The sequence below is a fragment of the Podarcis melisellensis genome (genome assembly GCF_964234715.1).
Source record: "Podarcis melisellensis genome assembly, chromosome: 4".
Classification (NCBI taxonomy): domain Eukaryota; kingdom Metazoa; phylum Chordata; class Lepidosauria; order Squamata; family Lacertidae; genus Podarcis; species Podarcis melisellensis.
Window position 1 is genome coordinate 55283343 of NC_138531.1, and position 60948 is coordinate 55344290.

The window sequence follows — 60948 nt, forward strand, 5'->3', positions numbered from 1 at the left end:
GAAATTCAGTGTGGGGGGGAAATACACTTAAATCAGATGAAAATTAGAGTGAAGAAGGATAACAGAATGGAGGATAAGGAAACAACAGAATAGGCAGAAGGCTACTGAAACAGAGGAAAGTCTCTAAAGAACTATGGCAGGGGAGAAAATAGGTGTTGTATGCAGTTTTAGGTTTGGGCAAAATCAGCTTGAGTTGTGATTATAGAGAAGATGAGGGTTGCTAAGAGGTAGCAGGCAAGAGTACACATAAAACATTCAGGTCAATATCAGCTCTGCTTGACCTTACTTTAGTTCAGGGGTGGGGAAACTGTGGCCCTTCAGATGTTGCTGGACTACAACTCCCATCATGCCTGGCCATTGGTTATGCTGCCCAGGGCTGATGGGAGTCCATCAACAACTAGAAGGCTATAGGTTCCCCACCCCTGATATAATAGCTTCCAGCTGTTGTATACCTACATGTTCCACCAAGATTGTAAAAGTAGACTGGAGAGAACCAGCGTGGACAAGCTAGGCTCAAAGGAAGGGGAAGCACGACCAGAAGGGAACATGGTTTTAGAAAGCGGCAAAAGACATAGAGAACAAACTGAGCTGGTCTGCAGAGAGCAGCAAGCGAGACTTAGCAATTGGAAACTGGAAGTTAGGAAGAGATTAGGAATGCCTTTTGCCATGAGCTCCTGTATCCCCGCAGCAATCCCTGTTCTATTTCCTGTTTATGCAAGGAAGTTGAATTTGGCATATGAAATACTAGTAATGTGTGAAGCCACCACCACCACCCTCTCAAATGCAGAAGTGGAGGAAAGGTCATCAGCTCTGGCAGTGGCAGGGGGCAGAAAGGGTTTAGTGCCCTCTTCCAGCTTCTTAAGTCTAAAAATCCCTGTTTGCTTTTAATAATTACTGGTTTACTTCAGGGATGAGAAACATGTGGCCCTCTGGATGTTGTTGGACTGCCGTCAGCATGCCGTCAGGGATTAGGAGAATTGTAGTCCAACAACATCTGGAGGACCACGGCTTACCCATCCCTACTTAGCACGGGAACAATTAGAGGAGGAAATCTGAAAGCTTACCCCAATTCTCTCTATAAGGGTTATTTTCATTCAGCTTTCTTAGGAGGATATCTCTCGTGCCTCACCACATTGTTTTCTGCAGCATTCCACTACTGCACTCCCTGAGGAAGGTCACAGTGATTCATTTTCTTTATGTAAGGGGGAAGTATTAAGAGTTCTGCAATCGTTCATAATAGATGAAGCTTTCATTATATTGTACTGCTTCTGTGGTAGCGTCAAAAGGGAGCTCAGGAGAGATAAGAGACAGTTGCACTGACAGTTTTCCATACCATTAGAAGCTTACTGTTTGCACCATTTGTTTTATGGATTGGCAACTTTGCACCCGAGGAAAAATTGGATGGATATATAAACTGCAAGGTCCGTCAGTTGTACCTTGAAATGTTACAGCAATTTATTTATTTTTTTGATATAAATAAGGATCCTCGCCTTTAGCTTTCAGTTTGATTGCCTTCTTTTTGCATGACAACTAGAATTCCAAAGTTCAGCTTCCAGGTTCTTAAATCTATATTTTCAGGTCTGAAAGAAAATCTTTGGGGTAGAAATAATGGGTGATAGGTATACTATTCTAGAATACAGGATGAGCAACAGTGAAGTGCTTGTTCAGTAGATAAGGGTGGGAGGTGTGGGAAGAGGGGAGTGATGGGGAGAGGCATTTAACGATTTATTAAGATATGAGTAGCAGCACCTCATTTTCCCCCCAAGAAAGTTGTGTGTGTGTGTGTGTGTGTGTGTGTGTAATTTTCAATAAACCAATATGCCAAAAGCACCGTCTATATATTGATCTATTTATATTTTCTGTTATTTTCAGTATACCAATATAGCAAATTCCATGCCAGACTTAGATTTTACATTTACATGGAATGCACATAGCTATGTTGTTCAATTTTCTATGGTAACGCCTTCACACATGAGCAGAATACTTTTACTTAAGCACAGTATTTCCGCATGCCTAGGATGAACCCAGTCTTTCTACCCAATTCCAGTTACGGTGCAACAGTAGGAGGTTTCTGTTCTCTACAAATACATACAAACTGCAGCTGGTACATAGATTAATGGGGTACACACAACCCTGTCTGTCTTCATACTGAGCTTCACTGAGAGTAACTTGCAGCCTGCCTGCTTCTCCTAATAACAACACAGAGGAGGAGCTGCCTTAGCAAATTGCTCTTTTAGAGACTCAGTACTAAAATTGATACCCTGTCTTTTGTGATCAGCCGAGCTCAAATGTTCTAGCTGGGAACAACGGACTTGCTGTCTTTTGAATTTGTATTGTCATGCTCTTCTTTCTATTACATTTCTGAAATCTGACAATAGAGGGGTTTTCAACTTTGTAGAATTCCCAAATAGTTTGAAAGAGAGAGCTTCCTTATGGCTGTGTGCCTGTGGCATTTGTATTTGTAAGCATGTATCTGAAGTCCCGTCTCCCCCAAGCTGCAAAGAATGAGCCCTCTCTAGGCCACATCAAGAGCCCAAAGCCAGCTTGTTTTCCCAGACAGACCATGCAATAGCATGAAGCAAATTTATTGAAAGATTGACATTATAAACTACTCACCTATCTATGACAGCAAATTTCAAACAATCACTTAATTTAAGAGCATCACTGATTATCATCCTTCATAGTATAACTGTTACTTTATTTAACATTGGGTAATTTATGTAACATAAAAGGGACGCAGGTGGCGCTGTGGGTAAAACCTCAGCGCCTAGGACTTGCCAATTGCATGGTCGGCGGTTCGAATCCCCACGGCGGGGTGCGCTCCCGTCGTTCAGTCCCAGCGCCTGCCAACCTAGCAGTTCGAAAGCACCCCCGGGTGCAAGTAGATAAATAGGGACCGCTTACCAGCGGGAAGGTAAACAGCGTTCCGTGTGCTGCGCTGGCTCGCCAGATGCAGCTTGTCACGCTGGCCACGTGACCCGGAAGTGTCTGCGGACAGCACTGGCTCCCGGTCTATAAAGTGAGATGAGCGCACAACCCTAGAGTCTGGCAAGACTGGCCCGTACCGGCAGGGGTACCTTTACCTTTACCTTTAATTTATGTAACATACTGATTGATATTTACTGGAGAGTTGTGGGGGTCAGGTGGGACGCCACAGAGAGTGCAGCAATTTTTGGCATTACAGTAGAGGTAGCTCAGTTGAGGCTCCCACCTATACAGAGGATTTGCTCATTGGTACTGCATTTTGACAGACAAAGGCTGATGTATAGGGTGATCCCATATATTACACTCTAAATCACAGTGTAGGTACTTCTAACTACTAATCCTTTAAATGTTTAACCAGTAGCACCAGGCTGCAATACAATTTACTCCTAATGAAGGATGCTAAATCTAACAGCCAGTTCACATATGCACACACATCAAGTGGTGGCTTGCATGTTTAAATTACATGCGCATATGTGAACTGGCTGTTATAAAACTAAAATTGTACCTTGGAACCCGAATGCCCTGGAACTCGGGCGTTTTGTGTCCCGAACACCACAACCCCGGAAGTGATTGTTCCAGTTTGTGAATGTTCTTTTGGAACCCAAATGTCTGACGGGGCTTCCACGGCTTCTGATTGGCTGCAGGAGCTTCCTGCAACCAATCAGAAACTGCAATTTGGTTTTCAAATGTTTTGGAAGTCGAATGGACTTCGGGGATGGATTCCGTTAGACTTCCAAGGTACAACTGTATCTTAATAAATATATCTAGTGGTAAAAAGATAGGCAGGATAGAAAAAGCATGATGAGACGTGGATTTGGGGCCACAGAAGATATTTGTCTGTTATTTATTTAGTGTTTGCGCATGGGGAAAATACACCTCCAACACAACAGTTTTAAGTATTTACTGAGGCCTTTATTGGCTACTAATTGACAGCCATTTGCCATAACTTTTTAAGTTACGTTTTGTATTGACTGTTAATACCGCTGGATTTATTTTATTGTTGTATGTTTACTGATTTTTAATTTTAACAAAAAATAAAGCATATGAGCTCCCTCAACCAAGTTCTCAGAGTTGCTAACAAGAATAAATAATAACAATTCTGATTCTAACACCACTGCCCACCAGCTGTTATTTTTCAAATAACAAGGCATATTAAGTTTGACCCATAAAAATATGTCTGCTCATAAGTCTGGTCACCACTGCCCCAGTCAGTATTATACATTTTGGGCAAGTTTCCCATTCAATTATGCAGCTGCATATCCATTTGCAACCTTATTGCCGACTCTTATGTCTCTGCTTATTTTATCTTTCCCTCCTTCTCTCTTACAATCCCACTCTGGTAAACCTGGTTGTAATCATCCTCATTACAGCAGCATTACTTTGCCAGATAGAGAACGAGCAATAAAGAGAAGTCATTAGGATTCACAACCATAAAACTGCTGACAAAGCATCTTTGGAATCCCAAGAGCCACCAGAAGCTGCAAGCTGAAGAATAAAAGAGGCTTCAAAAATCTCAGGGGCAAAAAAAAATGTCTCAGGAAGAAACGCAGCTTCCTCTTCCAGATTCCTGTAGGAGGTGTCGAAGGGAAGTTGCTTTCCCCTTGCTTTCTATAAATAAGATGTATAGGAATTGTCAGAACTTTCTACCCTGGACCAGAGGACAAAATGACTTTCACTCCTTCCCCACTCCAGAGTAGCCACTTTGGTGACACATATTCAAGTTTGCACTTTTATATGAATTAAGTAATCTAGAATGGCTACGGTCTTTAAGACATAACAAACCCCCACTCTGGGTAGACAGGGGGTCCAGGCATTGCTATGTGAAAGGCTGCTGAAAGAAGGAGAATTGCTCAAAATGCCATAGAAGCGTCTTATTCCTATGTCTGCTTTTAGGAGATTCCACCATTCTGTTACAGCCTACTGGATCATAGCACCTGTTCTTCTGAATGACCCACAGGGTCTCCAAAGAGCCTTTTCCGTGGATGCTGTGGGGAGGAGAAGGGAGTGGTTTTGCAAGCTTCTGTCTGCTTGCACAGCTATAGGATGCAACTGTGGATTCATGTTGTATAAATCAAAACAGGTTTTGAATATACATTTAGATTACATTTTTTTTAATGACATTTAATAGTACTTTCTGCATTCTTTATCCGAATTTTACATCAGTCCATCTGAATGATACTCAAGTTATACAATGTAAATGGGTTGCATTTGATGAGCCACTTTCTGAAGATGAGGCTAGAATTAGTTCTAGTCCTATCTTATGCCACAATACAGATAGGTAGCCGTGTTGGTCTGCCATAGTCAAAACAAAACAAAATCCTTCCAGTAGCACCTTAAAGACCAACTAAGTTAGTTCTTGGTATGAGCTTTCATGTGTGCATGCACACGAAAGCTCATACCAAGAACTAACTTAGTTGGTCTTTAAGGTGCTACTGGAAGGAATTTTTTTTGTTTTGATTATGCCACAATGTTATTGAAATCATTGTCAACCGGATATATATAGGATTGTTTTTCTCTGGCAATATAAGTGATTTGCTTCCCTAGATTAAGAAAGGAAACAGAAAATATGGAAATGAGATCTGCTGCTTTGCTTAAGAGTTTTCCGTTGACACCGAAGAGCACAAATTGCTCTTCCCTCCTCCTTTGGAATTACTTTTCTGACACTGTGGTAAATGTCATTTATTAAGAATTCTATCAAACACATCAATACAAAAGGATCTCTTTTAATCTGTTTTGCTCAGAAACTATAATTACTACAGTTTTTGGCAAGTGGTTAGAGAATTTTTTTCAGAGGGTTGGACTAGATGACTTTTGGTGGCACCTTACAACCCTGTGGTTCTGTTATTCTATTTTAAAAGAATAATAGTTTTGAGTAGATAAATATTTTTGCATTAGACTGAACTCACAGTACATATCTGGCAAGGAAACAAATTAGCTGGGATACCAAGGTAGTAAAGATGTAGTTACTATAGTTCCAATACTGATATAGTTACTTTAGTGGTCAAGCATTTACTATTAAAAGTCAAAAGCACCTCTTTATTTCTTATTTTAAATAAGGGTTTCGGAGCATTGTTAAGTATGTTAGCCTGTGATGTGTAGTTATGTTTAAAAGTCACGCAACCTGAGTTTTAAATTTTTGTCATGAAGCTGACTGGTAGGAAGAAAAAAATATATCCTGTCAGGGTGAATTTATGCAGCAGTAGAAATAGTCAGCAAGGTCTCTGCCAAATGTTCATCAGGCAAAACACTAGTCTGCAATAATTAACCTGTAAACAGAAAGTGGACCATCCTTTCATGAAGTCAATTCTATTGGAGCCTTCCAGAAAGCATAGTATGTCCGTTATCTCACGTTGCTCCTGCTATGTGAAATCTAATCCAAACTGTTTTGGATTAGATCCAAACTGTTTTGGATTAGAATCTAATCCAAACTGTTTTGGATTAGTGACGGGCTCGAGTAATGATGTCATGTCACATTAGGCATTAACATGGATATTCTCGCAAGAGACTGCCATCCTGGGATTGTACATCGGATGCTCTAACTATAGAGTCTGGTCTAGAAACATTTCTGGCAGTCTGTTAGAATGACTGTGCCTCTGCCAATATGCCAGCTTCAACTACTGGTCAGCCTGCGGAACGCAGCACGCCTCATTTTCGGTGCATAAAGTCCCTGCAGAACTGCAGCACAGCTTCAATGGCACCACATGCCATTTTACAGCTGATTAAGCCTACTGACACCTCTGTGCCAAGAGGGCTGCCCTTGGGAAAGTAAAGTCTCCCTGAATTAACTACAAAATCCCTCCGCCCACTTTCTTGGAATTCTCCCCCCCCCCTTCCTACATATGCAAATGGTATGTTTCAGATTGCAGTTCTAAAGGCACTTTTTAATCAGTGTGTCAGTCACTTATTTCAACTGTATCCTTTTATCTGGCTGAACAGAACTAGACAAAAATACATGAGTCATAGTCAGTCATGGTTGAACTATTTCCCCTGACGATTAGTATAAATTAGCAACTGGATTTCTTAGAGAATTTTCTAGAAAGTGACAACAGGTGTCAAAAAACTGTGTGTGTGTGTGTGTGTGTGTGTGTGTGTGTGTGTGTGTGTGTGTGAAGGGGTGGTCAGAATAAGAAAGGTGGAATATTTTGGGATTTAATAAAAGATTTAAGAAAAAATTACTGAGTCAGGGTTACAGTTCTGAACATATTGGTATTAGTTGGTATGCAACTAAGTTTTACTCAGAGTAGATGGAAGCTATGACTTTGCCACCTGTTTTTCTAGGGTATGGTAGAAGAGGGTCTTTTACCCCAGTGTGATTTCACTTCAGCTGGCCTCGGGGGCAGGCTTAGGGGGACAGTCAGGGAGCTTTTAACGCTGATAATGCCTATATCTTTTGACAACATTGCCAAGTCCTTCAAGTTTTGCTATTGCGATTTAGAAATAATTATTCAACAGTTCAGATTCATTTGCCACCCGATAGATTATTCCAAAGATCAGGCACATCTGCTTTCCTATTGAAGTGATGGACATGAGCCAGGAGTTGATAATGCAGGTGAGCTGCGCACAGGTGAGCTGAAAGCGAGCTGCCGGCCAGCCCTGTGGAGCCTCCTTTTATTGAGACAAATAAGCAAACCAGGCAGATACATTTTGGGCTGTGACCTTTACACATCTTGCGGTCCCAAGATCGTGGGGTGGTACAAAGTTATTTTGGCACCTGTTTCCACAGCGTCATTTCCCCTTGCACAGTGTATGACGAAGGAGACAAAAGGTCTCAGAGACAAAGGTTACAGACAGAGCACCGCAGACTACTGAGACCGCAAAATGTTAGACAGAGGCAACGATGTTCAGATAGCCGTGGCTTTGTCTGGGGGGGTGCCCTGCACCCCAAGGTCACGCGTGCAGGCAGGATGAAGCTGCCTGCGGGTGGGGAGTGTGCTCCCTCCGGACCCCACTCCCCACTCCGCGATGATCCCTACACCTATCCTATGGTGTATTGCTTGTTAAACTAGAATAATACAGCATGGCATTGTGGCTTGCAATTCATAATTAGCCTTTTAATCTGGCTGTGGGCAATGCCTCAATTTCCAGTTGGCATTGAATTTACAGATGCCACTAATGATCTTGGGTCTTCATACTTGATCTGCCAATGATGCTATTGCCTTTACTGCCTGTACTAGGTCTTTTTGACTAATGACTTGTTTTCTACTTCTACTCCTGCACCTTTCTCCCATGAACCACCACCAAACTATCTAGCCACAGGGAAAGAACATGCAGTTCTCTTCATCAGTCATCTGTCAGTGGAGAATTCTAGTCCCTCTTTCAAAGACCTGATACAGCAGCTGTCAGAGACTGATCTGGTATTCTGAAGCAACACTGAAGGTGCAAATCTTGTCCTGGAGGGTTGGGAGATTAAGAGCAAGTAGGAGGACTTCCAAATGTATTTTAATATTATGTGGGCAGATGAATGTGTTCAGCTGGATTCAGATCAGATTATTTTGAATAGCAGTGATGAAGGTCATTCCCCCCCCCCCCGGATGCTTCTCAAGGTCTTCCTCAGGAGTTCCATTCAGAATGAGTGAGCCACTTGCTACACACGCCTGTCTTTAGCTACTAATGTGCCTGTTATACCCAAAGCGCATTAGGAGCCAGTAAAAGATATTTGTTGAATCTCTAATGGCCCATTTGAGGGGCTTTACCAATCTGGTAATGATTGGCAAGAAAGGTAAAGGGGTTAGGCAAAATCCAGGGAAGTTAGTTCCTTGAACCATCATTATTTAATGATCCATTCATCATAAAGTGATATTTAAGGTAATTATACACCTGTAAAAAAGAAAAACAAATAAATGAAACATTAAAAGTTCCAAACATTTTGAAAAACAAAACCTGTCTCTAAGTATGCTCAGTGATGGCAGTTTTTTGTGTGAAGCAGAAGGTAAAATTGCAAACATAACATAATTTATTTTAAATAACTTTAAATATTTAATGGCTCTAAGGTCCTTGGGTGAATGAAGAACAGAGATGTACCATTATCATCGTCATCGTCATCATCATCATCATCACTATTCCGCCCATCCTACTGAGTTGCCCAATTAAAACTTCAAACATAGTAAAATATCAAACATGGAAAAACTTTCCTATACAAAGCTGTCTTCAGATGTCTTCTAAAAGTCAGACAGTTGTCAAGGAAATAAACATCTAACAGGAGGGTGCTCCTGACAGTGGGCACAACTACCGAGAAGGTCCTCTGTCTGGTTCCCTGCAACTTCTTCTCGCAGTGAGGGAACTGCCAGAAGGCCCTCAGTGTCTGGGCTGAACAATGCAGGTGGAGATGCTCTTTTGGGTATACAGGGCTGAAGCCGTTTATATGTTCAGATCATCATAATATATGTTCATGTTTTATGCACTCTTAATATTTATGCTCATCTTTCTTCAATACACATTCTTCTAAATAATGGCCTGTTATTATGAGTTGTTGTTCTAGCACAGTTAACATTGGTGTAAGTCATAATTGGTGACCTTGATCTTTCTAACTGCTAGACAGTTGAGGAAGGGGGGACTACCCTCTGTACCCATCTCTGGTACAGAGCCACTTCCTTTGTTACCTTAAAGGCCCATACTTAGAGGGCTGTTATCATGAAACTTGTCTGACCATTCTAGCAAATGAGTCCTTGCTGGATACAGGAATTGGAAGGGTCTTGGATATACAGCCCACTCCCCTTCTCCACTCACAGCACTGTGGAAGGAAATAGTGTGGCAAGAGGTTGATTAGTTTTAACAGAATCTGCAATGGATCTTTGGTGAGGTAGGCTTCAGTGAATTCAAAGTTCCCTCTCCTGAAATCACTTCAGTATTTCCTTCCATCAGCATCAGAGTATGGTAAAGGAAGAAATCCTTGGGGGCCATAGCTCAGTGATAGAGTAGATACTTTTATGCAGAAAGTCCTATGTTCAATTCCTGGTAGGGCTAGGAGAGACTCCTATCTGAAGTCTTGGAGAGCCAGTCAGCATGGACAATATGTGATGGACCAATGGTCTGGCTCTGTATTCCAATGTTCCTATCTGACCATGTTCAAAATAATGAGCAATCTAGCTTTACGGCACAAGACAATGACACAGAAAGTCCTTCCTCAGAACCCCACATGGGACAAATCTTCAGTTCATTGTTGTTGTTATTGTTTTACTATGTTCAGTTATAAAACTCTGAGTCACTTCAGAAATATGTTTAACAAGCAGTGACAGAGTGGCTCTCCTTTTGCCTTTTTTCATTGTCCCTCAGAGGTCACTGTTTCAAAACAAGCAGCTTGTAGATAAGAGTCCTGTAAAAAAACAAAGCAACACAATCCTGCCTTGTCTTGACTATGCATTTCCTTCGTGGCTACTGTGCCTTATCGCCTCTTCTTGTCACATTCTATTGCTTTGTGCATGATATATATTCTAATTGACAGTGAGAAACATGCATTGCAATCTTACCGAAATGGCTGTTTATGGCTGCTGGTGGATGGGAGCCATAACTTGAGGTTGCATCGTTTAGTTGCTGAAGTATGAATAATTTACATTGAACATAATTCCTTTTTATGGGTCCTATTCATTAGGGGAAATTCAGTCAAAAAGCACACTCCTTTTTATGTTATTTGCTTTGAGGTAGGACTAAGCAATCCTTATGTGATTCTGGGCTTTTAGGAAGCCCTTTAATAGACACCATGGGGTTAGATCCTTAACAAATGGAAGTAAATATAGACTGTAAGAACATGCACAGAGGCACAACATATCTTAAGAGATCTTGAGTTTATAAGGCACCTTGATACTTTAAGCTCCCTTCTTTTTTTACAAAAGTCTCTTACGGCACTTGCAGATAGCCCATAAGGTTCCAGAGCTTGGGGAATGGCTGGGGACAGCAAGACAGGTCCAAGAGCAAAATATATAGCCACAGAAGTTGTCTGTTTGCTTATAACATTTCTATCCAGTCCTAGGAGTACATAGGTCTCCCCTGGATCCATTTCTATCCTCAAAACAATCCTGTGAGGTAGGCTTAGGCTGAGATATACCCATTGTGGAAGTAGTGGAAGAAATGCAAGAATTGTCTGTCACCCATTTTGTTGCCTGCCGGCTACATGGAACAGTCAGCAGGAACCTGCTTGAGAACCTTTTTGAAAATGTGGAGGTGGGGGAGGAAGAAATGAGAATCTTCTCATTGCTGCTGTGTTGGTTTTGCTGCCTGCAAAACCAGTGGCCACCATTCTCTCACTATAAAAAAAAATGGGATATCCCAGATTTTCTGGGACACTTGCAGGGTATGATAATAGCCAAGATTTAACAGGGTCTGGAAAAGAATAAAGCTTTTCAAAATTCTTTTGTTATAAAAAAATGACTGGAATGGGTCCGTGATGGTGCCCGCTTTTAAATCAAGACTTTAAAATAATGCTATGATGGGAAGCTGAGACGCTGACATCTCTCCAGGGTGTAAGATGTGTATACTTATGCCTTTGATTTCCTAATGGACACCCTGTCACTTACAATATGGACGAATCATATGTGAATATTTTATTTTAGTTGTCTTACCCCCAAGGCAACCAGACCAAAGCAGCCCAAAGCTTACTGAATACAGCATTCTAAAAGTAAGGTTTGCATTCTGTCACTTTGTGGCTTATTTACAGGAGGAGGAGGAGGAGAACTGTGTTGCATTCAGGCAGAAAGAATTAACTTTAAGTACAACCAGTCTCCAGGCTTCCTCTGCTAGTAGAACCTAGGGATTTGATTCAGCTCTGTATGGGAGCTGAATAAGGCCATCTGGGGTGATCTGGTGTGGTATGTTTGTCGTCTCCTAAATCAAAGCATGATGTCAATTAACACATACACACCAAAATCAATCAGGTATATTTCTAGGTCCATAGGCTTTGCAAGAAGTGAGACTGTCACCTGTGCAGCATTGATGAGCACTGAATTCTTATTTTACTTTTGTTAAAGCACAGCAACATAGATATTTTTTTAAAAAAAGTTACCGGTAAGTTTCCTTTTAATTTTTTTACATCCTTGTTGCTCTGTTTTAACTGCACACACAAAACTCTTCAGAGCTCTTCATTACCTGCAAATAAATCTGCAAAATTTTCTTTCACAATCTGTTTTTATACCTTGCTATATGCTAAAGCCGTGGCCCATTATAACATTAACAAAGTGTCTTTCAAATGCCCCTCAATATTTTTTTCATAAAAAAATAATCTTTATTGATCTATTCAGGTAGCACTTAGTCAATGTACACATTCAAAACAGAAAAAGCTTAATACTTTTAGTTATGTTTAGTCTTTCCCCATTCATAGTTATTTGTCTCGGCTTTTGAAAGGAATTGTACATTTCATCTGCCATTTCTTTCATGCAACACATATTAATTGCAGAATAGAAATGGAAGTATACCGTTGGCACCTTGGTCAAATGAACAAAATGCGGATATTTAATAATGCATCTGTAATAATCATTATGCCACTAGAGCCTTTCCCTTTGGGACTGCCCACAATAACTCAATACAGCACTCTTGTGGGCAGACATAATTGCAGATTGCTTGCTGAGCTCTGCCCTAGGCCACATAATCTGTTTGTTTAGAAGCCGCCCTCTGTCTTCTCAGCTGTGGTGCAGAAAAGCCTTAATAATACGACTTGAATTTCCTTTATTATGCCTCTCTAATAATTAATATTGCATTAGCACAATGTGGGACTGGCTGCTTATTTAGAACAGTATCTTATCATGCTTTCAGGGGATAAGACAGCATGCCATTTCAAATGCTCCCATCAGTGCTTACAGCCTGCCACTTTCATTGCCATATTACGATGGCTGCTTGGAATGAGGAAACTTGAGCACATAGTTCTTGCTGTTTTCCATCCTTCTCGCCAGAGAAATGTAAATGTGAAAAGGGAACAGAAATGATTTCAGCCATTATACTTTCTAAAGAAGAACCGGGGATTACAGAACATTTAATGTTTTCCCTCTATAAGTATGCTCCCTCTTTGCATGTGGGCAAAGAACAGTTTTCGATCAGTGTCTTTGCTGAACTTCTGCACTTTAGATTCTGAGAAGCTTTAGATCTCAGAATCTAAAGCACAGAATCTCAGCTTTAAATATTTTTTAAAAATCCAAATCTGTGTAGAGCTTGTTTTAGGCCATCCACCTGGGCATGACACCCAGATTGGCACAATGAGTCTTGATTCATAAATGGTTCCAGTGTCTAGATTTTCCATATGGTGGAGCAAGGAAGTGTATGTTATGCTCATGCACCTTCTCTTAGGATGCCCAGAACCTCGAGTATGAACTACTATGGCATATGGAATTAGATGCCACCCATGTGACCCCCCCCCTGTCCCTTTTTTGCAGCACACAGATTGTGTCAGCTGGGCTTATGTGTAATTGGAGATATAGTGGAAGCCTGAGGCTTGTCCCTTCACACACATCCACTTGTAAGAAACCAGACTGAATTGAAACTGTGATGTCATGCATGCACATTTCCCTGCCACACATAATACATGGAGCTGAAGTGAGGTTGCATCTGATGGCCCTGCCCCCGATATTCTAGGCATTCAGCACTGGTGAAAAAGGGGTCTATGCACATCTAACAGACTGCCCCATTCATGCTAATACACTAACCTCCACAGTTGATTACTTCATGCTTCCTGGTTGCATAATTTAAACTGTCAGACAAGGGTGCCAGCGAATCAGTCATGTATGAAGTCTGTCAGCTTGTTCATTCTCTACTTCATCTCTCTTGCCTGTGACTCCTCCTCCTGTTCTTATTTACTATGTATTTTGTCATATTTATATTGTAATTTTTTGTTGAGAACCGCCCTGAGGATGAAAGGCGGTATACAAATTTAATTAATATAAATAAATGTTTGTGGGGAACTTAGATGACGATGCATAAAAGCAAGTGTCATGACACAATTTCAGGGCATTTCCTTGCCACAGTGCAAAAAGTCCAGTCTTTGAGGGCAATTGGCTTTTTGCACAACACCTCCCAATTTAATTGTGCCATCTGAATTTGCCAATATGTGATTGAATCCCAACCACAATTAGCAACAGCCCTGGGAGTGCCCTATGTTTTTCTTAATTTCTGCCAGACTTTATAAATCACAAGGAGAATAAGTTGTCAGGGTACTGCTTTGCGCTAATCCTGCTTTATGTCCTAGCATCCCAGTTAACTGCCAGTTTTCATGATCCCCCTCCTTTCATATTTAGCTAACACTGCCCCATATGCAGATACATATGCCTCCACTATCTATGTCATTTATGTTTTCCCAGTGTTTTTCAAGTTGGGATTTTAAAAAGTAAGCATTTTTGTTATTTTTGCATATTGCTATGCACATATGACAAGCACTCCTAAAAGCCAAACTTGTAAATGTAGATTCACGAAATACTAAATATGCACAGGATATAGAGTTTGTAATATTTTATTAATGGCCATGAGATAAAACATCATTCTTCTGACTGGTGGATACAAATGGTGCTGACCACATGATGCTGCCCTTGAAAGTACTTTTTAATGTTTCTTCTGCCTTCGGGTTATAACAATTGAAAGAACATTGGTGGGGGGGGCATGGGTATTTTGTCTTTTGCCTATTTAAGCTGGGTCTGACTGAAGGTGTGAATAAAGGGAAGGTCATCTCTCAGAGGAAGCGGTAAGAAGATAGCCAAGATCTTTGTAAAAAAACAAAACGAACAGAAAACCCAGATAATGAAAACCTAGTTCATACTAGCATTAAGATAAAAGATTTGGCCGGGATTCAATGTTTTTGGGTCACCAGTGCAAGGGCTTTTGCTCTAGCATAAGGACAAATAAAGGTTGTGAAATATGAAATGCAGCACAACTGTTGTGCTAATGGGACCTTGTGCAACAGGAAGCACTGGGACCACAGAAGCAAGCTGTTGGACAACTGGTGATGAGAACCACAGTGACTTCCTGTGGCTTCTCTTGCGCATAGTCATCCACTAGTGCAACTAATACACTGCTAAGCAATTTTAAATTAGTGTGACTTTGAATTCTTCCCTTTGTTTTCAATCTCTGGCTGTCCATATTTTCCAAAGCATTAATAGATATTATTTGGTCAGGTGCAAGACAATAGGCTTCTACTGTAGTCCTTGCTCAATTGTTATTGACATCCATCTATCTCAAGAGACAGTGGAGTGTGCCCCCAGGGTCAAGTCAAATTGCTGCATTAGCAGCACCAAAGTGGGGCACAAGCCTGGGCATTATGTATGGAAGGTCTGAACTGCCCAGATGACAAGACCCCCCCCTCTCAGTCTTGCTGATGTGGTACAAAGGAAAGCAGAGTAATATGTTGGGCACCAGCTTGGCTGCAAGAGTTGCTGGAAGGAGGTGTACAAGGCGCCATCTAACCATCTTGGGGACACCAGTCCAGATTTGTTTATTCTTTATCCTTTTTTTCTCCCAGAGATATCCTGCAAGGCAGCTGGGGTTTAGGATCAGAGTTTTCCTTCTCCTGGATGAGCTGCTTTCTCAGGTTGACCAAGCCATCTGCCCCTCACTTTCCTTTACAGCATGTGCAGAAACTGCCTCCTTGACTTTTGGACCCACCATTGGTCTCATCCGCTCAATCCACTGGAGATCTCTTCTCATGCAGGGAAAGCCACTAACTCACTGAGACTTTGAGACCCAGAGGATACCCTCACCTGGTTTAGCCAGCCAGTTGAAGCCATTTCTAGGGTTTGGCCATTTTTGCATGCTGACAGCTTCCAGGAAATCTGAGAACAGCGTGTGGTCCAAAGGCAGACAAACTACCTTAGAAGGATGACAATGTATCTCCCTCCCCAAATACCTCCTATGATTTAACAAATCACATAGTCTAATAGTCTTCTCTTTAAGACCAAGATGCAGATAGTAAACACAATAAGCAAAACTGAATGGTCTACTGTTTAAATAGCAGGTGTGGGGGATTTTTGGAAATGTAAGTGAAAATTTATTTTCTGCTTCTGTTTTGTGTGTGATCCTGATTGATGCTAAGCACATCAGTTAGTTACAATGGCTTTAAGTTTGTCTGAAAAAGTAGGACAAAAAACATTTATTTTGACATAACCTTTGGCACTCAAAGAATGCCTTTTTGAAATGACATTGTAAATGCACAAATAAGTTGCATAAACAAGAAAATGTTTTTCACATAATGTTTCCAGAGATGGAATTACAAACCACCTACAAGATCATTTCAGAAAGCCCACCTGGAGGCACACCAAAAATAGACCTGTAACTGGCCATTCTGCTCCTCCACCTTTGTGGAGAAGTAAAATATTAAGTTGTGTAAAGCTAGATACTGTCTTACCCTGAAGCAAAACTATACATATAAAGCTGCTCACCTGCTGACTCACTCAGAGGGCAGGTATTAAAATTATCTAACATATAGAAATATGAAATTTGGCATTCACATGGTGCAAGATACTAGGATGACTTGTTATGTGTAATGGTAAAAAAGGGAATATCTATAAACCAGCCTTGAAACCTATGTGTGCATAAGATTGCTGTAATAAACTGATATTCCAACAGAGCTGGGTAGACCCTTCTACCACAAAATCAGTGTGACACACATTTTCCCATCTCTTCAATAGAAGCCCCATCCCTGCTGGTGCACAAAGGACTGCTGATGCTGGTCCTCTACCATCAGTGCTTGGATGATGGAGAGAGAGAAATGCTTCTTAGATGTATGTCAAGAGCAGATCAGGGGCTGCATTGAAACCAAGCCCTCTCATTCAAATCAACACCTCAGTGGAGAAAACTGTTCCTGCTACATAAGGTGGTATACTTCATTTCCCTACATCCATGCACACACAAACAACTTCATTGAGTTAGCTTCTTTTGGACATATAACAAATAGATCTTCCAGTAGAATAGTCTTCAAAATAGCCACAATAATTTCCAAGGTAAACTTCTGCTTTGGAACCAAACAGGTTTTTAAAATGACTTGGAGCCAATTAGAGATTTTTGCCAAACAAATGTTCAATATATTTATTTTAAGAAGCATGAAGCTCTAAAGTTAATACCAAAATAAGATCAATAGAAAGTATTTTTGGATTTAGGACATGTGGCATCCTTCCAAATAGTTTTGCTGTCAGAGAGAGAATAATATTTGCAAATTCTTCTCAAGTGTACACTTAAGGTAATTCATTTGTTAGAACTGGCCATAAACTGCCCGTAGGCTTTACTTGTGAACTACAAATTCTAAATCAGTCCAAAGCGTAATCGCCCAGATACTGATTTTTGTATGAACTAGAATGGCTGTTTACCTAGTCATGGGGTGAGCGGCTGTTGCAGCTCATCGTGGCAGGCTCAGATACCAAGGGAGCAATGCTGGGGCTAGGCGGACAGCAGCTGGGGAACTTACAGGCTGGCAGCTTGGATTGGCAGGCTTTCCTACCATCCAACTATTTGAATCCTGGCTCATCCGGCTGGGGTGAGTGGGCGGGGCTTGGGAGTGGACTGGAGTGAAGCAGGCTTCACTCTGGTCTGCCCCCAGCCTGTAGACTAGAGTGGAAAGGCAAGCACCCCCTCTACATGCCCTATCTGCCTTTCCCATTTTTGCCAGTGCCAATTCATCTTCGTATGCCATCCTTTTCTGTAGAAGTTCTGCACATACTAAATCCAGTATCGCAAGGCTCTTGAAGGGAAAGGAGAGGCAATGACTCTCTGCACAAGAACATGAAGAATTTCTGTAGCTAGAGTTGGTAAGGACTTTATGGAGAGAGATGATGCAGCAAGGCTCTTCCATCTACCTTTCTCTGGGAAAATGCAGGATCTTTAATAAACATTATTTAAGATATTGACCTCCGATCCATGCTTATGTTTGGTCTCACCAGGTTCAAGTTCCCCTAAATGGGCATTTAGGAAGAAAAGGGTATTGAAATCCTCTGCAAATCATCCTGGTGGAACAAGAAAATGATTGCTGGTGACAACCTTGGCTCAAAATGGTAACTTACCTGTTCTCCAGACCACTATCATTGCATTGCCTTAATGTTCTGACAATCAAATAGAACTAGGCCTTCAATTACTTCCATGCACCATTAAACATAAATTAAAAGCTTGATTTTTCCATGTTGCTTAAAAGTACATTGAATGCCTTTGGCAATAGAAGGGTAGGCAGATTGTTAACAATATTTGATGTGAACCTGCTAGAAATCATCAGTGGCAGGGCTTGAATTTGAGAGTGGGGAGGATCTGGAGCCTTAATAAAACCCACTAGCCACTTTTCCATGCCCCCTCAAATTCAGCAAAACCATGTCTCCCTTGTCACCTTTGGAAAACAGCTTAAAAGAGCTGCCATAAAAAAATCAGAACACAAATATGTGGGCTGTACATTATCCTGTGATTGAAACATTGCACTGTTGGTCACCAAGGATATATATCTTTTTCATAGCACAAAATAGAGAATTATACCCAAACAGGTGGTGAAGGGCTGCTGTTTTGCTTTTTAACTAGGGTTTTGTGGGTTTTTTTGTCTTGTAACACTTTCCCCATTTATTTATTTTTACTGCAAATGCCATAACAAGGCCTGTTCAATAGGCGGATAGAAAGCCAACATAACCTGTCAAGCTGAGAGGACAAAGACAGTCAAAACCGTCTTGCTGCCCTGTCTATCTCCAGAACACAATGATCCAAAACAACGAAAGCAGTCTCTGTGCCAAACCCCCCGTCTCCTATATCTCAGTGCCAACTCATCACAAGCCTCTTGGAGGAATGGCTGGTGTGGTGAGTTAGAGCCACAGATCATCTGCCTCACCCAGAACCAGCATTGCTACAGCTTAACAGGGAAGAGCACACTGGACACTACTGGATTTCAGTCCAGCAGACAGTGTATTCCTTGTGCCATGGCACATATATGGAATTTCCAGTGTAGCAAAGATCCCGGTGGGAGGAAACTGTTTCAGAAACAGAAACAGAAATGTCTGGCAACTGGTTCAAAGGTAAGAATGACTAGGTAGACCGTTTGCCTGCACCCCTCTCCTAATCAGTTGACAATGGGGGGAGGGGGGCAGGTATTGTAGCACCCTGCTTGTGGTTAACGCTTAGCTGGAATGAAATATTCAACGCAGCAACAGAGAAATTAAAATAATAATTTATTTGTCAGACAAATAAATGAGAGGCTCAGTGGTATATGGTTACCAAGCTCTGGCCTGCCTCCTGCCATTCTGGCCAGCACTTATATTCCCTTAATCCAGCCCCCTTTGCTCCTCCTTGGGCTGCCTCTGTTCAATCAGCCTGGTTGGATTTCCTATTGGCTGATTGCTATAACTAATCACAAAAAGATACACCCATATCCTCCTGTCCTTATAAGGGAGACAAAGAGCTATATATAAATGACAAATAAGTAATAATATATCTTACATGGAATCTTAATTACCAGCTCACCTCTTGCCCTCCTTGCCCTATTGCCTTCTAAAACAAATGGTTAATCTTAAATTTTTATCTTGAACAGATGTCAGAGACCTTGGGTTCATATTCTCATGCATCATCAATGAAATATCTCCTTTTGGAGGTCTTTAAACAAAGGCCTGACAACCATTTGTCATGAGTGCTCGCTGGCGTTTTCCTGTCTTGCAGGGGAGCTGGGCTCGTTTTGCCCCTCTGGTCTCACAGCAATATGACTCTATGAAATAAGAATTTAGCATTTCTTTCTTTCTAGATCCTTTGCATAATTACATTTAAGCCAGCATATTTCATACATAACATATATAGCTTTTTAGAAGGATAAATCTCCTCAAAGTAAAAGGAAGGAACAGTTTACAGCCTCAAAATAAAAAGTGAAGAAAAAAGTCTCTTCCCCTGTTTACACTCCCCCCCTTCTCCAGCCAGTTGTTTTCAAAACCATTTGCTCTTGGCCTTTTACCCTGTGGCTCAAGTTTAAGAAAGGCCCATGGTATCATTTTACTATTTGCCCATTCCTAATTGTGTTTTCTCAGCCTGCAAGGGCAGTGTATGTAATTCCCCCTTTTTATGACTTTGAGAATTGTTTTTCCTGCTATAAATCAGGGGGGGGGCCTTGTTCAGGAGGAAAACATTGCCAAGGTTCCTCTGCCTGGCATGAAACATTTGAAAATCTAAGCCCATTTAATTTAGGAACCTGATCAAGATATAAGCCAATATAAGTCTTGATTAAAAATGCAGTCTATATTCAGATGCCACAGTATCACATATGATTAATGTAACAATGGGAAGGACCGTAGCTCAGCGATGGGGCATATGCAGGTCCCAAGTTCAATCGATAGCATCTCCAGGCTTTTTAAAAAGAAGGATTGGGTAGAAAGACCTTTGTGTCACAGGCTGCAGAACTGCTGTTGATCAGCATAGGCAATACTTGCCTTCATGGGTGTGACCTGGTATCAAACAGCTTCTTAAGCTCTATGACTGAGGGAGAAGTTAAAAAGAAGATGGTGAACCAATGGCCCTCCAGATATTTATGAACTACAACTCCCATCACCCCTGAATATTGACAATGGCAGCTGGGTCTTATGGGAGTTGGAGTCCAACAGCACTTGAAGGGTCACAGGCTCCTGACCTCTTGGTTAAAAGTGGTAATAAATCTTTCTGAGTTTGCATTCAGCTAAAGTCTCTTGTTAAGCTTAATAACTTTGAACTGACTTTTATATTTTTAAGACCAGGAGACCTACTTTCATGTAGGAAAAAAAATATCAAAGGAAACTTTTGCCATCTGCAGTCCCAGTTTGATAGCTGCTAATGGCAGGCATTTGAGCACATAGAAACAGTTTCTTTAATTCTCACCAACGTTATGGTATGCATTTCGTAATTCCTTGGTCTAGCAGCTATGACTGAAATGACTGCTTAATTGCCTTACGGAAAATATGAAGTCTGGCCTTCTGTTTCGGAAGCAAAGACTAAAATAAAATGGTCTCTGAGCTCTTAAACATTATGAGATAGTCAATGTAACACTCTGAAGTCTTAAGCAAATATCTGCCAAGATCACAAAAGCTCCTCATTAAAATATATGGAATTATTGTTATTGACTTGTTGCTGTGGAAAGCGTTTGCTCTGCCGCATCGGCAGGTAATAATGAAACCATTAAAGCAAACTTTGTAGTCAGAACTTAGCACTAAATATTTCTTAGGTGTTTGCTCTGAGGAGTAACTAGGATCTGTGTTTCAGTTTGGAAATATAAATTGATCTTGAAAAAAGAAGTCAGATGCTATTTCCTTTGTCATGCATGCCCCAAGGGAGATGCTGCTGCCTTCTCTTTATGGGCTATTTTCTAGATTACCATATGTTTGCTCCCTTCTATGACACAACTTGCCTGGTTGCCTGACCAGATGTCAGATAGCCAGATGTGTGTATAATTGCAGAGAGCAATGACATTCATGTAGCTTATCTATAATACAATTACACGTTTACTTACAAGTATACCCAGTAGTATAATACAATAGCACATGCTTACTTGCACACTTGTGTGCTTACACATAAGGACTGATACCTGTCATTGATAGAAATAAAACATCCAATTAACTCATGCAATAATTTCCTTAAATCTAGCAATAAGTTTTATCTACTCTCTGTGTAAAACTGCCAATGCATGTCAGACACAGCATTTTCAATCCTGCTAGGACATAAACATAATCCAAAGGGATACCCTGAAATCTTTATTGGAGTTGTATAGAAGGTAAAACACTGAACCTAGATAATGGGAAAGTACGCCTATATTTAGGAAGATTTAATGCTTCTGAATGTTTTGTCACTTTAATTTCTCAACTGGGATTCACACCTATTAAAAATGGAGAACAGGTTTTCTTTGCTAGAGAGTGCATACTTTGATATCTAGCTCTCTGAAACAATAAATGCATGGGCTGGTTAGCTCACACTGTCCTTCTTCCTAAGCAGTGGTCCAGCTGGAGTGGTTTCCAGGGTCCAAATCTGGACCCCCACAGCCAAGGGGACCTCAAATGCCTGCCCACCAGATACAATGACACTGGTACATAATGGAGGGGGGGTTGTGGTGAACAGTGTGTTGCTTAGAATTTTAGAGCTAGAGTTGATCAACATATTGGTTGATAAGCAAAATGAATTGATATTGCCTTTTACAACTTACCAAGCTTGCTCTGTGGTTATAGAGTTCAGTCTTCTTTCTGAATAGCTACAGTGTACTGATGATCCCAAACCAACATCCCAAATTGTTTGTTTATTTTATTTGCTAAATTTGTATATCACCCTACATCCAAAGATCACATGGCAGTTCATGACATAAACATGCAACATGAGAACACAAAATACAAATAAACAACAACAACCCAAACCCAATATATTATCTAAAGCTAGAAAACATTCTCCTGAAGCGCCCTTAATGAATCAAAATGGAATGGGTAAGTGAAATGTGTGGTATTATTGTAAAATCTTAAACTCAATTTGGTGCAAGCTCACAGAAGAAATTCTTCCTCAAAGAAATGCTGCATGACATTGAAAAATGGAAATTACTAAAATAATCTTAAAAGCTGCAATCTCAGAGTATTAAGTTTATGCAAGGGGATGAAAGAAGATGATCCATGTAATGGCTTCCCTGCCCTGCTGGAATCTTTCCCTGAGAAAATTGAATCCACTGTTGCAAAGAGCTGGAGTCTTTTCTGTTTTGTTTAAATCTGTATCCTCTAAAGTACCAGTCATCACCTAAAATCGGCTTTCATAGACTCTAGTTAAAGGTTTTGCTTTGCAAGACAGCCTACTTTATGTTCAAGCTCTCAAGAGAGCAAACGGGCCTCATGCTCCTCCTTTTTAGGAAAACAAAATGCATGTATTTTTCTCCTAATTTATATCCCAAACAACACAGACCAGAAACTGAAATGTCAAATATAAGCCTCTTGATTTCATTAGATTAACAATCACCTTTTGTTTATTTCAAATATGCACGAAAGGCTGTTTCTTGTTGCTGTCGGAATCAGATGAGCCTTGCCGACTGAGGGGGACAGCCAGAAACACTCCTGGAGATGATTGGTGCTGGAAAGGAAGGGTTCAGGAGGTCTCCAAGGTCCCTTGAACCTGGCTCAGTAGTAAATGGGCAGCCAATGTGGACAGTGTAACAATGGAGCTGCAGGTTAGCAGCATTCTGCACCAGTTGGAGTCTCCAGACAAGCTCCAAGGGCAGCTTCAAAGATTTCATGGTAGTAGTCCAGTGGTCAGGCTGCACCTGTCCAGGAACAGCTATAGCTGGCAAGCCAGACAAAGCCAGTAAAATGCATGCCACTGGCCTCTAGTGAAAAAGAAGTATCCAGGAATACCCCCAAGCTCCATCCTTGCTCCTTCAGAGGAGTGTGGCCCTGTCCAAAACAGGCTAATCTCCCAGACCAACCCAAAGAGCCCCCGTTTGCCCAGAATTCAAGCACAGTTTATTGTCCATCATCCAATCCACCACTGCATTCAGACACCAGGTTGGCTTTATGCTTATGTTGATCAGATTCAGCTATTTGTCTTACAATGAACAAGAATTGTTCAAAAAAAAAATCCACTTTCCCAACCTATAATCATTATTACACTACATTAGTTATCTGTGATGGTGAGCTGCACTCAGCACTGGTGATGTCACAGAACTGTGGCAGTTTAAATAATAAAAACAGTGGCTTGGCACAAGCACATGTTTGTTGATCCAGAGGTTTGGTTTTCTATTGCAAAAAGTTGAGTGCTCAAGAAAGTCTAGTGTAGGAGAGCGATGCGACTCTTAGTCCATTGACATGAAGGTGGCCCATGTTTGCTGAATAATCTTTTCCCCCAATGTTTATTAACGTTTACAAGATACATTCAAGATACCATCAGAAGGAATTAGTTGATCAATCAGGAAGAATTAGTTGGCCAATATAGTTCCCAACACAAAATTGATTCATTGGAAAAATCCATACCGAGCCAATACTCTTTAGGAAAATTAGGTTTTCATGGATCACTTTGAGATGCATTTATTCCAGTTCATTGTCCAACACATACTGGTAAAAATCAATTCACAGATACTGTTATTGGAGAATAGCCTTGCCCAGATGTTATAAATCACTATGTGTGTGTGAGCATGCAGAAAATATAATAAAAATGGCTTTTAAAAGCCCTGTTAAAAACCACAGAATGTGAATTTGAAAAACAATTCAAAATGGACATCCAAGGCCTATTCATCCTGTTCGTCCATCTTGGAAAGCTTGTCAGAACAAAAATGTCTTCAATTGTTTCCAAGAATGTGCAAATAGTAAATTAGGAAAGTTGGGGCCATTACTGTCACATCTCCTAACTTCCCACTGGTCACAGGAGTCAACTCCTAGGGGCCGAGGGGGCTTTGCCCCCCAATAAAATCTTTGATGGGCATTTCCATTCAAAGGGTGTGCCTGCACCACATGTGATCAATTATGTGGGGCGGGGCTTACCTGCTCCCCATCCCCAGTATTTTATTCAAGTTGGCACTCTGCCACTGTTTGCACTTTAGGGGGAGTCAGAAGCAGAGAGCCTGCTCTACACACTTGGGTTCCCCACCACAATACACTGGTACTGTGGTTTCCAAACATCTCCACTGACGAACATTTCAGTTTTCGAACGCCGTAAACCCGGAAGTAAATGCTTCGGTTTTCGAACACGCCTCAGAAGTCAAACATGCCACGTGGCTTCCACTGAGTGCAAGATCCTGAGGCCTGGCTGTTGGCTATTGAGTTTTCAGTTTTCTAATGTTTAAGAACTTGTACAGTCTTCCAGAAGGGATTATGTTTGAAAACCGAGGTACCACTGTAATTTGGAATTGTGTGGAATGAAGATTCCAAGTCATCAGAGGAAGTTGTGGATGAAAGACAACCTCCCCTCTTCAGTGGGTGGGCAGTGGGAAGATGGGGGCAGCAGCCATGACCCCACTTTCCACTTCACACAGTTGTAATCTTGGGATTTAGGACCCTTGAATAGGGCAGAAGTGATAGATGTGAGAGAACAATAAAGGCAGGGGAAGAGAAGAGAGAGAGAATACACAGAAAGGTTGCCTGGATTTGGACATCTGGCCAAATAGACTGAATAATTAAAACCATTATTATTGTAGCAATCCTCTTTGGAGTCATATGGAAAACTCTGCCCTTCATAATCCATTGTGCAAACCTATAAGGAGTATTAACCCATGTTTTATTGGGGGGCTGGGAAATATATATCATGCAACCATTCCACTCCCACAGTTATCTTGCTTTATGGTTTTGGGCTGAGAGATAAAACATACATTTCAAGAAACCATGTTTTTCTGTTCCAAACAGTAAGCAATCTTTCGGTAGAAGCATTTTCTAGTCCATTTGATAACAGGATAGAAGCAGAGTTCTTCCAATAATCATTTTAGCGGAAAGATTTCATGCTAGCAAGTGAGATTTTCAACTTGCTTTAGTTTATGGAAGGTAACTGTAGAGCACTTCAAATAGATTACATGGATGTAGTCCTACTAAGTCTGTTTATTCAAAAGCAAGACCTACTGAATTCAACAGGACTTACTCTCTGGTAAATGTATTTTGTATCACAGCCAAGTCGCTGGCTTTTCCAGTTAAAGCAACACACAAATCCCCCCCGCCCTGCCTTATGATTAGCATTTTCCTGACATACCTGTTGTTTCTATGTGTAAAAAAGCATTACTGCTAGTCATCTGATAGACTTAATAATGCTTAAGCAATGTGTTCTTATATTCTTGAAAGTTTTTACATTTCCAAGATAATCGGTGTCAAACTAAATGTGACGTGAAATTCTGCATTTCTGATGGTTTGGGTTTTGAAAGAGATGAGTTGGATGAATTCCTGAAAAATAGCCTTAGAAGGCTGCATTTCAGTGTGAAAGAATTGTGGGAGGGGAATTGCTTAATTCTTTCCCTTCTGGCCACTTGTCTGGTAAAACTGCCTCCTCTCAGCTGATTTCTCAGCATTGGGGGAAAGGTATGGAGATGATAGATCACAGAGAATCTAGAGTGCAAGGACTCAGCTACACAGCTGCAAATAAAACGTTTTAAATGTGTTGCAAAGTGCAATATACAAATGTGGCACAAGATGGCGACAATAAGCTATGCAAAATTCAATGTATTTTTCAAAACATTTTTTTAAAAAAGCATTTTCACAGCATTGTGTGTGTGTGTGTGTAGATTCCACCCAAGAGATAAATGTAGATCTCTTTTTTGTGTGGCATCTTTCCATGGCAACAGGGGAAAGGTTATTGCTCCTTATATTTGGCAGCAATAATTTCAGGCCCAGAAACCCTAACTAAGCATCAATTATAGTAGATCTCAATGTGGGGAAATAAGTCAGGGAAACCTTGCAAGTCACCTTTGCAGCCAAACAAAATCAATAGTAAGACACCAAGATTAATGACTGTACATAATCAGACAAAAATAAAATATATGAAATTCAGAAAACAATTCAAGCATTGACCTTTAGAATCTCACAGTTTTAAGAAGTTCTAGGTAGTTGTCCCCATGTTCACATTACATTTGCACATATTTTGATTCACACACAGGAATTAACATGCAAGGGTGCAGTTGTGTGTTTTAAATGTGAGAGGAGAGATAGGCCTGAGGCAACAGAGACATATTTAACAGATCTTGACCTTGGCATAGGACGTGAACATTTGGTTTTAACAGGAGCAAAAACTGACTCCGGGTGGCCAAAACAGTAAGGAAAAGCTTATGGCTGGGATGGGAAGAAACTGGATTCCATTTGCATTTAAAGGTAAGCATACCTAATTCACACTTTGCAAAAGCATATGTGAACCAAAACACAGCCATCCTTCAAAATTCATGCTTCAACAAATTTTGCGGTGTAGTTCTGCAGTCACATAAGATACAAAAATGAATTATTTTGGGGCAATTTGCTGGAATCATTAGCAGCAGTCTTACTTGGAGATCAAACTTGACATGGTGGCCAAGACCACCTGGTTCATGGTGCTTGGTAGCTTTGCCCTTCATACAGCTTCCCATGCGGCTGTTTCCAATGAAAGGTCACACTTCGGTTCTCCAACTTAAATGACCGATCTCTGAACCTTCTCCTAATGCTTCCTCAATAACACCTTCCCCCACTCACCAAACCAGTGAGTTTTCTGACCATACCATTAGTCATACAACACAATTCTGCAGTAATTTTTATCCCACCACCGAGAATTTGTGTGGGGTTTTATTATTTTTTTTAATTAAAGGTTTCATTAATATTAATGAAGGACACAGCACCAGGATTTTTGCCCTCAGGAAGACAAACTGACTATAAACGTTAACACAAGTGACCATTTATTGCAAACAGCGGTGTGGCTTTCCAATTACTTTCTGCTTCCTTTTGTTTGCTTATCCGTGGATTTATTTAACCACCTAGTTGGAAATAAGTCTCTGCAAATAACTATTTCATTTTACTTTATCAAAATGATACATATATTTAATATTAATAGACCTCCCTTTTCATTTATTTGGTTGTTTGAAAGACAATGTGTGTCTTTCCTATCCATAAGTAAGTAGGCAAACTATTTCTGTCTTTTATACTGCAATCCTCTATAGTTACTCCCACTGAAATCAATTAGACTTAAGGGCTCTGATTCCAAGACATCCTTAGTAGGAATGTACAGATTTCAACACACATAAGGGAACTTTTTTTAAAACTTTCATTCCAAAACGAGGCTATCTCCTCTGCACACAGTGCACGAGGCTTCCCCCCCTTTTTTTTCTTAAGGCCCCTGGAGGTTTGGGGTGGGTATAACTACACTTCAGAAATGACTATAGACAGCCTTGGTGGGTACCTGGAATTTGCCACACACTTATCTAGCTCATGTTCACTGTGTCACAGTGCTACAAGCAATTAGGTCCCATTAGCACAGGGATAGGGAACCTGTGGCCTCCTAGATGTTGTTGGACTCCAACTCCCATTAATCCCAGCCAGAATAACCAATGGTCAAAGATGGTGCCTAACAACATCTATAGGGCCACTACTTCCTCATTCCAGAACAAACACAGAAATGAGAGTTTAGTGTGCATAACATACAATCCTGCAGCATATTAGGGCCAATGGTTGCCTCCCCACTCCAAAAAAAAAAAAAAAATGCATGACGAAACTGTGTACCATTAGGGAAATTCACACAAAAATGCAAGCCAACTTTCATGTGGAGTTTTCAAAAGAAATGTGTGCAAATTGATACAGAAATGGGGCAAATTGTACATAAGATTGGAAAAATGAGAAACACAAACCATACTACTACTTTAACTTCCTTCTTCTCGCTGTGCTGTGCTGTGCCCTTCCTTTCCTATTACTTCCATTTTTGTACAACACTGAACAACAACTGATATGGGCTCTACCCCTAGTTTCACTGCATTTCTGCCATTTAAAAGGCAGCAGAAAATCTGCTAATACTCTCTCCTCCTTTTAGCAGGCTCTAGCAGTGAAAATGCAATTTGGATACAGTCATTCAGTTCTGGCCTCATGCAGCTCTTAAAATGTATGAGACTTAATACTTTGGCAGGGGATGGGGGGAGTGGCAGGAGAAAGTCTCCTGCTGCTATCTAACTTGAAAATGTGGCTGAAAGTTTTCCAAATAATAAAACCGTTACCAGCAGTCATGTCTCAGGTGATCGTGCTCAGTAGGCAATGAAGGCAGCACTCAGTTTGTTGATAATGTTACAAGCAATCTCAGTCTCTGAGCACTGCGAGGTTCCAGGGGACCAGGAGCTCACCCAGGGTTCATGTTTCCTTTGGAAATGAGGCACAGCAGAGACTGTGGTGTCTTTCTGATATGTGGTTTATTTACACATCTATACAACATGAGCCTATGATGGAGGGTCTCACAGCATTGACACCCAAAGAAGTTCTTGCTTCTTCCATCATAGCAGCATTGCGTTTAAAAAGTCACCAGCCATGGCTCAGCCTCTCTCTAACTTGCTGCATTTTACAGACTGCAACTATTTTCCTCCAGCCCATATCATCCCCAACTGCAATCCTAAACTCTCCACTCTGTTTTAGTTCTGCTATCTCAGAGCTCAGGGACGGGCTCCACCCATTTGCCAGCTGGCACAGAGTCTGATGGCCCCTTCCCCTGTCTTTGTTCTCTGTTAATGGGATGGCCCACCTCTCAGACATCTCCTGAACACAGGAAGTTGAGTCCAGTTATGAAGATACATACATCTGACTTCCAGTTTAATTTTCCAAGCATTGATTAAATTCTAACACTTACTAAATCCAGGATTTATGTGTGTCACTCTGGCACCCACAAACTCATAATAATATGAAGTTTGGAATGTAAGGTAATTTATCTCCTGCATCACGATGCTGCTCCTTAAATGGCACGCTCTGTCACAAGAGACTAGGGCCCTGCGGGACCTGACATCTTTCCGCAGGGCCTGCAAGACAGAGCTGTTCCGCCAGGCCTTTGGTCAGGGTGCAGCCTGATTCCCTCCTCTGGCAACCTGCACAGAATTTTGCTTAACGGTTGCCATCAATTTGATTTTAATTAATTTTTATAATGAAATGTTTTTAGAATGTTGGATTATTTGATCATTGTTAGCTGCCCTGAGCCCGGCTTTGGCTGGGGAGGGGAGGATATAAATAAATGTTATTATTATTATTATCAATCTGTTCATAGGTCTTGGCATTTAACCCAGGACATGGTTTAGCCCAAACCATCCCCATCTCCCCATCACCTGATATTACATGACATCAGGCACAAAACAGGTAAAGCCAAGATCAAAAGCAAGAATTCCTTTTGGAATTCAAGCCTAGGAAGATTTGGGCATGAATTGCAAAGGAAGTATCTTTGGAACCCTGGCTTGAATTCTTTTAAATTTAAGCTGAAATTGCAAGGCACTTAGTAGTGCACTTAAAGTGGGCTTGCAGTTCTTCCTAGAGCTTGACAAGTTACACGTGAGTGGCCCTACTCACCTGTAAAATTGCCCCATGGAGGATTGGCAACTTCTGGGTCTAGCCCTCTGTTGTTGTTTTGTTTTAATTTATTACCTGCCTTTCAACCCCAGGAAATCAAAAGAAATAGGGTGGGTCCTGAAAATACAGTGGTACCTCACAAGATGAATGCCTCGTAAGACGAAAAACTCGCAAGACGAAAGAGTTTTTCGTTTTTTGAGTTGTTTCACAAGATGAATTTCCCTATGGGCTTGCTTCACAAGATGAAAACGTCTTGCAAGTATGTTTCCTTTTTCTTAAAAAGGAATTCTTATGGATTCCTATGGGAATCCGTGCTTCGCAAGACGAAAAATTCGCAAGACGAAAAAACTCGCAGAACGAATTTATTTTGTCTTGCGAGGTACCACTGTATACATATTTGGTATAAAAGATGGCAGTAAATAATGCCAATAAAGTACTTGGCCTTGATGCAACTCAAGTTCTGTTACAAGGTACTGATCTTGACTTCATTATAGTTAAGGCTTGGATAAATGATAGTTAATAGTTAAGGCAGTAAAATAAATGATATTCTAAGTAGGATAAACAAAATAAACACAGGAGTAAAATCCTATTAAAGCAATATTAGGTAAAATAATGAAGTTTGGTCTAGAAAGTGTATTTCTTACAGTGATACACCTGACAAAGAAAAAATCAATACAGTAATTTATCTGGAGTCTTATTTTAATTATTTAAGTTGCACAAAGCCCCACTTATCATTTAGCTACTAAATAAAATGTGTTCAGAAGGCAACGAAACCAAACAAAAAATCCCAGTATAAGTGGGACTGAATTTTGTTGATTTAATATTGCTATCCAAAGATGTGTTCTGTTGCCTTCTTATATCTTTCTGGTCACAGGACATTTTATTCCATTTTTACTTCACATGTTCCACATACTCCCTAGAGAACCTTTCCCCCTTAAGGGGGAAGCCAAATCCTCAATAGGATGTGAATGCTCTGCAATCCCTCCATCTAGGTTGGTTGGCATCTATCTTTCACAGGAGACCCTGGAGGAGTGCACCTTCTGGCAGTCCATCCATCTAGGTGCAGGTTGCTTTGATATGTAAATAAAGCCAATATAGAGTACCTTTCCAAAGCTCTTGCCAGGAATCCAAACTCAAACCCTGGTGTCTCCACCCCCATCACTCAGCCTGGACACTGAGGTCCTACTCTGAGGGCCTTCTGTTGGTTCCCTCACTGCCAGACTCGAAGTTACAGAGAACCAGGCAGAGGGCCTTCTAGGTAGTGGCACCCTCCCTGTGGAACACAATCCTTTCAGATGTCAAGGAGATAAAGAACTATACAACTTTTAGAAGACATCTGAAAGCAGCCCTGTTTTGGGAAGTTTTAAATATTTGATGCTTTATTATGTTTTATATATGCTGTAAACTATCCAGCAGGTAGGGACGCGGGTGGCGCTGTGGGTAAAAGCCTCAGCGCCTAGGACTTGCCGATCGCATGGTCGGCGGTTCGAATCCCCACGACGGGGTGCGCTCCCGTCGTTCGGTCCCAGCGCCTGCCAACCTAGCAGTTTGAAAGCACCCCTGGGTGCAAGTAGATAAATAGGGACAGCTTACCAGCGGGAAGGTAAAGGGTGTTCCGTGTGCTGCGCTGGCTCGCCAGATGCAGCTTGTCACGCTGGCCACGTGACCCGGAAGTGTCTGCGGACAGCGCTGGCTCCCGGCCTATAGAGTGAGATGAGCGCACAACCCTAGAGTCTGTCAAGACTGGCCCGTACGGGCAGGGGTACCTTTACCTTTTTTTAAGCTATCCAGAGTGGTTGGGGAAACCCAGTCAGATGGGCAGGGTATAAATAACATCATCATCATTATCTTCTTTATTACAGTACATTGATACCTCGGGTTACATACACTTCAGGTTATAGACTCCACTAACCCAGAAATAGTACCTCAGGTTAAGAACTTTGCTTCAGGATGAGAACAGAAATCGTGTGGTGGCGGCATGGTGACAACAGGAGGCCCCATTAGCTAAAGTGGTTCTTCTGGTTAAAAACAGTTTCAGTTTAAGAACGGACCTCCGGAACAAATTAAGTACTTAACCCAAAGTACCACTGTAGTCTATGAATATGACCAAATTCCCTTGGTGGAACAAAGTTATCTGCTGGAAGGGGGGGGGAAAGTAAAAGAGAACTATAATTGCAATACACATATTCAGACCAAACCTAAGGGTGATATGAGAAGTCAGTGAATAGGGGTTTTCAGAGTTTTGAATAGCAGCTATGAGGATGAACCAACAAAAACTTGAAAAGAATAAATGGTTAATCCATTTGCTCCGTGCCATATTTGCAATTAAAATTCTCTCTCCAAACTTCTGCATGCCCCACAAGGGATGGGAAACATATGGGTTGGTGGAACAAATAGCAGCTTGGGGTGTGTGTGACAATTTTAATGGTGGTAGCCTGGGAGAATGGTTAACCTAATCTAACTTGGGCCACACATCACGGCTACTGTTAATACTTGTGGGAGATCCTGTTAGTAGATCTGTTGCATCATATTTAATTTGTTCATTATTCCTAACTTCTTTGCAAGTCCTTCGCAAGGGCTTAGGCAGAAGGAGATATAAGAAATCAAGGGGAAGAATATATGCTTACCTTTTATTTTTAAAAAATTCTTGTGGCTTAAAAAAATGCGTTAGAAAAGAAAAATAAGATATTTAGGTGATTCTCAAATATAATTTGTTTCTTCAAAAGATTCAGAAAGATAAACATCAATGATCTGAACTAGCTGAGAAATAATCAATACAGTGTTTCTTGATAGGTCCCTCCCCCAAGTTTTTGTGCCATGCTTCTTGTCTAGTAAGCTTAAGCACCAATGGTGGACTGCATGCACATAAGAAGTTGAAATACTCTTTTGTTGGTGAATATTCTCCACTATACCAAGCTAAATGAACCAAGAGGCCAACTCATTGTAAAATAGCTTTCCATGTTCATATATCTTGTTATTTGAGAACCAGAGCTACAGATTACCACATGATTGTGGCTCTTCTGCCCCATCTAACATTACTGGAAGAAACACAAGGGCTGCTTTGGGGATTGCTTGGTCTCCTAATTATTTGGTCAATTGCACAGATTATCTGAATGTAATGCAATTGAGCAGCTGTACACAAGTAGAGCCAGTGTGTGTGGGAAGACAAATCTACCCATATCTAGGAGGGGGAAAACTGCTTTTCCCAAAGGGAAAAGATAAGTAAACTTTTATTTATTTTGTATATTTACATACCACTTTTCAAGTGGACTCACAAAACAATTTACAATTATTAAGTCTCAATCCAGATAACTATATAATAAGATAGCATAGATAAACAACAAGGAAAAATGTTTTGAAAGCTAAATCTATTGTCCTCTCAGTGTGTGTGTGTGTGTGTGTGTGTATCCCACTTTTCCTTCAGGGAGTTCAAGGTGATGTGCATGTTTCCCCACTCTCCTTGGCTAGCATACCAGGGGGGAGGAGTCCACTTATGGGGGTGGAGCGAGCCCATGGCAGGCTGCTTCCTGGGCGGGGAGGGGGGGAGAGGGAGCCACACAGCTTGGCCAGCAGCCTTCCTCCCTTCCCTCTTCCTTTTGACAGCTCGGGGGAGTTGTTCCCCCCCCCCAGCAAGCCACCCGGGAGAGAGGGGCAATGGCACGCCACCCGCCTGCAACTCCCAAGCCTCCCCTGAGCTGTCAAAACAAAGGGGGAAGGCTGCCGGCAAGGTGGCGCAGCTTCTCCCCTTCCCCAACGGCTTGGGGTAGGCTTGGGAGTCGTGGGTGGGCGGCTGATAACACCTAGGTTGTGGGTTTAATCCCCACACAGGACATATTGCTGCATTGCAGAGGGTTGGGCCAGATGATTCTCAGGGTCCCTTCCAACTCTACAATTCCTTGATTCTACTTTGGGACAGGGACATATATGAAACAAGTATTTTTTATTTGTTAAATTTATATCCAGCCTTTCCTTCCAACACAGCGCCTGGAAGCACTTAACAGAGGTTTCCTTTGTTTTTGTTTTAATAAATGAGGTAAAAGGTGAGAGGTTGAGCCAGTGTACGTGGAAAGGCCTGATATCTAGAGTGTTGAACTCTTGGTTTACTAAAGCAGTGAACTTCCATCAAATTCTAGCACTTGAATGGATAATTTGCTTATTTTACCCTTAACTCTGTATACTAAACGAAAATAAAGGCTTGGTTTTAGTATCATATGCTATTTGAATTGTGTTTTTATCTGCAGTAATAAAAGGTCCGTCTCGACTCAGTTTAAAATTATGACATGTCTCCAACATCTTGATTCAGAGTTGTTGGATACAGAAGTAAACGTTCTACAAAGAGAAAGGGAGATCTAGTATTTGAATCTTACACTGAATGCACAGAATAGTTGCTTGTTCTGAAAATTAAGGAATGCACATATGCACATTCAAAATGAAATGAGAGCAAAAACATGTGCTTAAATTCCACTCACTCACTTAAGAAGCCATGCTACAGCATTACATTTTGAGACCAGGGACCACTGTGACTGGTAATGCTGAAGTAAGGGAGACCAATAGGAGATGGAGCGAGAGCCAATGTTTGGGAGAGCCAACTAATTCTAGTTTTGGCCTTGTGCTCCTCCCTGCTGAATTCTACACAGCACCAAACTACCTGTAAGGAAGGAGGCAGGCAAGGAGGTAGGGGCTAGTTGAGGGCAGAATAGTCTTGGTGGGGCAGAACCCCTTTTGTCCCAATGGACCAGCCTCCACTAATTTCACTGTAACATTTTGCTGTAATATTTGTGCCTTTTCTCAGCCAATTGTATTTTACAATCTCCTTAGAAAGAAAGAAAATATGAGCCAGCATTTCCTCTATCAACAAAAATAAGCAACATTTCCTTGTGTTTATCTCTCTGCGGATCAAGCAGAAAATCAATAGTCACCTTCAAAAGATCTACATGTCAGAAGCTGACGGTAGCGTAATATGAACTCTCAACACACTTTGAACTTGTGTGTTTGTCATGTTTTGAATAAGATGTTTGCCAAGTAATACCCTTGGACAACAATTCTCAGGGGGTTATTTTTATGCATGTCCCATTTGTTCCCTTCATCTTTCCGATTGTCTTGAGATCAGGAACATGCTGCACCGGCCAGATGCTACTCCCCTCTTCTCATGCTATTGTGTGGAGTTGGAATTTGATTTTGAGAGACTTTAACTGGGCATCATAGTTTGATCACACTGGGCCCAGTATGGGGCTGATTGATGCACCAGTTCCCAGCTGTAACAGCCTGCCCCCACCTTCCCCCCTGGCTGGCATGGGCCTGCGGGTGTGGCAGTAATTCTGCAGTTCCATTAAGGCCCATCCTTGGTTGACTGGGGTTTGGGTTGCAGTGCCAGCTTGATATTGATGAGAACTAAGCAAAATATGCTCCAGTAGTTTTACGTGCGGCACCCTGATATATGCATTTCATTATTCAGACCGTTAGTCTCAAAAATATTGCTGCATCTGTGAGTCATCTACTATGATGAAGCCTAGTTCCTTCCAGGACGCAATGAAATTAGTCTCTTACAAGCACAATATCATATTAACAGCACCACTTCTGAATTCTTTCTTTCTTTCTTTCTTTCTTTCTTTCTTTCTTTCTTTCTTTCTTTCTTGTAAGATTTAGAGCCGATTATTATCAAGTGCCAAAGGCCGAAGTATTTCTGCTCATCCTCCTCCTTAATAGATGTTTAATATTGTAAGATTATATTGTAATTTTCAAGTAAGATACCACCTTCTCCATAGCAATATATTAGCACCTAAGGAAATACTGATTACTCATTCTCCAAGTGCACAGGCGGAGAGTATGCACAGAACTAGCCACAAAATGGAACTCTTTTCTTAGAGATTCACTTGTACATGAACCTAGTGGTGCAGATAGGTAATTTTAGACTTGACTTCATGATCTTACTGGGGGTCTCAATTTTTAGATGTGTATGACTTCCTTTACTTCAAAATGTGGCAAGCCAGCTCTGTTGTGCTTGGGGCCTTTCCTGCTCATTCAGCTGAGTGGTGCCTTGGATGTCTGCCCTAAAGTCCTGTCCTGGTGGCACTACTACTGGAGTCTAAACAATCTTGTAGAAGGTGGTCTGAGGTAGAGCTGTGATGGAGCAGGAAGGATCAGTGTGATTATGAAAATCTTCTTGAGTTTTAAATTTTCTCATTGCACAATGCAAAATCAGTGACCTAAATTCAACTAACAAGAGCTACCCAAGAGGACATATTGATAGAGATTGGGGTGGCGTGTAACAATACACAAGTAATGAGAGATTCCAGGGGTTCAAGGCACTTCTCCAGGGTTAGGTTTCATTGGAATGAGGGAAAGTGGAGACTGTGGCAGTTTTATTCACACACATATACAACCTGAGCCTAAGATGGAGCAGATCATTAGTGCCCCCAAAGGTATTGGAATCACACATTAATCAAGCATGGGCCTGCCTCTCAGCTTCTGCCTGCAGCCTGCTTCCAGCTCAGCTCTCTCTCACATACACCTTGCCATTGTCATTCTAGGTTTCAGTCAGGTGAGGGTGGTGGTGAAAGGCCCACACAGTAGCCTGTGATTATGGTACTTAACCTTTGGCCATACAGCCATTTTGCTTAAACACAAGGTCACTGCTTAGGTGGCATCTATCGCCATTATCTCACAAAGAAACTTGCCTTATGGGTTCAACAATGGAGTCCTCCACTAGATTTTAATTCTTACTTGGGTACATGACTCCAAGACTTAGAGGGGCCTCATGTAATGGAGGTGTTGTTTGTAAGGTGAAAAAAGTGGCCAGCTGGAAGAATGTTTAACGGCAAGTAAAGGATGTCAACTGGACTCTAAATAAGAAATGATGTGGCAATCTGACGATGATCATATGTTCGGAACAGGAGCAGGAAACCTGATTTTAATAAATTGTATTAATTTGGTTTGATTTGCAATAATTTGGAAAATTAATAAAAATAACTGGGGATAAAAGATGAATTAGAGGGGCCTCAGGCACCAAGTGGACCGACCTTCCCCCAAAAAACAAAACAACCAACCCCCCCCCACCCAACTTACACCATGGAACTGAACAGAATGAGCATTGGATGTTGTGTGAATTTCATTATCTCTGCACTGGACAAATTGGGAACTAACCTTGTGATGCGTCAAAGCATCTGATTTTGTGCAAAGCAGAAGTCAACCCACTCTGCTTTTCTCCCTTTTTATGGGCATCTCATCAACACTGGCAAGGAGAGATATTTCACTGTGAGCAAATCAAGCACATACTTCAGATGCTGATACTCCCCACCCACCACCCACCAGCTGTTCTGGTGAAATCCTGAACATGCAGTCTTCCTTGAGTTCACCTGGGAGACTAGGGATATTTTTTGATATTCAGAAGATGCCATATGCTTGCATTAATACAACTACAAATTATTCCTTCCTTGTTGATTTCAAGACATCCAAGGGAATACTGATTAATATTGCGAAATATGAAGCATGTTCACTGTCTGAGGATGCTGCCGCCATTCTAAATAATTGCACACAAGGAAGCAGATTTGGAAGATAATTCATTAAAATTACCAAAAAAATCAAATAAGACAAATTCCATTTTGAATGTTCAAGAGGACACATCCTTTGGGATGCTGTTGAACATCTTCCAGTTATTGTGGGCATAAATGCAAATTGTGGATGCTGGATATTTCCGAAGAGGCCACAGCTATATTTTCCCCATTTATGCCTAACAACATAAATGGGGGGGTATTATAACTGCTTTGAGGTTTGATGTGGGTTTTTTTACAGTTAAGTGGTATATAAATTGTATGAATTAAACAAACAAACAAACAAACAAGCAAGCCCTGGAACGTGCCTTTCTACCCAGGAAATCTGTCCTTTGCTACCTCACCAAATTTCCCTTCCTTTGCCTCGAGGCAAACATAGCTGGTGGACTGTTTAACTTGACAGGCCTAACCTAACCTCATAATGCCACTGGATAAACCACGTACTACAGTATTCCAGTTAATGAAGTAAGCAGTTCCCTTAGAGAAAGGACAATTCATGATGAATACCAAAGTGGAAAACCTGATTTCTATGCCCTACCGCAACTTCAGCCCTCTGCAGCCTACTTGGTAAAGGGTAGAGGGGCATTGTAGGGATCGGCACAGACATAATTCTAGTCACAGGCTACTTGAAAAACAACTGCCCAGGGAACCACCTGGCTGCTGACAATGGCTCACCACATAGAGCAGCCTCCATAAAATGGTGTCTCTTGCAACTCCCTACACAGATGGTTGAATTTATGAACTGGTCCCTATCAATATCCTTCAGTGTGGATAGAAGTTTAGAGCAATTAAGTTATCTGTTTAACAAACAAGCCATGTGTCCATTGTGGTTAAAATGCATTAACTTAACATTAGAAATCAACACACCTTGCATTTTCATGAATTTTAATTCTCATTTGCATTTCTACACAGCAATAATTAGATTTATGGCAAATCCACTGTGAGGCTCTCGTAACTATATTTGTATCTGCCTGTAAGGAGAAAGAGATATCACTCATGGTCATCACTGGCTATTAATTTGATGGCAATTCTGTAGTGAAAAGGAACTTGCAGTATTCGCACTGAAGGTTTCAAAGTTCTTACGTGAAATACTAAATGACCCCAAAATTGTCAGTTTTATTTTTAAATCAGAGCTGAAGCAATGTTCTGTGCAAACCAGTTTTTATTTCACTGGATGTCTTTGTGATTTTTCCTCCCGCTGTGAAAACATTTCTTTTGGGGGGCCATGTGCTGGTTCGTTCAGATCTCTTTGCTTGTTTAATCATCTCAAAAGAATTTGAAGTCTGCTTATTTTTATAACAATGAGGTGCTGGCTATTCTTAATACAACATATAAAAAGGCGTTTTGCACCCTTTTTGGCTATTGGCCTGTTTCCTTGTTTTTGCTGAGACACACTGCAAGCATTCTGTTGTTCTCTGGCTAGAAAGCATGTTCTAGTTGGCTGGTAAATAAAGCTTGTTAGGCAAAGATATGCATGAGTTTTGTGCCTGCCCATGCTGCCCCTTCCCTCCTCCTTTCTGAGTGTGCAGCAAAGTAAGTCCTCCTTCATGAATTTGTTCTGGACCCAGAACATATTATTTCCACATTCGGAACCAACCAGAATCTGAAATGAACCAAATGAACCTCAACTTGTGCTTTCAGATTATTGTTTGTTCTTAATGTGTCAGTTGAGGTGACTCAGACACCACCTTCTGTCACCAAAGAACCACTGCCTTCAGGGCATATCAATTTTGCCAAAACAATATGTCTGTTAATTTCACAGCATCTTGGAGCTTGTGCAAACATGGAAAGTCCTCAATACAACAAAAACTGATTTTTGTGTTTTGCAGATTGAATTTATTATTGGTCTGACTTTTAAAAACCTCAGGTTGTTAAGCTTTTTCAGTTGATATGCCTGAGATCCCCCGAAACGTCAATTCTGCCTTTGAAATGTCCGTGAAAATCCGGGTGTTTGGCAGTCCTATTTTATCTTTTATATTGGCTGTTGCCCATCTTGTCTTCTCTGAATCCCTTCATCCTGGCCTCTGCTACTCCTTAACTTTTTGTAACCCATACAAGATGCTGCTGTCAAGGTTACTTTACTCATCATTGTGACCATGTCATCATTCTCTGAAAAGCTCCACTCTTCTGTCACATCAAGTTACTGTTTCTGTCTCAGCCAGCAAAGGGGAATAATTTTGTTTATTCACACACAACAGCTACCGTCACTTGGCATGCTGTCTTCCTGATAGTTTTTTGTTGTTTGTTGTTGTTTCAAGAGGCTCTTTTGATGATTCATCATCTCATCATCAAGGCACTATATAAACCCAATTGTTTCACATTAATTGCAACATCATTGGGGTGCCACTAGCATTATTAGCTTGAGACATGAGTCCTTGCCTGACATGGAATCACAATTATCTTAAGTACCGGTAGTGTGATAGTGAGTGTCTCAATACTTCTCTACCCTGATGCTTTTGCTGCATATTAATGCCTATTTAATGCACAGCATACCTGTGTGCATTCACAGCCAGGAACTGGTGCGGCTGCTCATTTATAGCACTAAAGGCTCTCCATATTCAAGATGAATTGTTACCCTTGCTTGGTTGTTGCACAGTTTCATGTCTAATCATCTGAATGCTGTCATCTGATGGTTGTCACAATCATGCTGTTCCAGTATAGCAAACTACACAGCTATGGAACTGCTGTGAGGCATTCTAAAGCCACAATGTCAATCTAAGCTAGAACATATTAATCCAAACCTACAACGCAAAGGATCTAGTCATGCAAAGTTGAAAACACACACACAAGTGAGGAAAGAGTGAAGAATAATTGAAAATCAAAGGGGTATGTGTGAGGGATGGGGGAGAAATTCAGTTTGGTTCACATTTTAATGAAATCTAATTTGCAGTTCCTGAAACAAGACACAAACTGAAGTGGTACTATCCTTCAAAATTCACTCTTCTCTGATTTTTTTTGATGTAGTTCTCCAACCAAAACACGTGTATAGAAATTCATGTATTAGAGGAAAGTGTCCATTAAAATGGACTTATATGGGGAAATTGCTTACAAAATCTATCAACAAGGCAAACTTGCATGCAAGAATAGGTATACTGTAGTAGGGGAAATGGGCACTAAAACGCTGATTTTTTAAAAAATCACACATTGATTGTGGAAATCTGGTCAATTGAATTTATGATTGAAAACATTAGAAGCTGATAGAAATTCAACTTCATTCATCCTGAGTGTGAGCAAGACTCCCTGGCTCCTAATCTATTTCCAGATCCAATTCAACATATTCATGACCTTTAGAGCCCTGAGTGGCTTAAGACTAGACTATCTCAATAAGTACTTACTTCCATACAAACCTGATTGGTTGTTAAGATCTTCAGTGGAAGCATTTCCACAAGTCATGCTGCTATCTGAGGTGAGGTGGTGGCTTGTGACAGGTGACACTTCCTCTTTGGGAGCTTGAACTGTTATGGGGGCCTCTTCACAGCCAGCATTCAGGCCTGGGTAAGCACTATTATCTTCTTCAATGGAGTTGTTCCATGACAGATCTTTACAACATATGTGCTACTCACTGTCAAACTTTGAAATTGTTTCATATAATATATATATAAAACAATCACAAAATATATTATATATATTTATATAATATCAACAATCAATTTGAGTCATGTGACTCAAATTGGGTCTTCTAGAAGCAAAATGATTAAGCAATATGGATTAAAGTCACTTCTGGGCCCCACTGAGATTAATTTAAGCTTCATTAGTTTCATAGCAGATCTGCCCAATTATACCTAAAAGAAGCCTGGGGAAAATGGCCCCTATTGTAGCATGATACAGTGGTTCCTTAGTTCTCAAACATAATCCATTCCGGAAGACTGTTCTATTTCCTAATTTTTCAAAAACTGAGGCGCAAACAGTTGTCTGCAAATTCAGTTGTGAAAATTGAAAAACACAGAGCAGAAGCTGTTCAACTTGCAAGGTGCATTTGAAAACGGAAGCATTTACTTCTGGGTTTTCGGTGTTCAGGTTCCGAAACGTTCGTCAACGGAGCGTGGAAGTACCACGCTAATAAAGTAACTACTATGATCAATTGTCATCCAACTTCCTGTCCCTAATAGTTATTAATCATTGATTTCCAAATACTCGCCAGTCCTCTGTTTATGTTTCTAAAGTGCTTGGCAAAGTTGCTCTCTTCTGCATAAAAATAAGCCGGGACCATGAATGCATAAAGGGCAGTAATAAATACAATATTATTTTTGATCAGCTCTCATTATTTCCCTTTCAGACTTACTGACTTGTAAACAATGGATGCACTCATTTGAAACTTAAGTGCAGACCCTCCATTCTAACAGCGCAGCACCAAGAGCGATTCTCAGCGTGCATAATTGATTAATCTGCTTTTCTATTCTGAATTAATTTCTGGATGTGTTTTGATGTTCTGTTCCTGACTTTTAAAAGAGAGAGAATTAACAGGAAGCTGAAAGTAGCAGTGTAAACTGGTACGAGGGCAGTAGGCTTGCAATATTTCAAAAAGTCAAATTCCTGACACCCCCAACAGTTCACAGAATAAAATCAAGATATGAAACTACAAAACACCTAATAAAATAAAAACAGCAACCCAATACCCCCCCAAAAAACCCCACATATTTTAAAAGGGCATAGGATGTAAATCAGATCAACCAATGGCCTGGTTAGAAAGGAACATATTTGCCTGGCGCCTAAAGGTGTGTAATGAAGGCACAGCCTCCCCTCCCCAAAAGCAAACAAACAAACAAAATCACCCCCCCCCCAGTGTCTCCAAGAGCCAATTCTTCTTCTACTACTAGCAGGGGAAAAAAGGGAGATGCTTTGCTGATGTCCCCACCCCCCACTTTGAGAGGGTGGGACTGAGGGGGTGAGTTCCTTTGGACCTGCTCCCAAGCAAGTAGCCACAGGAACCCTGTTCCTTTTTTAGCCGGGCTCCTCACCTCCTGGAAAGGGGAACAAGTGTCCTCCTCAAGGCAGCAGCTGTGGCAGCTTCGAGAAGGTAGCGCAGTGGCTCTTGAGCAGGGAGGAAGGCGGGGGCAGGATAACTGAGTCATCTTTATTTTCCTTTCTGGGTGGCTGGAGGGCACTTGGGGCTGCTCTTGCCCTCTTGCCACCATCCTCCACGCTTCTCTCTTCCTCCTCCTCAGTTGGGGCTGCTGAATGAGGGGAGGCAGGAGGCACGAGCACGCTTTGGGTCTCCCATGGAAGGGTGGACATTCCTTCCGCTGCTCAGTGGGGGGGGGGGGAGAGACAGAAAACCGGGGGGGGGGGGAATCCTGGGTTGCCATACATGTGGGAAATTCCGGACATCTCTTAAAATTCAAATTTTCACCCAGGATGCCATTTTAGGTGACCGATTTCCTGACATGTCTGGAATTTTCCTGATGTATCGCAAGCCTAGATAGATGAGCAGTTGCAATGAGCTGGTGCAAAAGCAATGTTTCTGTCTAGACCAGTGGCTCTCAATCTTGGGTCCCCAGATGTTTCTGGCCTACAACTCCCATGATCCCAAGCTCACAGGACCAGTGGTCAGGGATGATGGGAGTTGTAGGCCAAAAACATCTGGGGAGACAAGGTGGAGAAAGGCTGGTCTAGACCCTTCCTCTCGCAACAGAGGAGAGGAGCTTACAGCTGAAAGCTCTGTTGTCTGTATTCTATAAAGCTAGGATTGGCAGGTCAGGAGCATTCCCAGATCCTTGAGATTTGAGGGCCCAAACCCAAGAACTAGGGGCAGTTTGTGTTGATGCCACGAGGGGAGACCCCTAGTGATGTCATTGGGTGGGTCAATGAGACAGAGGTGAATAGGAAGAGAAGAATGGGGGAGGGTAGGACATTCACTCCCTTAGCGTCTATCCTATAATTTGCATCCAGCTCCTGTCAGGCTAGAACTTGCAAGCTGTCTGCATTTTCAATATATATTCTTTTAATTAAAGGCTTTCTTGCCCACCTGGAGATTCAAGTGCTTCACCTGCTACCCGGAAGAGGTGAGGAAAAGCTGGAGGCTTCAGATCAGACCTGGAGGTCTGGCAACCCTACACAAAGCCCACATTCAGGGCCCTATGCACATACTGTATAGTGAGGCAGCTATATGTATACTGAGTAAGAGCATGGTATTAGAGGACACAAAGCTGTGTGTGCCACATGCACCCCTTAAAGCTAGCCGCCTGCCCTCAGATGGAGTAGAGAACATTGCCTGCCTCATCTCCCATTTGCAGTAAGATTTAGCTTCCAGTCTGGTTGGTTTCTGCATGTGGACAGTCTTAAGCTCTTAAGACTTTTTGTCTCAAACCAGTATCTTGATTTATCCCTGGAAAGCAATATGCAATCAGCATAGTTACCAGAACCATAATATAATATGCTTCCAATGCCAGTCATCTCAAGGAAATGGTCTGTCACATTCTGTACTAGCTGAAAATTCTGAACAATCATCCGCAGTAATGTACATGGAGTACATTGCAGCTGTCTAGTTGTGCAGTTATGAAGCTACAAATGACAATTGCTAGACAGGATTGCAGTGAGCGACGTATGTCAGGGAATCTCATGCCAATGGGAGTCTCTCTGCATGTTGCTGTGGTATGCAAAGCATACCAGGCCAATGCTGAAGGTCCATTAAAAGGTATGGGTGAGATCCTCATGGCCAAACTAGATATGCTGTTAGTTATGTGAATGCAGGAAAGTCTGATCATCACTGATACATTGAGGAGTGGGACAGAGAAAAAGAAATTTGACTTCCGGTCGGCGCCAGCGTTTAATGGCGGTCCTTGCCTCGAGCTCCGAGGCAGGACTGCTCCGTGAGTTCGGGTCTGCCCCGCTACGGCGAGCGGGGGACCCCTAAAATCACAGGCGCTGAAGCCTGTGAACAAGGAGATTCGGTGGGCACCTTTTGCGCCCCCCGGTATCGTGAAAGAGCCTTTTTAAAGGCTCCGGAGCGGCATCGGGTGTGAGCGCGGTGCTGAGGATCGCAACCCAGCTCACGGAGCGAAGCCGCGTCGCCATTGACGGAGAGCGCCGATTCCTTCCTGAAACTACCAATTGGCAACAATACCCGTGAGTAAGATCTGCAAAATAAAGCGAACGGGATTCTAAAATTATGAAGATTTGGCTGAAAACGGGAAAGGCAAAAATTAAGGAAGTCAGCCTCCCGGAACTACAGGACTGATTGAGCAATGAAAAGAGTAAGCTGTTTTTAAAGAGAAAGTTTTTCTTTTCTTAATTCTGTCAATACCTGACATCGAAAGGGACCTCCCCTCTACTGAGCAGGAGAAGGGGGGAAGAAAATTAACCTAATTTAACCTGCTAAAAGAAAAGCGCTTTGAAAGGGAAACTCTCCGCTGCCGATGCCTCTGGCTAGGCTGCCTGAGCAGTGAGCGCCTGGAAGCGAACTGTCAAAAAGGACTGTGGATACAAAGTAAGATGTGCCCGAATTGTATCTGAAATAAAATACTGGGACTTTAGTGGATAAAATCTGCATCACCTTAAACTATATCAAAACAGGGCTTTTGGTTGGACTTTTGCTTTTGGAACTTTGCTTGGCTATTTGTCTCCCTGTTTCTTTGTTACTCTTGCATGGATACAACTTCTCCCTCTAGAGGACTAAAGAGAGACAGTTGCACTGAGGCAGAGACAGTGGGATTTTCCATTTGTAACATTCCTGTGTGAATAACCTTGAGTTATGAGCACACCACTGGAGGAAATTTCAACAAGAAGCAAAACAAAGCAGGCTCAAAAGCAGGCTCAAAAAAGAGGCTCCTTATCAGGAGCAGCAGCTGCACAGGAAAAAGTAACAACAGCATCAATGGATTCTATGACACAGGCACTGCTCAGAATAAATCAATCTTTAGAAGCACTTACTAAGCAGTCTACAGAGAACTCTAAGAAACTGACAGAATTGACAGCAAGATTGGATTTGAACACAACGGCAATATCATCTAACACAGATTCTATAAATCGTCTAATTCAGGAAAGTACGGAGACAAGGAAAATAGCTGAGAGCGCCAGGAGCACTGCCGAGGAAACTAAGGGAAAATTTACACCTATTGCAAAGAAAGTACATGAACATGATGCAGCTTTGGCCCTCATGGAACTGGAGAGGAAAAGCAAGAATCTGAAATTGAGATTGGTACCAGAGGAGGAAGAGGACAATCTTGGGGAATTTCTCACAGATAAATTTCAAGAATTTTGGACTGATGAGCTAGAAGGAGAAGAAGACGAATTTGCAATAACTACAGCCTTCCGGATTGGCAGGAAGCAAGGCAAGAAACCAAGGGATTGCTTAATCACTTTGAGATCCAAGGAACAAAGAGACAAAATACTGAACTTGCATTTTCAGAAGGCCTTGGTTATCAAAAATTCTCAAATATAGATTTTCAAGGATATTCCTAAACACTTTTTGGAGGTGAGAACCCAATTTAAAGACCTAGTTGACGTATTGAAACAAAACAATATCTCATTTAGGTGGGAGTTCCCACAAGGGTTGTCCTTTAACTTCAAAGGGAAGAAAACTAAAATAAAAACAATTCAAGATAAAGAGCACTTTTTGGAGAGAAACTTTGAGGATTTTCAGAAAGGAACTGTGAGTGAGAGGGAAATACCGGACATTGCAAACTTATCATTTGGATTGAATCCAGCACCTACTGACGAGGAGCAAGAACTTGGAGCAGTTGGTGGAAAAGGTAACCAGTAACAAAAATGTCTCTGCAACTTCTGAGTTGGAACTGCAATGGTCTAAACCACCCCCGAAAAAGGGGCCAAGTGTGTCATATTTTAAAGAAAGAACATTTAGATATAATCTGTTTACAAGAAACCCACATTGCCAGGACACATAGAAAACTTTTGACAAACAAGAGATTAGGATTGGAATTTATTTCTTCATATAAAGTCAAGAAATGAGGGGTGGTGATCTATGTCAAGGAAAAATTGGAACCAAAAATGATCTTTAAGGATGAACAAGGAAGATATCTGGCAGTGGAAATTCAAATTCAAGGAGAAAAGATTTTGATTGTAGGAGTCTACGCACCCAATGAGGGGAAGACCGAGTTCTTCAAGAAGTTGCATGAGACTTTAATGGACTTTATGGACTGTAAAATTATAATGATGGGTGATATTAATGGAGTTGTCTCCACAAACATGGATAAGGCGCAAAGGCAAGTACTATCAAAGGATGGGAGACTACCAAAGACTTTTTTTGAACTGACTGATACCATGGACCTGATTGATATCTGGAGAACAAGGAACCCTCTGTAAAGGGAGGGGACCTTTTTCTCTGAGGCAAAAATGACATGGACTAGAATTGACCAAATGTGGATTTCTAGTAATCTGGCACCAAGGGTCAAAAAGACAGAAATCTGCCCAAAGACCTGTTCCGACCACAATGCAATAAAGATGGAAATGAAATTGACAACAGCTGGAACCTTCAGATGGAGAATGAATGACACCCTATTTGGAGATGAAGCAATTTACAAAAAGGCCCAAAAGACATTGAAAGACTACTTCGAGATAAACCTGAGATCAGATGTCGAAAAAAGAATAATATGGGATGCAAGTAAGGCCGTGATGCGTGGTTTCCTAATTCAGCAGAATTCTATAAAGAGGAAAAAACAGAATGAGAGGAAGGAGAAAATTTGGAAATTAATGAAAGAAGGAGAGAAGAAATTGAGATCTAAACCTAAGTCGCAGGAGATTTTAAGAGAAATAAAGTTTTACCAGGCACAATATATGGAACTGATGAACCAAGAAATAGAATGGAAAATAAAACAAATGAGGCAAAAGACTTTCGAGTCAGCAGATAAATGTGGGAAACTACTGTCATGGCAATTGAAAAAAAGACAAAAGTTGAATACTGTGACATCCCTCGAGGTAGATGGGAAATCTATTAATAAACCAAATGAGATAAGTAATTGTTTTCAAAGCTTCTTTAAGAAATTGTATGCACAAGGGCCAAAAAATGAACAAGAGATAGAAGAATTTATTAAAAAATATGGACTGCCAAAAATTTCGGAAAAAAACAAAAGGATTCTAAATGAGAAGATCACAGACCAAGAAATAGAGGGTGCCATTCAGGATATGCAACTGGGAAAATCACCAGGACCAGACGGGTTGACTGCGAGATACTATAAAGCACTGAAGGAATGGCTGATACAACCATTGAAAGAAGTTTGTAACCAAATCCTGGAGGGGAAAAAGGCTCCCGAATCGTGGAAAGAAGCATTCATCTCACTTATACCGAAGACAGAAACTGAAAAACATCAAGTTAAGAACTACCGCCCTATATCACTTTTGAATGTGGATTACAAAATTTTTGCAGACATTTTAGCAAAAAGATTTTAAAAAGTTTTGTTAGAGGAGATTCACACGGACCAAACAGGCTTTCTCCCAGGAAGACATATGTCAGACAATGTGAGGAACCTTATAGACATTTTGGAACTGTTGGAGACTGACATAAATAGAAAAGCAGTGTTGATCTTTGTGGCTGCGGAAAAAGCCTTTGACAATATTTGTTGGAGCTTTATGAAGAGGAATCTCCAAGGGATGGGGGTAGGTCAAAGTTTTGAAAACGGTATAGGTGCAATATACTTTGAACAAAAAGCTAAATTAATAGTGAATGGTGTGGTTATGGACGAGATCCCAATAGAGAAAGGGACACGACAGGGATGCCCAATATCCCCTCTATTATTCATATCGGTCCTGGAGGTTTTGTTGAATATGATTAGAAGGGACCAGCTGGTTAAAGGAATACAGGTTGGAGCCAAACATTATAAGCTAAGAGCATTTGCAGATGACCTAGTTTTGACATTGCAACAGCCAGAAGCCAGTACAAAAAGAGTTTTAGAACTAATTGAAATATTTGGTCAAGTAGCAGGTTTTAAACTAAATAAACAGAAGACAAAGGTGCTGGAAAAAAACCTAACGATAGGGGAAAAAGATAGTTTTCAAAGAGAAACTGGTTTGGAAATAACGAAAAAGGTAAAATACCTAGGGGTGAATTTAACATCTAAGAATGTGAACCTATTTAAAGATAATTACGAGAAATGTTGGTTGGAAGTGAAGAAAGATCTGGATATATGGTCTAGGTTGAGACTTTCCTTGTTAGGCCGTATTGCTGTTATTAAGATGAATGTATTACCGAGATTGTTGTTTCTGTTTCAGACACTGCAAATTCTGGACAAGATGGACTGTTTTAAGAAGTGGCAAAAAGACATATCTAAATTTGTCTGGCAGGGCAAAAAGCCCAGAATAAAATTTAAGATTTTGACTGATGCAAAGGATAGAGGGGGCTTTGCCCTGCCGGACTTAAGGCTCTATTATGAAGCAGCAGCTTTTTGCTGGTTGAAACAATGGCTACTTCTTGAGAATACAGACATCTTGGACCTGGAAGGGTATGATAACAATTTTGGCTGGCACGCATATTTATGGTATGACAAGGTTAAGGTCCATAGAGGCTTTAAAAACCATATTGTTAGGAAAGCATTGTATAACGTATGGAATCGGTACAAAGATTTGCTGGAAAGTAAAACCCCTAGGTGGTTGTCACCAATGGAAGCCAGGGCGGTAAAAAAACTCAATATGGACTTAGATTGGCCGAAATATTGTGAAATTATAGAATATGACGGTGAAAAGCTTAAATTACAGAGTTTTGAGAAACTAAAATCTAAAGTTCGAGACTGGTTACATTATCATCAGATTAATGAGACTTTTAAGCAGGACAGGAAATTAGGATTTCAGAAGGAGAGGTCAAAGTTAGAAACAGAATTGTTAGAGCCCAATACTAAGAACTTGTCTAGAATGTATAACCTGCTGCTGAAATGGAACACACAGGATGAAACGGTGAAATCAGCTATGATTAAGTGGGCACAAGACATCGGTCATGATATTATGTTTGCAGACTGGGAACAGTTATGGACCACAGGTATTAAATTTACGGCATGCAGTGCCTTAAAAGAGAACATAATGAAAATGATCTATAGGTGGTACATGACCCCAGTCAAGCTTGCAAAGATATATCATTTGCCCAATAATAATTGCTGGAAATGTAATGAATGTGAAGGAACCTTTTATCATCTTTGGTGGACCTGCCCAAGGATCAAGGCCTACTGGGAAATGATCTATAACGAAATTAAGAAAATCCTTAAGTGGACATTCGCAAAGAAACCGGAGGCCTTTCTCCTGGGCATGGTCGGCCAAACGATTTCAAAGAAAGATAGAACATTCTTTATGTACGCAACCTCAGCAGCAAGAATTCTTCTGGCAAAGTATTGGAAGACTCAAGAACTACCTACTCTGGAATAATGGCAGACCAAGGTGATTGAATTTATGGGACTGGCAGAGATGACCGGCAGAATCCGTGACCAGAGGAGAGAGACAGTGGAAGAGGACTGGAAAAAATTTAAAGTTTATCTTAAGAACTGTTGTAAAATTTCGGAATGCTAAAAGATGTCAAGGGGTATGAAATAGAGAATTACAGCTGTTAAAGTTTAAGCTTAAAAATTTTTTTTTAAAGAAAGTTAAATATAAAAATGGATGAAGGATTGCTAAAAAGAAAAAATTTAAAACAAGGATGCAGGGAAGGGGAGGCTTGGGGAAGTCGTTTTGTGTTTGTTTGTTTGTATGTTGTTGTTTTCGTTTTTTATGTTGTAAAAACCAATAAAAATTATTTTTTTAAAAAAAAAAAGAGAGAGAAAGGAAATTTAACTTTCTCTGCCGTGGTCCAAAAGAAGAACTCTCTGTGAAGCTGCTATTTGCATTCTAACGGAAGCTGTTGCTGACACCAGTGGATGCTTCACTTGAAATGCAAATAGCAGCTTCAGGGAGGAGATTTTTGTCAGGACTGTGGTAAAGAGAGAAATAGTTAAACTGTGCCTATCCAGCCCCACTTCACAGTCCTGAGGCTACTTGGATATCACCAGGGCTGCTATTTACATAGGAAAAAATGTGCGTGTTCATTGCATTCACCCAATTAATGTCACATCTATTTTGGCCCCTGTTGCTAGACATCAATGACAAGATTGACTTGCATGGAAAATAGTGTTTTACTTTTAATGCCTATTAAGATGCACAGATAATATTATATGTTTAAAGTACAAGACGATGCATTTATGTATCACATGTTTAACACAAGACATACCTTATAAAAGGCTTGCATAGTGCAGGACCAGATGCTGTTACTGGGCAGATTTTTATTACAGCTGGAGAGAGCAAGCTTTCCCATTGGCCTCATATGTGTCTGATGAAATAAAATGTAATGAGAACACTGCTTTATTAATCTGTGCACAACCAGGCTGCTGAAGAAACAGATCACTAGAATATCTGCCAACTGCAGTATTTTATTGGCACAAAGATCAATAAATCCAGTGTGCTTTTCTTTTATGAAATTTTCATGAAAAGGAATAAATGAGCTATTTATGTCTACTGTATACATTTGCGTCCTGCCATAACATAAGGTTACTTTCCCAGCCTTCTGAGATTATGATATTAACTAAGGTCTTCCCAAGTTTAGTAACAGGATTACGTTTCAAAGTTATAGCTTAGCCAATTGGCCGTTATAGCACATAATGATTAAATCACAAAGGATCAAGATTCAAGCATAACCAAATATTGTTGTTGTTGTTGTTGTTGTTAATATTAATATTATTTTTAAAAATGTAATTAGTGACCAGGAAAAGCACCATAAAACTCATCCACATAAGGTCACTTTGACAATATCAGCTTCAGATAAGGTGCAAAATTTGCCACTCAGCTAGTTATGAAAGGTATTCTGTAACCTAGAAAGGCCAAACTGGTGAACCTAATCCAAAAACTAAGAAACCCCTTGATTTGACCTTCTAAAGAAGATACAGTTTATTTTGTTGCATCTTATCCAGAGGAACATGTGGGTTGAACCACATCAATGTCGTCTCACCCTCTTGACTTGAGGAATTTTGAACATCTATTTTCCATATTTATTCATTTTATTAAAAATCTATGTTCTGCCCTTTTGGTGCAGAAGCACCACTGTATAGCAAAAGCGCAACCAGTATCTCATATTGGAAAACCATGATGAATCTGGTAAGATACCTTGCTAGAATTATTGAGCAGGATGCCTCTAAGGACATGAAACTATGCATTAGTTTTCAGTACTAGAATTGAACTGTGGTCAGTCTTTTCACATAAAAATCCACTTCTGGTTAGGGATGGGGAAGAAATTTGAGCCGGTTTGCATTTATAGGTGAATCTACCTAATTCACACCTTCTGAAACAATGCATATGAACAAAAACACAGCCAACCTTTGAAATTCATATTTCTCTGAATTTTGCCAAGTAAGAGGTACAAAATGCATATACTAGAGTTTTCATAAAAATGCATATTTTTAAGGAAATAACATAAAAATGCATTATATTAGGGGCAAATTGCTTTTGCAAAAACTTGTATATTGGGTAGACATGGACAAATATGTATTTTAGAAGAAATGCACTCTAAAATGCTGCTAAATTTTGATGGGGACTTTAAAAACATAATTTACAAACTGGTGTAGAAGTGTGGAGAACTGAAGGTTGTGAAAATGAAAAAGGGGGAGAAACTGAAATGCAGAACTTCACCATTCCCTACTCCTGGTTAGCTTTCTTCATTTCATCAGCCTAAATTTGATAGGAGGGAAATTGTTTTCCTGAACAATTGAGAGTCAGAACCTGTTGCCAATCTATTGCAAAACATCAACAGATCTACCTGTAGATCCCGGTCTACTTCGGCCCACTCCTGAAGACATGAAGAACTATATGGATATTGTATTATTTGAGGCTATGACTATTTCAGCTTTTTCTGAAAGAGAACTTCTCTCTCTTGTTGCTATGACAACGTTACCTGTTTTTTCCCTACATTTCCTGGAACCAAACTATAAAGTTCTTTTGTAGAACTGAGGTCAGCATTCTCTGTTCTTTATACAGAACTCTATCCTTAATAAAAACAACTTTGATCCCCAAGCAAGAAAGTTTCATTTGTGGGATAAAGTGCAGCACTGAGTTTTTCTCCATCCGTCTCAGTAAAGTTTGGAACACTTTACTCTTCCCAGTCCTCTGGCACCAAAGAGATAAATTACTATTACCTGGTATGAGATTAGATTGATTTATAATTGCTATACTTCAAAATGCAGCACAATAAACTTGTGTTTTTTTATTTAAAGAAAAACTGTGTAGCGCTCCTGAAGTACAAGGCCACTAAAACATCCTTTGTGGATGAGAAATAATAAGGGTATTATGGGTACATTTAAAATTAGTGGGAAATTGCTACTGGCTTCAATGAGATGTGGATTGCATTCTCCGTTGTTATAGCGTGTTTCCATTCTCTCAGTGCATTAGAAAAGGTGGATATGCATTTTCTTGTCCAATTATGAAGATGGGCAGACAGCAGCTATTTGTCTGCTAACATGATATAACAGGTCTGTAATGCAGCAAGTCTCTACTTCGACTTCTTTTGAAAACAAATTATGCCTTCATTTGTCTGCCATGAATAAATGACGTGCATACAACTGAATCTGGATGAGTATGTTGTCCTGAAGATTCAGAGCATGCTGGGCTGTATTTAATCAACATGAATATAAAAGTTGCTAAACCAAGAGCAGAATGGCCTGCTGCTATATGGGGGTGGATGCTTTCAACAGCCAGGACCAGCATCAGTCGGTAATAAATAATAATAATAATAATAATAATAATAATAATAATAATAATAATAATAATTTATTATTTATACCCTGCTCATCTGGCTGGATTTCCCCAGCCACTCTGGGTGGCTTACAGTGCATATAAAAAACAGTAAAACATCAAACATTAATAATAATGATAATAATATTTATTTATACCCCGCCTTCCCCAGCCAAGACCGGGCTCAGGGCGGCTAACAACCAATAATAAAAACAAGTTGATTGAAAGACAACTTAAAAAATTCCCGATACAGGGCTGCCTATAGTAGGCATTGTCAGGTAACTGTCAAGGCAGGGGGCCCACTGTCAACCTCCAGAACCTCCTGCTCTCCTCATGGTTGCCACTGCCTGTCTGCTTCCCTCTCTGAACATGCAAGTGGAAACAAGGGAGAGGGGAACTGACTGGGCAACAGAGGCGAAGATGGTCCCATTCAGGGCATGTTGCCTAAGGTCCCTAAAACCTGGAGTCAGCCCTGGGAAGAACCACCCTCACCAGATGAATGGTGGCATGTCAAAAGACTGCACTGTACAGCAGAGAATTAGGTGGAGCGGGGATAGGCCAGGGCTCCGTCCAAGGCAGGATTCATCTACTGTGACATCCTAAAAGGCCAGCAAGACACATTGTCGATGAAAGCCTACTCTTGGATATGAAGCTCTGACAATAGCGGTTTTAATTCCAACTCTACAATTCTATGATTCTATGAAAAACAAAACAGCAGAATTATAAAATAATGTTCCAGGTCTGCCCTGATCCACAAGCAAGGATACCAGAGGAACCTCCCTCAGTGCAAGCTATGACAACAGCTTGTTTCTAGAGGCTCGGGGTGTAAGGCTGTAGTCCTGCAGACATTTGCTCACAATTTCAACAAGTAGTAGTTGTGAGCAAGGGTGCATCTTTGAAATACCATATGTAAAAGGGTAAGAGCAACAGCCACCCACCCCCACCAGAACAGCAGTTGAAACCCAGCAACAAGTCAAGCCTCATAAGAAGGTTTTCCAAATGAGCTTACAAGTGAATAGGCTAAGCTTTCCAAAACAAATGCAAGAGACAAACAGGCAAACCACCCATCCGCCCATTCTTCAGGTTGGTTTTAGCTGCAATGGAGCAAGCAATAATATGCATTACTAAACTCAGAACACTATCTTCCCTGCTGTCCCCTGTTTCCATTCATCAAGAAGGCCACCTTAGGATCAGTGGGGGCTAATTTATTTGGGCAAATGGGGCATCTACCCCACCAAGCTATTTGCTCTCGGCCAGTTTAAGAAGCCTACCTCTTTACTTACAGCCAGTCAAGGGATGGCCACTGGCTGTCAGCCCCCCCCCCCATCTCAGTGCTGCCTTTGTACAATTCAGCAAGGATGAGGCCCTGTCAATGGCTCTCACTCCACCTACTGTTGGCCTGCCTGCCTTGCACCCTACCTATCCCATTGAACACCAGCCTCCACTGAAAGTTAGGATGCTCTCCAAGGTGCTGATGGCAACAAGCCCCTCTTTTGTCCCCTAAAGACTAGTGTAAGTACTTCTGCATTGCCCAGAGAAAAACAAAATGGAGTAAAAAGACACACAGAAGGACCTTCTAACTGCTCCTACAGTGGCAACGGCGTCAGGTCCAGTCCAAAGACAGTCTTTCTTCTTTAGGTGCACAGAGGCATCCCTGCATGAATGAAAGGGGAGGAGTCTTCATTTGTGTAGGAATAGCCGTGCTGGAAGCACCACCAAAACAGAGGCCCACACACAACTTCCAGAAGAGTAGGCACTCCTGGAATTGTGCAGCTTGAGCCCAATAACTGATCTGATTGTAGAGCAGATCCAGTTCTGGTTCCTGGGCTAGAGTTACGATGACTAGCATCCTCATGCCAACACTGGGACCTTGCACTAAATTGTCTCAGTGAAGAAATTCATAGGATGGGAACATTTTAAAATATATATATTGGCCTTTTCCCTGTCATCAATGATCATAGAGCAGTGACTTTTTACTGCCATACAATGATGTGACTAGAGCACTCTGGAAGTGCAGCAAGCCCTACCATGGCTATGTTTGTTGAAAACTTTTATTTCCACTTACACCTCGCCAAATTAGTCTGTCTTATTTCTGCAGCTTTGAATTCTTGTTAGTTTTATGGGGATTTTAAAAAACATTGCTCTATGATTTGTACTGTGTTTTCTAGCCCGTTGATGTACACGGCTTGGGTTTTCTTTTGCACAGTGTGGATTAGAAACACTAGAATGAATGAATAACTAAATAAAAACTCACCCTTAGCTTAATGAGAGTAAACCATCTTCATTAGCAGAAGGAATGCGTCATCATGTTTTTAAAATGACGAGCAATGCAACTCTGCATATGTCAAGGTTGAAAAAGTATGTCTAAAGGTATTTTCAAGTGCCTCTAGGAAACAGGCACAGATACTCTATCTAGCTCCATCTATACACTCCATAGGAAGAAAGAGCCTTGGGAAGACATCAAAGGCACAACAAAGCCGATTAACTGAAACAGAAAAATCCAGTGTCTCTGAAAGATCTGAGCTCTTGTGCAGTATATATTTTAACAGATGAGCAATCTTCCTTCAGTTACCATTTTATTCTTCCCTTTTACGGAAGCTTATCAGATCTCACTGCTTGATTCCCTCAAATCTATTCATCTTTAAGACGTGCTGTTAAGAGTAGCAAGTGACTGAGAAGAACTGAGCTGGAGATACTGGGGTACTGGTTCTTCTATTGAATGTATAATGTGATCAGATATGGATAGGAAATGAGGCTAGCTATGTATCATGTATACCCAGAATGATCTCAAGGATCCGAGTGCGGGTTCCTTTGTAGCCAAAATGGCATTATCCACACACAAGCAGGAAGTAACAGCTGGCTTGGGGGAACTACCAGATTTGCAGGTACAATATTTTTGTGGGGCAAGAGCACCAGCAGTAGAGGGTGCAGGAGAGATCCAAGCACAGCTCAATAAAGACTTAGCTTCCTCAGTGGCTACAGAATGCTGATTGATTGATTGATTGATTGATTGATTGGGCTGGCAGGAGGAGGGGCAAAAAAGTGAGTGGAAGGGAGAAGCAATGGAGTATTCAGAGCAGGAGCATTCAACACTGCAGCATTTTGTTGCACCTTCTACCAATACTTGCATAACTTTGCATACAGAGTGTAAGCAACCATCATGCTTTCAGAACATTCACGTATTAGTTTAGAAAACGATGGCTCTCTTTCTGGCTAGCCGAATCAATCTACCAGTTCAGTTCAGAGATTTGCTGATAGGTGGCCACGGATCAGAACAGTCTATGAAATGTTACAAACTGGGAGGAATTTTTAAAGGAGCCCAGTGAGAGAGCCATGGTAAGACTTCTTGAAATCCTTGCAACATTTCAAACCTTAACAAGGGCTCCCATTGGTTGGGGTCCTAACCTATACTTTGCATTATGGGAAAACCATTACATGATGCCGAATGTCAGAAGATTCAGGACAGACAAAAGAAATCACTTCTTTACACAGTGCAGAATTAAACTGTAAAATTTAATCCCACAAGATGGAGTGATGGCCACCAACTTGGGTGGCTTTTTAGAAGGATTAGACCAATTCATGGAGAATAAGACCATCAAGAGCTACCAGCAACAGAAGCCATGCTCTGTCACCACTGTCAGAAGCAGAGTGCCCCTGAATACTATTTGCTGGAAATTACAAGGGCTGGGAGTGCAGCTGTACTCAAATCCTGCTTGTGGGTTTTTCACAATCATCTGGCTGGCCTTTGGGAGAACAGGATGTTGAGCTAGATAAGTCATTTGCCTGACTCAGCAGACTCGCCCTATGTTCTGACTTCCACATATTGTTCACGTGGAAAAGAGAGCACACCAGAGCCATTCTTAAAAGATTTCACAATCTACACCATCCATGGGCAACCTCACTTATGGGGCCACCTGGGCCCCTTCGTCCAGATCCCTTGATGGATGCTCAGACCACACTCCCTCCTCAAGCCATAGCTCTCATAGTCCCTGCTCCATGCTCTTGCCTGCCTGCAATGTGCCCTTGACCTGTGACCATGTCTCTTCCTTGCCTAGATGGAGGAAGCAGATACAGGTGTATAAGTGCCTTCCTTCTGAATAGCAAGAATGTATCCTATAGTAAGAAGAGCCACATCTGTTGCACCACCCATTTTTGCCTCTGGCCACACCCATCACTGCCACGTCCCATTGGAACACATTCCTTGGGCTACCAAAGATTTCCCACCCCTGATTGAGGCAATGGAGATTTTGCATTTCTTACAAGTTCCTTCTGAGAACACTGCTGTTGACTGGACTATAAATATTTTAAACAAAGAACAAAATAACACAAGCCAGAAATAGATACAAGTAAATAAATAAACAGATTTGAGTTTCTTTGGTGTTTTTTAAAAAACAATCAAGTGGTATATAAATTATATTAAATAAACAAATGTCACTCGTGTAAAAAACAGATTGTGCTCCTGCAAATATCTCTTGCACTTTGCTGCTGTTGTCTACTCCCTGGCTGTCTGTACTAGAGGCAAAATTACACAAGGCACAAGTGTGTGGTTGCATATGTACTGTAAATAATAGGTAAAGGACCCCTGGGCGGTTAAGACCAGTCAAAGGCAACTATGAGGTGCGGCGCTCATCTCGCTTCAGGCCAAGGGAGCCTGCGTTTATCTGCAGCATTTTGTTGCACCTTCTACCAATACTTGCATAACTTTGCATACAGAGTGTAAGCAACCATCATGCTTTCAGAACATTCACGTATTAGTTTAGAAAACGATGGCTCTCTTTCTGGCTAGCCGAATCAATCTACCAGTTCAGTTCAGAGATTTGCTGATAGGTGGCCACGGATCAGAACAGTCTATGAAATGTTACAAACTGGGAGGAATTTTTAAAGGAGCCCAGTGAGAGAGCCATGGTAAGACTTCTTGAAATCCTTGCAACATTTCAAACCTTAACAAGGGCTCCCATTGGTTGGGGTCCTAACCTATACTTTGCATTATGGGAAAACCATTACATGATGCCGAATGTCAGAAGATTCAGGACAGACAAAAGAAATCACTTCTTTACACAGTGCAGAATTAAACTGTAAAATTTAATCCCACAAGATGGAGTGATGGCCACCAACTTGGGTGGCTTTTTAGAAGGATTAGACCAATTCATGGAGAATAAGACCATCAAGAGCTACCAGCAACAGAAGCCATGCTCTGTCACCACTGTCAGAAGCAGAGTGCCCCTGAATACTATTTGCTGGAAATTACAAGGGCTGGGAGTGCAGCTGTACTCAAATCCTGCTTGTGGGTTTTTCACAATCATCTGGCTGGCCTTTGGGAGAACAGGATGTTGAGCTAGATAAGTCATTTGCCTGACTCAGCAGACTCGCCCTATGTTCTGACTTCCACATATTGTTCACGTGGAAAAGAGAGCACACCAGAGCCATTCTTAAAAGATTTCACAATCTACACCATCCATGGGCAACCTCACTTATGGGGCCACCTGGGCCCCTTCGTCCAGATCCCTTGATGGATGCTCAGACCACACTCCCTCCTCAAGCCATAGCTCTCATAGTCCCTGCTCCATGCTCTTGCCTGCCTGCAATGTGCCCTTGACCTGTGACCATGTCTCTTCCTTGCCTAGATGGAGGAAGCAGATACAGGTGTATAAGTGCCTTCCTTCTGAATAGCAAGAATGTATCCTATAGTAAGAAGAGCCACATCTGTTGCACCACCCATTTTTGCCTCTGGCCACACCCATCACTGCCACGTCCCATTGGAACACATTCCTTGGGCTACCAAAGATTTCCCACCCCTGATTGAGGCAATGGAGATTTTGCATTTCTTACAAGTTCCTTCTGAGAACACTGCTGTTGACTGGACTATAAATATTTTAAACAAAGAACAAAATAACACAAGCCAGAAATAGATACAAGTAAATAAATAAACAGATTTGAGTTTCTTTGGTGTTTTTTAAAAAACAATCAAGTGGTATATAAATTATATTAAATAAACAAATGTCACTCGTGTAAAAAACAGATTGTGCTCCTGCAAATATCTCTTGCACTTTGCTGCTGTTGTCTACTCCCTGGCTGTCTGTACTAGAGGCAAAATTACACAAGGCACAAGTGTGTGGTTGCATATGTACTGTAAATAATAGGTAAAGGACCCCTGGGCGGTTAAGACCAGTCAAAGGCAACTATGAGGTGCGGCGCTCATCTCGCTTCAGGCCAAGGGAGCCTGCGTTTATCTGCAGACAGCTTTCCAGGTCATGCAGCCAGCATGACTAAACCGATTCTGGTGCATGGAGGACTGTGATGAGTGCCAGAGCGCAAAGAAACACCGTTTGCCTTCCTGCGGCAGTGGTACCTTTTTATCTACTTGCACTGGTATGCTTTTGAACTGCTTGCTTGGCAGAAGCTGGGACAGAGAGCAACGGGAGCTCACCCCATCGTGTGGACTCAGGGACGAGGACTTATAAAAAATATTGGGGGGGCCCGGGAAAGCTCATGAATAATAAATAAGCTCATGAATATGCAAATAAAGTGGCGCCGCCTCCTCGTGAGCGAATAGGGGAGAGCGTGCTGCGCCTATTAATCAGCTCCAAAGGAAATTGGGTGGAGCTTTTGCTCGGGAGGGAGGGCAGGAGGCATGCAGCCCGCCCCTCCCTGTGCATTTTGGGCTGGGGGAGGGGCGGCGATGGCGCTCTGCTGGAGGGGCGCCGGAGATTATTGGGGGGGGCAGAGCCCCCCCAAACGAATTTTTGAGGGGGCTCGGGCCCCCTCAAGCCCCATGGAGTCGGCGCCTATGTGTGGACTCGAACTGCTGACCTTCCAATTGGCAAGCCCAAGAGGTTCAGTGGTTTAGACCACAGCGCCACCCACCTCCCTACCTTTACCTATACTTACTGTAGCACACACTAAAACTGCACTAATACTTCTGGGTCTTGACTTCTGTGGCCTGCTTTCCAAGACGGCTGTAGCTGTCATTCTGCAAGATCAGACACAGCAGTCAAAGTCTTCTGGATACGTGAGAAATTCTCCTGGGGAATTAAATAGGATAACCTGCATCAAGCACTAAAATAAAAAAAAATCATACCTAGTAATTACATCTTGTCCTTTAAATACTCTTTCAATTGAATAAAACATGACATTGACATGGTTCTAACACTTTTGGGCTGCATCTAGAGGGTTTTCACTTCAGAGACAGCAAACAATAGGGTTAATTAGAAACATCTAACTCTCAAAATGCTGTTCCACAAGTTCAAAGCACCATTTCCTCTTCCACATCAAATCCTGTCACTCCCACACATACAAGCATACGGATAGTGGCACAGATTTTCCTTAAGAAAGCTAGCTGTTAAAAAAAGGGGGGGGGGAAATATGGAAATATGGGGTAGGATGAAAGCCTTTCAAAGCAAACTATCTTGAAGGAAATTGCATCCACTGCAACAACGCACATGCTGCAGGTTTTATATTGTGGCATGTCACCCCAATCTCTGAGAGGTGATTCCAGGGGTTCCAGGCACTTACCCAGGGACCCATTGCCCTGGAATGAGGGGCAGAGGAGACTGCAGTGTCTTTATAGTATATGGTTTATCTACACATATGTACAAACTGAGCCTGATGGAGGGCCTCACAGCATTAATAGCCTAGAAGGTCTTGTTTCTCCCACAGCAGCAGCCTAGGATTCAAACAGAAATCAAGCATGGCTCTCACTCTCTGGCTTCTGCTTCCTTCTAGCCAAGCTCTGTCACATTCTTGGCTTTTATCCATCTTGCCACCAGCCAGGTGAGGGTGGGGGCCCACCTCCATGTCCTCTGACAGAGAGGAAATCCCTTTCTTCTATTAAGGACCCATACTTAGGGGGCACTGTGTCCCTTGCCTGG

The 60948-nt window shown here is 41.4% G+C and overlaps 1 long non-coding RNA gene across 1 annotated transcript; it reads right to left on the minus strand.

Annotated features, from left to right (window-relative positions):
* Positions 1-42478: 42478 nt before the first annotated feature.
* On the minus strand, positions 42479-60580 carry LOC309368222. The gene is made up of 3 exons (XR_014167651.1): positions 59969-60580; positions 50532-50630; positions 42479-42567 (listed from the first exon to the last, which is right to left on the minus strand). It is a non-coding gene; the product is annotated as an uncharacterized lncRNA (long non-coding RNA).
* Positions 60581-60948: the final 368 nt, after the last annotated feature.